Source organism: Salvelinus alpinus, chromosome 2, assembly GCF_045679555.1.
Source record: "Salvelinus alpinus chromosome 2, SLU_Salpinus.1, whole genome shotgun sequence".
Taxonomy (NCBI): Eukaryota; Metazoa; Chordata; class Actinopteri; order Salmoniformes; family Salmonidae; genus Salvelinus; species Salvelinus alpinus.
This window is the reverse complement of record NC_092087.1, coordinates 21,639,078-21,711,166: the sequence shown is the minus strand read 5'-3', so window position 1 is coordinate 21,711,166 and position 72,089 is coordinate 21,639,078.

Here is a 72,089-nt window from a genome sequence, read left to right as displayed (position 1 = left end):
TACAACCCAGTACACCAACAGGACCTTGAACACCTTCTACCCCCAAGCCATAGGACTACTAAATAGTTAACCAAATAGCTACCTGGACAATCTGCATTGACCCTCTTTGCTCTAAATGTTTTGACTCATCACATACGCTGCTGCTACTGTTTATTATCTATCCTGTTGCCTAGTGACTTTACCCCCACCTATATGCACATACAGTATCTTCCTCAATTACCTCGTACCCCTGCACATAGACTTGGTACTGGTACCTGGTGTAAATATCCATGTTATCTTTACTCAATGTGCATTTATCCTTGTGTCATTATATTTATATAATTTTCTCTCTGCATTGTTGGGAAGGCCCTGTAAGTAAGCGTTTCCCTGTTAGTCTACACGTGTTGTTTACAAAGCATGTTACAAATACTATTTTATTTGAATTTGATGAGATTTTTTGAATTGGAGGGACATCTCAATTAAGAGGTGAGAAAGAGTGATTTTAGGCGAGAGAGGGGAAAGAGGGAAGGAGGGAGGCAACTGATAGACACCACCTGCAGCTGCCTGTTGCCCCATTCTCCTGGAGCCAGAATATTGGAGTTAAATCCCCCTATCCCACACAGCAGCCATACAGCCCAGAGCCCAGTACTCAGGCATTAGAAGATGGAGGTCTGGACAGTGACACAGAGCCCACTCAGAACAGATGAGTGAGCCGGAGATAACACAGAGAGACACGATAATGTCTCATAACAAAAGGTTGAGAGAGAGACACGGGCCTTAGTTTGGCATGTCAAGCACGCCTTTGAGATGTTGTTCTCCACGTTCACACTGTGAGGGGGAGAGGCATGGTGGCTGAATTATTTGTTATTTAGTAGACCTCGCCCTCTCCCCTAAGTAGGCTGGTGTGTCACTCCCCCTTACACACATACACACCCCCCCACCCCCCCACATACACCCCCGACCCATACACATACACCACCCCCCCACACACACATACACCCCCCCCGCCCCACACACACACACACTCTAGTATGGCATCATTATAACCTGCTTCTTGGTATGATACCAGAAAAACTAAATGCAGATTTCTTTTAACATATTTTTATTATTTAACCTTCATTTAACTAGGCAATTCAGTTAAGAACAAATTCTTATTTACAATGACGGCCTACCTGATACTGCTTACAGTTATGTGCAGTGAAGCAGGATAAGCAACATCAATTAATGTTTCTAGGAGTCCTGTCCTGGGTTTATGGTGTGAACATCCTTGGTGCGCATGCAACTTCTGGAGAAGTGTGAATGCGAGCTGTAAGATGGCTCAAATATGTACAGTTGAAGTGGGAAGTTTATATACACCTTAGACAAATACATTTCAACTCACTTTTTCACAATTCCTGACATTTCATCCCAGTAAAAATTCCCTGTCTTAGGTCAGTTAGGATCAACACTTTATTTTAAGAATGTGAAATGTCAGAATAATAGTAGAGATAATTATTTATTTCAGCTTTTATTTCTTTCATCACATTCCCAGTGGGTCAGAAGTTTGCATACACTTAATTAGTATTTGGTAGCATTGCCTTTAAATTGTTTATCTTGGGTCAAACATTTCGGGTAGCCTTCCACAGGATTTTGGCCCATTCCTCCTGACAGAGCTGGTGTAACTGAGTCAGGTTTGTAGGCCTCCTTGCTCGCACACGCTTTTTCAGTTCTGCTGGCCACTCCAATACCTTGACTTTGTTGTCTTTAAGCCATTTTGCCACAACTTTGGAAGTATGCTTGGGGTCATTGTTCATTTGGAAGACCCATTTGGAAGACCCACACATAATTTTCCTACCTCATGGTGCCATCTATTTTGTGAAGTGCACCAGTCCCTCCTGCAGCAAAGCACCCCAAAAACATGATGCTGCCACCCCTGTGCTTCACGTTTGGGATAGTGTTCTTCAGCTAGCAAGCCTCCCCGCTTTCCCCCAAACATAACGATGGCCATTATAGCCAAATAGCTATATTTTTGTTTCATCAGACCAGAGGACATTTCTCCATAAAGTACGATCTTTGTCCCCATGTGCATTTGTAAACCGTAGTAAACCGTGGTAAACCATTTGTAAACCGTAGGAGCAGTGGCTTCTTCCTTGCTGAGCGGCCTTTGAGGTAATGTCGATATAGGACTCGTTTTACTGTGGATATAGATAATTTTGTACCTGTTTCCCCCAGCATCTTCACAAGGTCCTTTGCTGTTGTTCTGGGATTGATTTGCACTTTTCGCACCAAAGTACGTTCATCTCTAGGAGACAGAACGCATCTCCTTCCTGAGCGGTATGACGGCTGCGTGGTCCCATGGTGTTTATACTTGCGTACTATTGTTTGTTCAGATGAACGTGGTATCTGCAGGCGTGTGGAAATTGCTCCCAAGGATGAACCAGGCTTGTGGAGGTCTACAATTTTTTTTCTGAGGTCTTGGCTGATTTCTTTTGATTTTCCCTTGATGTCAAGCAAAGAGTCACTGAGTTTGAAGGTAGGCCTTGAAATACATCCACAGGTACACCTCCAATTGACTCAAATGATGTCAATTAGCCTATCAGAAGCTTCTAAAGCCATGACATCATTTTCTGGAATTTTCCAAGCTGTTTCAAGGCACAGTCAACTTAGTGTATGTAAACTTCTGACCCACTGGAATTGTTATGAAGTGAATTATATGTTAAATAATCTGTCTGTAAACAATTGTTGGAAAAATGACTTGTGTCATGCACAAAGTAGATGTCCTAACCGACTTGCCAAAACTATAGTTTGTTAACAAGAAATTTGTGGAGTGGTTGAAAAACGAGTTTTAATGACTCCAACCTAAGTGTATGTAAACTTCTGAATATAACTGTATATAAACATTATATTTGGGAGCAGTTTAACGGAGTGGACATTCTGCCTTTCTCTTTATATTAGATCTTTGTCCAGCTACTGTGAAAAGTTTGGATGTGCGTAAAACCCCTCAATAGTCTATTTTGTTTTAATATTATATACCCAAGGGGAGCAATTATGGTGCTTGTAAGTTCATTTAGAGATAGCCTATTTAAAACAAGTTGTTTAGTTGTATACAATTTGATTAGAATTATTCACTCTCGTTTTAGACCTTAGCAATAATGCATTTTATCTTGCTTATTAACAACGTTTGGCATGTCCATGCTCAACCATAATGCTGTCACGACTTCCACCGAAGGTATTTCCTCTCCCTGTTCGGGCGGTGCTCGGTGGCCGGCGTCGCCGGTCTACTAGCCATCACCGATCCCTTTTTCCTTTTCTGTTTGTTTTGTCTTTGGTTCTTTCACACCTGGTTTCATTTTCCTTAATTTCTGTGTGTATAATTTACCCTGTTGCCTGCCTAGGTTTGTGCGGGATTATTTTATTGTGATGTTGCTCGGTTAGGTTGTGCCCATTTTTCTTTCAAATCAAATGTATTTATATAGCCCTTCTTACATCAGCTGATATCTCAAAGTGCTGTACAGAAACCCAGCCTAAAACCCCAAACAGCAAGCAATGCAGGTGTAGAAGCACGGTGGCTAGGAAAAACTCCCTAGAATGGCCAAAACCTAGGAAGAAACCTAGAGAGGAACCAGGCTATGAGGGGTGGCCAGTCCTCTTCTGGCTGTGCCGGGTGGAGATTATAACAGAACATGGCCAAGATGTTCAAATGTTCATAAATGACCAGCATGGTCAAATAATAATAATCACAGTAGTTGTCGAGGGTGCAGCAAGTCAGCACCTCAGGAGTAAATGTCAGTTGGCTTTTCATAGCCGATCATTAAGAGTATCTCTACCGCTCCTGCTGTCTCTAGAGAGTTGAAACCAGCAGGTCTGGGACAGGTAGCACATCCGGTGAACAGGTCAGGGTTCCATAGCCGCAGGCAGAACAGTTGAAACTGGAGCAGCAGCACATCCAGGTGGACTGAGGACAACAAGGAGTCATCATGCCAGGTAGTCCTGAGGCATGGTCCTAGGGCTCGGGTCCTCCGAGAGAGAGAAAGAAAGAAAGAGAGAATTAGAGAGAGCATACTTAAATTCACACAGGACACCGGATAAGACAGGAGAAGTACTCCAGACATAACAAACTGACCCTAGCCCCCCGACACATAAACTACTGCAGCATAAATACTGGAGGCTGAGACAAGAGGGGTCAGGAGACACTGTGGCCCCATCCGATGATACCCCCGGACAGGGCCAAACAGGAAGGATATGCCCCCACACCACTAGAGGGATATCGTCAACCACCAACTTACCATCCTGAGACAAGGCCGAGTATAGCCCACAAAGATCTCCGCCACGGCACAACCCAAGGGGGGGAGGACGCCAACCCAGACAGGAAGATCACGTCAGTGACTCAACCCACTCAAGTGACGCACCCCACCTAGGAACGGCATAAAAGAGCACCAGTAAGCCAGTGACTCAGCCCCTGTAATAGGGTTTCACGCATTTATACTCAGTGTGTATAAATTTAGGAGCTTTGTTTGTTCCTCCTTTCGTGAGTAACGGGTTTCTCTGTTGTCGAGGGCGTTTGATTTTTGTATTGTGCCTTACCTGTATTTGGTGGACTTGCCCATTAAAATTACGCATCTTGGACATCTCTGCTCTCCTGCGCCTGACTCCTTCACCTACCTCCTAACGCAATATTGTCACAAATGCCATTTACAGTAGGCCTATATCAGTGTGAATGCTATGTATATATTTCCAGATTGAAGCCATGTATTTACTTTGAACAATGTTGACTGCAAACAGGTTCAACTTAACATATTTAGCAAAGATGGATTAGGTCTACATTTTGCTATTCCGTTTCTGTAAGCTGTTTATTAACAAACTATAATGGGCATCTGACTAACATTGGATTTGGAGTTGATTCCAAGGTACTACATAAAAGACCGTAAATATACAATTTGAAGCAACCACATATTTAGCCATGGTGCATGTTCTGATTGGCCACTGAGGGGACAAGTCTCAACACACCCACAACTGGCTTACTCATCAAAAGCCACTGTAAGCACTGCGCCAAAAACATGTTGGTTTTGAAAATAGCAAAAATATTTCTGACACACCCCCGAACCTATAGCGCTACTGTCACTACGTTCTGTTGATTAAAATAGAGCCCAAACACACACACACAACAGAGAGTCATATTCTTAGCATAAAAGAACAGACTTCTTTAGGCCCTTAAAAAACTAAAGGTATCATATCCCAGTGCTGTTGGTATTTGCATCACAAGCACCTTGAGAACACAGGTGGTCTATTGATGGGGAAATGTAGGCAACACAAGTCACCAGGAGATGGTGTATCATTGACACCTTCACACAGAGATCTTTTAAAGTTTGTCTTTATGAGGAGTGTATCATCATATAGTCAGCCAGCCTTGAGGGCATGTCATCCAGCAGAGCCCTGGGGATCTGACAGCTTACACTGAGAATGGAATGTAATGGTTGTCCACATCAAATCTATTGTGTTGTCTACAATGACCCTGTGACCTGCTGACATACAAACTGCCCCTCTGTGCTACTATTACAGTGGGCCTGCTACTCCACTCACCTTTATGGAACATCATAAAGAGTCTTCTCCTCCTTTTCCCTGGTGACATACAAAGCCCTCTACATTGTGACCAAGTTATGTTATCTCCAGCACTCTGAGTAATAATGGATTGACACTAATAAGACATGCAGGCCTCTTTCTTGGAAATAAATTAGTAGGGGAATGGAAATAATGTTGGCAGTTTTGCACAGAGGAGCCATTGTTTGAATAAGCTCAATTGCCAACAAATACCTGACATATTTTCAAAGTCCAAGCTAGTATCTTACTTCCCACTTTCCAAAATGAACTACAAACTTCTTGAATTACTTGAATTTGGACATGTCATGCTTTGAGAGTGTGAGCTGAGGAGAAGCCATCATTTGATCCAAATTGACAAGGAACTTGAGGAAAAAATTAATAAAACACATAAGGTTCTTAAGACTTTCTCTGTCTCTCTCATGAGAATGGGCCAGCAAAATAATAGTTGATAAAATGTTAAAACAGAGAGAAACAGACTGAACTTTGGGGTGTAAATTATTAAGACTTTGGTGTGATTTGAGTCTGTTTTGGGTTGTGTGTGTGGTGTATGCCTGTGTGTGCGTGCATGTGTGTATGGTGTATGTGTGTATGTACAGTATGTCTGTGCGTTTGCATGTGTGTTGAATGTTAACCTTGAATGCTCCTTCTCTCCAGAATGCTAATACACATGAAAGTGGTCCTAGAATGTTGTGAAGATGAACACACCACTGATGACCCCTTCAACTCCCTTATGCTGCCAGTCAAAATATCCCTCCTGCTAACAACACACAGTAAGAATAAACAAAACACTCTGGAATATCAAACCAGTAAAAGATCCCAACTTTATCCTGGTTGAACTACTGAGTGCCCATCAGGGGACTCTCATAAAGATGCAGGATCTTAATTTGAGCACAGGACATTTGAATTATGTGGATTATAATGAATGGAAATTGTTGTAGGGGTTGATCCATTTTTCATAAGGGAAAATCAAGTCAGAAATTTCCAAGTGGAAATTACAAACTTACGTAGCCTTTTTAAACCTTAAAGTTTTAAGTTCTCCTGCAACAGGGTGATCAAATTAAGATTCTACATGTGTAAGGCATGACAGACAACGTTATGGGAGTAAGAGGAAGGCAGGGCATAGAGGTCTATCTCCATGGAGACCATACCATGTGGGAGAGAGGGAACCTCAGTGAGAGTTGTTTGTCTAGACTAAGTAAGCATCTAGTTCTGGGTGAAATCCAAGGCAAGGCTTTGGGGTTGTCCCCTTCATGCCTTTGACTAGGAGCATGCTAACATTTCTGACACCAGTATTAGCACTGCCCAGCTTAGCCCAGCTCTAACAGAAGTATCCATAGCAACCTGGTGATACTGTAAAACACTGTTGGCTATCTACAGTACAGCAACAGAGAATAGTGCTTCATGGAGCAGAGCCATAAACCTGCTGATGTTTTTGTTTTTATCTTTAGAAGGAACAAAATTACAGGAGCAAATGAGGGAATGATTGATTTGGAATGCTTGTTCTGTGTGTCCAACTTATTAGACCACTGAGCTCCAATTAGAGAGCAGCTGCTTTGAATTATTACCTGCCACCAAAATGGGAAACGTGTTGTCCCTAAGGACCTTGGGAGCTTGGGATGCCGAGTCGCTACAGAAGCCACTACATTCAAAGTCTCTATCACCTGATGCCAGAAGCCACAGCAGCAAAATGCCTGGAGAGTCAATGCAAGGCCTGATGTGAGAATTCAATTCTTATTTTGGAAACTCTGGACTGACAAGCTACAATGAGCATGTAATCATAGCTAGCATCTCTCACTAAAGGTTAATGGATACTGTTAGAGAGAGGATTCATATTGTGTAAATAAACCTGTTCATTGCAGATGTCTGTGATAAAGCATGCCAACAGATGCTCTCAAGTAAATCCTCTACACGCAATTGAACTTTAAATAAAAGTTAATGGTTCCTTATTAATGTGAAATTATATTTTCACTATACAGAATTATGTTTGACTTGTCCAATAAAAATAAAATAAAATCACACTTTTAGCACCTCATCACAACCCAGCAGAGTTCCGCTGTGGCTTTCCTCACTTCAAAGACGGCCTAATGGGAGATCATTTACAGCCGCTTGAGTTAGAGGTGATTTTTTCTGCTGTAAACTGCCGTTATTCATGGTCCTGTCATCTTAGGAGCTACCCAACACTCCCCTGACCATGAGCGGACATGTCCAAAAGTGTATGTTTTAGTCTGTGTGTTTGTGTTCAGGCACCCTGGTGTATGCTGACATAGATTCTCATATACGTTTACCAATATGTTTCCCAGGAAACAAGACAAATTCTGGGTATGTGTAAATGTACTTGGCGAAAAAAGGTGATTCTGATCTGAATGTACTGTATATAGTGTTGAAGACAAGGTCCACTGAGTAAATGGAATACAGTTCAGACCAGTTGGGGTAATTTTAAATCATTTGAAATGTTGACATGAAACTGGTGTTACATCATTTACATGTTATTTTATTTAACTAGGCAAGCCAGTTTAGAACAAATTCTTATTTACAATGACAGCCTACCCGAGCCAAACCCTAATGACACTGGGCCAATTGTGTGCTGACCTATGGGACTCCCAATCACAACAGTTGTGATACAGCCTGGATTCAAACCAGGGTCTGTAGTGACGCCTCTAGCACTGAGATACAGTGCCTTAGACCACTGCGCCACTCGGGAGCCCATTACATAAGAATGTATTATATAACATTTGTTTTGGAGAATCATCAGCGTGGAAGACATTTCAAAATGCTAACAAAGACTTGAATGGATAATGATATACATATATATATATTTTTAAGCCAAGTGCAAGTTTAGTTTTAAAGAGTAACAATGTTGGTTGCAAGAGAAAGGATACAAAAATAAGAACTAATGTGGAAAGCGAGTATCTACAGATCTACAGTATCTGAGACAAACAACAGTATATAAAGGACTGGGGACTTGGACCTCTGGGCACTCATTAGAAAGGACCACCTGTTCCCCAGAGCAATGGAGCATGAAAGTAGATAGGAGGTCAATCAACAACACAGTGCTGGTATTTGGCAGCATTAGAGGGTGACAGATAATCCCGTCATTGTCCTGTATCAATGACCTGGCCACTGCTCCACAGCAGAAAATAACAGAACAGAGAGCTAGGGTCTGGTACTGTATATCTGTACCCCTTAGCGGCTCCTAATCTAGCTACTCTGACATGATATCTCATTAGCTATCTGGTTAGAAGGTATTCAGGGCAGCTACAGCTGGGCAGGCTTGTTGGGGAAGCTGAGTGACGTCCCTCTTCATCTGTGAAGGCCGCTCCCTTTCATGTGACCAGGTCACGTGAAAAGGGGCTCCAAAATATGAGAGATTGATCAGCAAGGCACCAGTGACAACATATGTGGTCTTTCTGTCCTACCTGCCTCGCCCAGTCTGAGATGACAGATGTTCTTCTACCACAGTGAATCATTGGCGGGGCTATTGGAAAAAATACCTTCTTAGAAAATACACAATTGATGTGGATTCCTCCTGTGTTTGCAATGCTTTCTTATGATATGAGGTATCTGAGCTGCATGGCAACCTGGATTAAAAAGTATCAGTCACCTTTTCACAAGTACATTTTGTGAGGTGCCATGATTTCACCTCCGCTTGTCCCTGGGGATATGTCTGTATGTGATATCATGTGTTGATGATCTAATGATCTGATGGATGTTGAGAGAAGAAGACTCCATTAATTAAAGAAGTCCCTGACAGGAATGTTCTATATTAATACTAGGGTGTTTTGTTTCCCCATCTTGATAAAATAAGTATCTCCTCACACACTCTTGTCACATTTCTTCTCTTACCTGGTAGAGTTACAGTACATCAAACCAGAGACACCAGTTCCAAGATGGCTGTGGAAGGCAAACAAAACAAAATCATTTGTTTCCTCACAAGCCTGAGTGGCCTGCCCACAAAAGAGGCATAGCCTCCATCTCTATGTTATGCTCTTAGAAAAAAGGGTTCCAAAAGGGTTCTTCGGCTATCCCCATAGGTTAGACCTTTTTGCTTCCAGGAAGAACCCTTTTTGGTTCCAGGTAGAACCCTACATGGAACCCAAAATAGTACTACCTGGAACCAAAATGCTTCTACCTGGAACCAAAAAGGGTTCTACCTGGAACGCAAAAGGGTTCTTCAAAGTGTTCTCCAATCAGGACAGCTGAATAACCTTTTTAGGTTCTAGATAGCACCTTTTTTTCTAAGAGGGTAGGGGTGGGATGCCTTCTTGTGCTGCTCTATGGAAAAGGATCAATCAAAGGGAGCACACACGCAGCCATCATGGCACAGGGGGTTAGCCACTGCTGCAAAGTCTTGTCGCTCTAGGAGCATGCCACACACGCACACCGTGACATGTTTTCCCACGGCCTGGTTCTACACTGGGCACACTCATGACAGTGCTTTGTCAGAGTCACTTAAAGCCAGAGGACAGCTGTGGGCCAGCATCTCAGTCACACTCAGAACGGCCCAGCCCTAACTCAGCTACATGACACATCATCAGCCCCCACACACCAACGAGGTAACCATAAATAACACCAGGGCCAGGTGGAAATGAACTTACACCTCCACCTCTCAATTAAGCCTGACTGATTTACATTTCATTTCGGCTACTCAATTTTCAGATTCATTCCTTTTGTAGTGAAGTACAGTACTAAGGATTACATTGAAAGAAACAGGAACATACAAAACATGTATTACTTCAACGACTGCATAATAATGGACGTAATTATCAACAAGTGGACTCTAAACCATCTTGTCTTTAAGATGTCTCTAAGGTGTGTTTGGATGTGAAGGTATTGATTGATGTAATTGCATTTCTCCCTGTCAGCCACACTGGATCCAAGGTCCCTGAGCCCAAACACTCTGGGCAGGCAGGCAGTGAAGTATCAGTCTGGCTCTGTCAGTCAATGGCATCAAACCAAACCACCAGAGAAGATGTGACCTCCCAACCCCTGTCTGGGTGTTGTTCATTTATGAACTGCTCTTAACAATGGCCTTTAGCTGTCCATCGACCTGAGTGCCATATTTCTACCTCTAGAGTGACTCCAGTATTGACAGGTTTACACAACATATAGCTAGAGTGACATTGATCAATGCAAATAGGGGTTATTCATTCATACAATCATCAATTCATTCAAACCACTGTAGGCACATAATCTATAATGAAAGCATAACATGCACTAATAAACAAAATATATGACATCATTTGCCTTTTAGAGAGGTATCCCTCATCATGACCCATTTTCAAGTTGACGTTGACCCAGATTTGTCACATTATGAATGACTGACAATGACAACGTGATACAAATCGGCACAAAACTTCATGAATCACCCGAGGGGCATGAAGATTTTCAAAACAGCCTAAATGGAAACTCATTATTTGTATAAATGCATCACTAGCTGGCTCACTGGGGCCTCCATATATCTTAGCCCTTATCTGAATAAAGAATTTTTGAATATTTTGCACACTGAAGGATTTGTTTTCCTGGAGCGCAGTATCGCTTGGTTGTTTTGGTTATTGTAGAATGTGTAAACAATTCTTTGGACCATGGTTTGACAATATTTCTCAAAAGTCCAAAGACACACAGCTCGGCCCCACCCCGCACCCTCTGGCCTTTCTCACTTGGCCTCTCTGTAATTACTTAGTCCTTCACAGATTGACTGACAGGCCCTGCCCTTCATACTTCAAAGGAAAGCACCCTTCTCAAGTTTATACCATTTTCCCAACTAGAAAGAGAAGTACAGCTGTTGCAATATCACTTGAACTAAACCCCTCAAAAAAGGGTCAAATTCCTGAAGGACCGAGGGTTCATGGGGATGTAACTTGTTTCTCCTGGTTTTTCATTAAATATGCCCGGTTCATTTTCACATCAGACCTCTTGGAGGTTAAACAGACATTTTAAGTCAGTCAACTAAATCCAAACAGCCATTAATCATGTTTGGAATGCTAAGGATCATCACGCTACTGTCTCTTTAATCAAAGCAGTAATTATATACCACTAAACTGTGCTTTTCAACTGGCTCTACTGCAGCAGTGGAGCGATTAGCTAAATCCACATTCTAAGTTGTAAGCCATCGGGTGAATGTGCCCTAGTTGGCACCAATGTCGGTTTCCAGGCAGCACTGTGGTCAATGCAGTTTAAAGTATAGAGATGCTGTGACTGGTCATAACATACTTTACTGTTGGAACAGAGCAACTGCCAGGTTGGAGAATGGGAGAGGGAAGTTTTGAAACAGTAGAAGGTTGATTCATACAGTGGATGGTGGTATGTGTAGGCCTATTGGTATGGGGGCTATGGTCTTACGCCAAGATTCTTATACCCCTGCATGTTTATGTTAGTGGAAGCAAAGTGTGTCAAGCTTCCACTGGAAACTGTGGTCACTACAAGGCCCTATAAATTCTCATTAATTAAAGTTGCGTCACGCTAAGATATACTTCCATCGTTAGCCTCTCACACACAACTGTAGTAAAATAGTACTACAGCACAATGAATGGGAGGTAGTTAAACAGGACTTGCAATATATCTGATTAGGAAATGTTCCCGGGTGCAGGCATAGTGGAGGTCATGCCATCTGTGACATCACACCAAAAACTCTCAGCCAGAATTATGAGGCACTATGAGTGGAAAACCACTTACTGCTTCGACCACCCATCTTTCCCCAAAAAGTTCAGCCATATTTAGCATTTCATCAGATCCTTGATTCCAAAACAATCCTAAACCTACAGTGCTTTCTCTTATGACAGGCACATTACAGCATGGCTTAATGAGAAGTTCATTCAAGGAAGAGCGGATTACAGGATAATTAAAATGATCACGTTGATGTCATCTCAACTCTTTGTGTGGCGGCATGGCGAGTACAGACTGAATCTAGCTCTTAATCCTGCTTACCCGTATTCCTGGCTGCAATTAAACATTGTGCTAGCTCTACTGGAAGAACACAATGCACTCATTTGATTGGTTTGTGCCATTCTGTGCTGCAATACATACCCAATGTCCTCTGGAGACACGAGAATGTGTGCACTCCGCTGTTAGATTTAAAGATTTTTTCAGTTTCACCATCAATTTGGGCCTCTCAAGGTCTCAAACTTTTAAGAAGGCAAGAGAAAGTCAAATCTACATCTATCAAAATCTCTTCCGCACATTGGTGAGTAATGTTATCTTCTGTAGGTCTGCCCCTACTGGAAGTATGTTGGTCATAACTACTAAACCCTTTTTGCACTCGTCAGAGCCATTTCAGGTAAAACTCTGAGTTTACTCACACATTTTCCTCAAAGATGGATTGATTTGTGAGTGTTTATTTGGGGGAATTTGTGGTTCTATTCAAATTAACAAAAGTAATTGATGTCACTGATGTGTAGACAAAGAGAATTTACACCTTGGAATGTTAATGAGAAGTGTTACGGAGACAGTATGCTGTCACAATGAAATCACATTCATCAAGCAAAGAAAGTGCCAAATAGATATCCAAAGAGAGATACTCAAGTATCAACAATACAGTTATTGAGGAGAGGAGGATAACGTCAAGCAGTGTTGGGGAAAGGGAGCGTTTCTGCTCTAGCACTCAGTGCTGTGTTTATTCTGCTTCTCTGTGTGACAACATTTCAGGATCAGTTTAGATGAGGCAGAGCAGGGTCCAGTCTCACTCTCTTCAAAGCCAGTTTCCCTCTCCTTGACAGCTGAGCAACACCCCGGTACCCCTGGCCCCACTTCCATCCTTCCCACAACTCTCTCCAGTCCACAACGGGGAGAAGGGCTAAAGGACATGTTTGTCCATGACTTATTGAGTATTGGAAGTTCTCATTAAAGAGATGATATAGAGATGCAGCAGTGTTGACACATGACCTTTCCCTGGCATAGGGACAGCAGGGGCCACGATCCAGGAGTCCTCTCTAAGTGTGTATCATTGGCCATTTTATAGCGTGTGAAAGCTGCACATGTGAAGAGGTTGGAGCAGAATGAGAAGCTCTGTCATGTTTATCAGTTCATAACTTTACAAGGCATTTAGTGGAGACAAAGTTTAGGCCTATGCTGACAAAACAAATACACTACTTTTCAAAAAATCGAATTCCAAAATCATGGGCATTAATATGGAGTAGGTCCCCTCTTTAATGCTATAACAGCCTCCACTCTTCTGGGAAGGCTTTCCACTAGATGTTGGAACATTGCTGCTGGGACTTGCTTCCATTCAGCCACAAGATAATTAGTGAGGTTGGGCACTGATGTTGGGCAATTAGGCTCACAGTCGGCGTTCCAATTCATCCCAAAGGTGTTCGATGGGGTTGAGGTCAGGGCTCTATGCAGGCCAGTCAAGTTCTTACAGACCGATATCAGCAAACCATTTTTGTATGACCTCGCTTTGTGCATTGGGGCATTGTCATGCTGAAACAGGAAAGGTCCTTCTCAAACTGTTGCCACAAAGTTGGAAGCACAGAATTGTCTAGAATGTCATTGTACGCTGTAGCGTTAAGATTTTCCTTCACTGGAACTAAGGGGCCTAGAACGAACCATGAAAAACAGCCCCAGACCATTATTCCTCCTCCACCAGACTTTACAGTTGGCACTATGCATTCGGGCAGGTAGCGTTCTCCTGGTATCCGACAAACCCAGATTCGTCCGTCGGACTGCCAGATGGTGAAGCGTGATTCATTGCTCCACTGATCCAGAGTCCAATGGTGGCGAGCTTTACACAACTCCAACCGATGCTTGGCATTGTGCATGCTGATCTTAGGCTTGTGTGTGAATGCTCGGCCATGGAAACCTATTTCATGAAGCTACCGACAAACTGTTGTGCTGACGTTGCTTCCAGAGGCAGTTTGTAACTCTGTAGTGAGTGTTGCAATCAGCACTCAGCGGTCCCGTTCTGTGAGCTTGTGTGGCTTACCATTTCATGGCTGGGTCGTTGTTGCCCCGTCAAAGTTTCCACTTCATAATAACAGCACTTACAGTTGACCGGGGCAGCTCTAGCAAGGCAGAAATTTGACAAACTGACTTGTTGGAAAGGTGGCATCCTATGACGATGCCATGTTGAAAGTCACTGAGATTGCATGGCTGTGTGCTCAATTTTATACACCTGTCAGCAACGGGTGTGGCTGAAATAGCCAAATCCACTCATTTGAAGGGGTGTCCACATACTATATTGTCAGCAGAAGACAATATGCTGTAACGATAAATTCAAGTAACAAACTTTAACCACTTAGTTAAATAAAGCTTACAATGAGGTGGAATGACAGGAGCCATCCACTAAAAGCCCTAGTATCATATGGTCTTGAGGAGGACAGAGCAATGAAGAATAAGACAAATAGATTACAGACAGAAATAATGACGCTAGCTAGCAATGAATTACAGGAAAGAGGCCTCAATCAAAATTATGAAAAGGTGAGGACCCTTGATAACCCCTTGTTTCTCCTTTGAGGGCAGAGGAGAGAAGTTGAGTTATTTGGAATAGGGCAGGCGATTAACATGAGGACTAGGGCTCCTGTGTCTCCTCTTTTCAGTTTCAAGTAGAACACATTGTTTTACAGGAGTAATTCAATACTCGTACTGTAGCAAAACTCGGAATCGCAATTACACTTCCCGTCTATATTCAGTTGATAGGAATGCATTTATATCCCTGCTTCCAGAAGAATCAGAAACAGATGTAAGAAAGTAGTCCTGTGGTAAAACAACACAAGCATGAAGCTGATTAGGAAACGGGAATGAGTAACGATGTAATGCCTAAAACCCATAAATGAACACTTTGCATTAAGATTCACTGAGGGGTGAACTGAAGAGGTGCAGGACAGGACATACAACATTGTGTGATCAAGAGCAGAGGCTCAATCCCCCCAAACCAACAGAAACTCAATGGACCTTTAAAAAGTGAGCTCTGAACAACTGCCAGGACAGGACAAGAGTTCCAAGGGAAAACAAGCCAATGGTAAAGAGGCCTGATCTAGCATTTAGATGAGAGTGTTTTCAGCAACCTTGTTTCATTGGAGAATAACCATGAATTCAGCACAGCAGGAGTTGAAAGGCCAGCCATTAACACTAGAGATGCTCTTTCTGGTTTACATTCACTCAAAACGAGGCTGCATTCTTCGTGATTTATAATATTACTATGTACTGGATATCACCATTTAAAACCCATCGACCTTTGACTGCAGTCCTTAGTGTTAATCCCATAGACGTGTACCAGAACTTGGCTGCTGTTAGTGTTAGCCATGGGAGTCAGAATGCACCATGACAGGCGTTGGTCCCTGTTCCCCCACCCCTGTAGTCCTGCTGCCTGCCTCCACTGGAGAGCTGTCAGGCCCCAGGGTCTGGTTAATGCACACATGCACACAGCCTGGTTTGCAAGCACCACACCACTTCAGTCTAAAGCAGGTCAATTACACACATTTACACACATTCACATTCATTTCCTCGGAAAAACATCAGAGAGAGAGAGAGGGAGGACTAGAGAGATGAGAGAAGGAGAAAGAAGGTTGGCAAGAGACCGAGTGATTGCGCATAATAAAAAAGAGAGATTCCTCATATACAATTTCCTCTATTTGCCTTCAGAAATATTTACTTAGGCTTGTGTTCAAGACACCACTAAATTATGCATGTTTCAATTATATAATAATAAATGGATCGTAGTCCTCAAACAAATGATATGTGTGAAAAAGCATGATGTCCTCAGTTAGTCTTCATCTTATACATTTGACAGCAGTGTGGGAGAAATTGGCAGATCTCTAGAAGAGACTCAAGAGGTTTCATTGGGGTGGCCGTCTTAACCCAACTCTATCAAATCAAATCATTGTGTATTTGTCACGTGCACCGAATACAACAGGTGTAGACCTTACAGTGAAATGCTTACTTACAGACCCTAACCAACAGTGCAATTTTTAAGTAAAAAAAGGTATTATGTGAACTATAGATAAGTAAAGAAAAAAATAACAACATTAAAAAGACAGTGAAAAATAACAGAAGTGAGGCTATATACAGTAGCGAGGCTATATACAGGCACCGGTTAGTCGGGCTAATTGAGGTAGTATGTAAATGTCTATATGGTTAAAGTGACTATGCATATATGATAAACAGAGAGTAGCAGTAACGTTAAAGAGGGGTTGGCGGGTGGTGGGCGGGACACAATGCAAATAGTTAGGGTAGCCTATGTGCGGGGGCACCGGTTAGTCGGGCTAATTGAGGTAGTATGTACATGAATCTATAGTTAAAGTGACTATACATATATGATAAAGAGAGAGTAGCAGCAGCGTAAAAGAGGGGTTGGGGGGGGCGGGAACACAATGCAAATGTCAGAGTAGCCATTTGATTACCTGTTCAGGAGTCTTATGGCTTGGGGGTAAAAGCTGTTGAGAAGCCTTTTGGTCCTAGACTTGGCACTCCGGTACCGCTTGCCATGCGGTAGTAGAGAGAGAACATGACTGGCGTGGCTGGGGTCTTTGACAATTTTTAGGGCCTTCCTCTGACCCCGCCTGGTGTAGAGGTCCTGGATGGCAGGCAGCTTAGCCCTAGTGATGTACTGGGCCGTACGCACTACCCTCTGCAGTGCCTTGCGGTCGGAGGCCGAGCAATTTCCGTACCAGGCAGTGATGCAACCAGTCAGGATGCTCTCGATGTTGCAGCTGTAGAACCTTTTGAGGATCTCAGGACCCATGCCAAATCTTTTTAGTTTCCTGAGGGGGAATAGGCTTTGTCGTGCCCTCTTCATGACTGTCTTGGTATGTTTGGACCATGCTCGTTTGTTGTTGATGTGGACACCAAGGAACTTGAAGCTCTCAACTTGCTCCACTACAGCCCCGTTGATGAGAATGGGTGCATGCTCGTCTCATCTCCCTGTAGTCAACAATCATCTCCTTAGTCTTGGTTACCTTGAGGGATATGTTGTTATTCTGGCACCACCCGGCCAGGTCTCTGACCTCCTCCCTGTAAGCTGTCTCATCATTGTCGGTGATCAGGTCTACCACTGTTGTGTCGTGTGCAAACTTAATGATGGTGTTGGAGTTGTGCCTGGCCACGCAGTCGTGGGTGAACAAGGAGTACAGGAAGGGACTGAGCAAGCACCCCTGAGGGGCTCCAGTGTTGAGGATCAGCGTGGCAGATATGTTGCTACCTACTCTCACCACCTGGGGGCGGCCCGTGAGGAAGTCCAGGATCCAGTTGCAGAGGGAGGTGTTTAGTCCCAGGATCCTTAGCTTAGTGATGAGCTTTGAGGGTACTATGGTGTTGAACTCTGAGCTGCAGTCGATGAATAGCATTCTCACGTAGGTGTTCCTTTTGTCCAGGTGGGAAAAGGCAGTGTGGAGTGCAATAGAGATTGCATCATCTGTGGATCTGTTTGGACGGTATGCAAATTGGAGTGGGTCTAGGGTTTCTGGGATAATGGGATAATGGTGTTGATGTGAGCTATTACCAGCCATTACCAGCTGACAGGTGTGGCATATCAAGAAGCTAATTAAACAGCATGATTATTATTATTACACAGATGCACCTTGTACTGTGGGCAAAAAAAGTCCACTCTAAAATGTTCCGTTTTGTCATACAACAACATGCCACAGATTCATCAAGTTTTGAGGGAGAGTGCATTGGCATGCTGTTGCCAGATAATTTAATGTTAATTTCTCTACCATTACCATAAGCAACATCATTTTAGAGAATTGGGCAGTACGTCCAAATGGCCTCAAAACCGCAGACCACGGTAACCACGTCAGCGGAGGACCTCCTCGGAGGACGATCCGGCTTCTAGCGGGATCGTCTGAGACCAGCCACATGGACAGCTGATGAAATTGAGGAGTATTTCTCTCTGGAATAAAGCCCTTTTGTGGGGATGAAGGGCTGGGCCTGGCTCCCCAGTGGGTGGGCCTGGCTCCCTAAGTGGGTGGGCCTATGCCCTCCCAGGCCCACCCATGGCTGTGCCCATGCCCAGTCATGTGAAATCCGTAGATTAAGGCCTAATTTATTTATTTAAATTGACTGACTTCCTATGAACTGTAACTCAGCAAAATCATTGGAAGTGTTGCATGTTGAGTTTATATTTTTGTTCAGTATACATGATCATTGATGTTTACTAATCATGAAAAGCATGCAGTCACTTACAGTATAACTCTGATGATAGAGCTAAATGTGCGCAATTGTTTCGCATGGAATAATCTGAAATGTGTAGTTCTGACTATGCTCAGTAGGTGATGATAATTAAAACAAATAGTTATAGCATGTATTTAACAATCCCTTGAAAACGGCATGTAGTTGTCAATGGTTGTAGCAGAGCTGGGGGTCTCCTTGCCCCCAGCAGCCAAATCGAACGTATTCTGACGTTTTACTCAAAATGACATATTGGCCAGAATGTAATGTCACAATGAATGTATGTCCAAATGAATATAACATTATTAAAATACTATAATTTTATAAAAAATATATGTGCAACATATATTTTTGTAGTTTTTAATAATGATATTAGTTATGACAATATATAACAATACATTAAATCGAATCTCTCCCATTCTATTGTCAGCATTACAGTAATGATTCTGCTATGTAAATGTGGTAAATGTTTGATGTCAGGGGTGGTGAGCTTTTTGGACTCAATACTGGCCAATTCAATCTTTCATCTTTCCCCCTCTGTTTCATTTGGATGTTATTCTGACATTCTGAGGGAGAACTCAGCTTGGCCTGCAGTACTGTTGGCTTCTCTCGAGGCCACACATGGTGACATAATTCGGAACACTCAATCATAAAAAATCACAACCAATATAAAGAGATCTCCATCAAACCAGTGGGTGCTGGCCATGTGACTTCAGCGCACGTAAAGCACATGGAGCAATTGCATTAGAGGCAAAGGGGCCTGCTGTTGCCAGACTCTTTATTAGGCTGGAAGACTTGTTGGACCTCCGGTGCAGGTCCCATTTATAACAGCATTATCATATTTGTCAATTGGAACCGAAAGCATTGTGATAAAAGACAGGATTTTGTTGAATTACAGCCAAGCCGGGGCAGCAAGAAGAAGGACCTGGCTAACTCCTCCATCAGGTGTGTTTTGAACCGCCAACCCCAGCACTCAGCATGCAGTGCATCAATCTGTACTTTGCATGTGGAGCATTCACAAATATTTGTATCTTGCCTGCCTTGCTGTTGTTTTGCCTTGTGTGTACGCCTGTGAGATAAGCAGGGAGAGATGGTTCAGATAGGATCTTCAGTCATCCCAGTTTGAAGATGGGCGACCACAGCTTTTCTCAGTTATCAGGACACATCTAGAGAGACTGACAGCATTCAATTATTCCAAATGCACACATTCACATTTCTACATGGTAGGCTGACTCCAAGAGAATGGGAAGCACAATATGTGACATCAGCCTATAAGTGAAGTAGTGAACAGTAGCATCTCCCAGACTGGTGATCTGTTATTCACCATGTAACATGCATTAAAATGGCGCTGGAAGAAATGGCAGCAGTTTTACGGGCGCCTAACCAATTGTGCTATTATGTGGGGGGGTTTTCGTGTTATTTGTAACTTATTTTGTACATAATGTTTCTGCTACCGTATCGTACTGCAAAAAAAGAGCTTCTGGATATCAGGACAGCGATCACTCACCTCGGATTAGACCCCAAAAAAATATTCAACAAGCAGGATGCACGGGATATACTACTAACACCCGACAAGGCCAAAATCCCCGTTATTGGCAAGAGAAAGAGACTCCGGTACAGAGGACACAGAGCGGGGTCCCTCGTAAGGATCCGTAGAAGGCAAGTAGAAAAGCTGCCGTTACCATCAATATTACTCGCCAACGTACAATCATTGGACAATAAATTAGACAAGGTACGATCACGAAAATCCTACCAACGAGACATCAAAAACTGTAACATCGTATGTTTCACGGAATCGTGGCTGTATGATGACATGGATATTCAGCTAGCAGGATATATGCTGCACCGGCTAGATAGAACAGCACACTCTGGTAAGACGAGGGGGGGGGGGGGCGGTCTGTGCATATTTGTAAACAACAGCTGGTGAACAAAATCTAAGGAAGTCTCTAGATTTTGCTCGCTTGAAGTAGAGTATCTTCCATTATAGCAGTGTAAAAGGCCCTTAGTTTACTAAAAATAAGTTATTCATGTGTTTGATAAGATTAAAGATACTCTCAGGGTACCCTATTTACATTTCAGGGAATCCCACATGGGTCCCCTACCCCAAGTTTGGGACACACTGTACTACTAACCTCTCTCTCTGCTAGCTTCCTCTCTCTGTGTCTCCTTTGACTCCTGCATTGCAGGCTGCCTCACCACTGTCTTTCTCACTACAGCAAAGTTATTTTGTTATGGGAATTTATGTAGTCTTATCTTTTGTTAAGATTATAGCTAGCTAGCTTAATTTCAGTCAACTGCTTCTGCTGAGGTCAGGCTCCGTTTAACGTTAGCTTCTAACTTAATCCTTCTAGCCAACTAGCTAGCTATCTGGCTAACAGTAGCCAGAGCCCCTTGAGTGAGCTGGCTAGCTACCTTGCCATCTGACTGAAATATCAGTGACTATTAACCAGTTGTACACTCATTCTCCGAAGGTCTGTTTTTTTTTGGGGGGGGGGGGTGTCTACTGATACGGCAGAAGTCGAGGGACGTAAAGCAAATTGGCTTATGTTTGGCATCTCGCAAGGGCACTGTCAGCAGGTCAGGGCTAGAATGGATCCAGTTTTTGTCAAATTCGTAGCAGGTTAGGAGAATTTATGCAACAGGTTAGGATAATTAATGTAGCAGCTTAGGATGATTACGTTATGGTTAGGGAAAGGGTTCGGGTTAGGTAAAATACAAAACATTTAAACTTTTGACATTAATTTGACAAAAGATGGATTCATTCTAGCCATGACCCTTCTCTTCCACTTGTCAGCTTTGGTCTGGGTTGAAGTAGTTAATTTCACATCTTGGCCTGTGCCATGGGCGGAGTTTGCCTTTGGACAGAGTGGTGAATAATTGCGCTGCTAACAAGACAAATCCGGGGGTAACAGGCAAACATAACGAGCATAGCTAAATCATGAGTCTACTCCTTCGCAGAGGCAGATGCGATTAGAACTCAGATCAATAATATTAGTGTTGTGGCCGTTGATCAACACTGGGAACGCAATAATAAGTGGGTAAATTAAAATTAACTAAATAAAAAGGTGAGTAAACACTATTTCACAAATTAAAAGGTGTGTAAATGGAGTTTACCCTCCACTACATCCCTGGATTTATCCAATCAGTCTTGCGAGAGATAGAGAGCTTGTTGACAGCTTGGTAAGTAAATTCTGTCTCATATGACTGCTGGGTGTATCACTAACCATTATACAAATAAAAAAAGGCAACAGTAAACATGAAGTCCCCCACAAATGATGCAGCCCCCCGCCCCAGTGTAATTTTGCAAATGACGGATCATTCAGCCAAGTTTCATCAAAATCAGGCAAGTGCTGTCTGAAATATCGCATGGGTAAGCTAGACTCATATCCCTGAGCATGTGTGCCAAATTTCAGCACTCTGAGTCAAACAGATCAAGAGATATAAACATGTGACTGTTATAGCGCCACCGTGTGGTCGATATGAGTGTTCTTGCATATGTTGAGTCTTGACAGTGTTTGCAACATGTGTACCAAATGGTGTTACAATACGAATATCCTTAACTGACTTATATGAAGTTATGTGCCAGACCACGCCCATGTAAATATTTATTGGTCAATAGCGGCCATGCTGTTTTAGGTACTAGTCTGGAAAAGATTGTGTTGCGAGATCCTTATCCATAGATGCCACATTTCAATTTTTGTGAAGGTCGGTCATTCGGTGCCAGAAGAGTAGCGTTTTACGTGTTTTTCACAATATTAAAAATGGCGGATATTCCATCATGGTGGACCTTTTGTGTCCCTGGGGTAAATTTGTTCCTTGTGAGGAGAGGGACCTATGTACCAACTTTCATGACTTTAGGTAAAACGGGGTGAGGGGCTTGACTCTATAAAATCTGCATTTACAATCTCTTGTTAAAGCGTCACCATCTGCCAATAAAATTTAGCAAATGCCAGATCTCTATGGCAAGACGCAATATTTACCGAAGTTTCATCAAAATCGGGCCAGTGCTGTATGAGATATCTCGTGTGACTAATGTACGAACGAACGTACGAAAGAACGGACGGATGGAGACAGATCCAAATTCCCCTCCCTGATTCCATCGTGGGTGTAACGGCAGCCTTCCTCCTCTTCATGAGAAGAGAGGGTGTAACAGGGATCGGACCAACACGCAGCGTAGCCAGTGCTCAGCATTTTAATAAAACGAAACAGTGAACACTTACAACGATACAAAATAACAAAATGTGGCAAACCGATACAGTCCTAGCTGGTGCAGAGAAAACACAGAGACAGGAAACAACCACCCACAAACCCCAACACAAAACAAGCCACCTATATATGATTCCCAATCAGAGACAACACAAAACACCTGTCTCTGATTGAGAACCATATTAGGCCAAACATAGAAACAGACAAACTAGACACACAACATAGAATGCCCACCCAGCTCACGTCCAGACCAACACTAAAACAAGCAAAACACACAAGAACTATGGTCAGAACGTGACAGTACCCCCCTCTTGAGGTGCGGACTCCGAACGCACCCCCTAAAACTCTAGGGGAGGGTCTGGGTGGGCATCTGTCCGCGGTGGCGGCTCCGGCGCTGGACGAGGACACCACTCCACCATTGTCTTTGTCCCCCTCCTTAGCATCCTTTGAGTGGCGACCCTCGCCGCCGACCTTGGCTTAGGAACCCTCACAAAGGGCCCCATCAGACTGAGGAGACAGCTCCGAACCGAGAGGTAGCTCAGGACAGAGAGGTAGCTCAGGACAGAGAGGTAGCTCCGGACGAATGGCAGCTCCGGACTGAATGGCAGCTCCGGACTGAGTGGCAGCTCCGGACTGAGTGGCAGCTCATGACTGGAGGGCAGCTCATGACTGGAGGGCAGCTCATGACTGGAGGGCAGCTCATGACTGGAAGGCAGCTCATGACTGGCGGGCGGCTCTGGCAGCTCCTGACTGGCTGGCGGCTCTGGCAGCTCCTGACTGGCTGGCGGCTCTGGCAGCTCCTGACTGGCTGGCGGCTCTGGCAGCTCCTGACTGGCTGGCGGCTCTGGCAGCTCCTGACTGGCTGGCGGCTCTGGCAGCTCCTGACTGGCTGGCGGCTCTGGCAGCTCCTGACAGGGGTGGCGGCTCTGGCAGCTCCTGACTGACGGACGGCTCTAGCGGCTCCTGACTGACGGACGGCTCTAATGGCTCGGGACAGACGGGCGGCTCTGACGGCTCGGGACAGACGGGCGGCTCAGATGGCGCTGGGCAGACGGATGGCTCAGATGGCGCAGGGCAGACGGATGGCTCAGATGGCGCTGGGCAGGCAGGTGGCTCAGATGGCGCTGGGCAGGCAGGCGGCTCAGACCTGCTGAGGCGCACAGTAGGCCTGGTGCGTGTTGCAAGGAACTGGTGGTGCCGGTTTGTAGACACGCACCTCAAGGCTAGTGCGGGGAGCAGGAACAGGGCACACTGGACTCTCGAGGCGCACTATACACCTGGTGCGTGGTACCGGCACTGGTGGTACCGGGCTGAGGGCACGCACCTCAGGGCGAGTGCGGGGAGAAGGAACAGTGCGTACAGGGCTCTGGATACGCACAGTAAGCTTGGTGCTTGGTGCCGGAACTGGTGGTAACGGGCTGGAGACACGCACCACAGGGAGAGTGCGTGGAGGAGGAACAGAGTTCTGGAGACGCACAGGAAGCCTGGTGCGTGGTGTAGGCACTGGTGTTACTGGGCTGGGGCGAGGAGGTGGCGCCGGATATACCGGACCGTGAAGGCGTACAGGAGCTCTTAAGCACCGAGCCTGCCCAACCTTACCTGGTTTAATGCTCCCCGTAGCCAGGCCAGTGCGGCAAGGTAGAATAGCCCACACTGGGCTGTGCTGGCGAACCGGGGACACCATGCGTAAGGCTGGTGCCATGTACACCGGCCCGAGGAGACGTACTGGAGACCAGATATGTTGAGCCGGCTTCATGGCACCTGGCTCGATGCCCACTCTAGCCCGGCCGATACGTGGAGCTGGGATGTACCGCACTGGGCTATACACACGTACAGGAGACACCGTGCGCCTTTCCGCACAACACGGTGTCTGCCCATACTCTCGCTCTCCACGGCAAGCCCGGGAAGTTGGCGCAGGTCTCCTACCTGACTTCGCCACACTCCCCTTTAGCCCCCCCCCCCAAGAAATGTTTGGGGTTTCTTCTCGGGCTTCCTTGCCAGCAGTGTTCCCTCATAACACCGGTTCCCCTTCGCGGCTGCTTCCGCTCTCCTAGCTGCCTCCACCTGTTCCCATGGAAGGCTATCCTTACCAGCCAGGATCTCCTCCCATGTTTAGCAACCCTTTCCGTCCAACACCTCTTCCCAAGTCCATTCCTCCTTTTACCGCTGCTGCTGCTGCTGCCGCTGCTGCCCGTTGCTACGCTGCTTGGTCCGAGATTGGTGGGTGGTTCTGTAACGGCAGCCTTCCTCCTCTTCACGAGAAGAGAGGTTGTAACAGGGGTCGGACCAACACGCAGCGTAGCCAGTGCTCAACATGTTTAATAAAACGAAACAGTGAACACTTACAACGATACAAAATAACAAAATGTGGCAAACCGATACAGTCCTAGCTGGTGCAGAGAAAACACAGAGACAGGAAACAACCACCCACAAACCCCAACACAAAACAAGCCACCTATATATGATTCCCAATCAGAGACAACACAAAACACCTGCCTCTGATTGAGAACCATATTAGGCCAAACATAGAAACAGACAAACTAGACACACAACATAGAATGCCCACCCAGCTCACGTCCTGACCAACACTAAAACAAGCAAAACACACAAGAACTATGGTCAGAACGTGACAGTGGGGAACAATAAATATCTACATACTGTATGTTAGTAATAATTTTATATTTGTATGCCTAATGTATGCCAACTTCTATTTTTCAAACAAACCAATCCCTTATTGATATTGGCAGCTAACAACAGGGAATTTATGGTAACATGGCAGTTACAAGAAACATTTCAGTTGTACAATTTTACTATTAAGTAGAAATGAAACAACCAGCCAAAGGTTAGAACAGACATGACTATGCAGAATGCCAACTGACTGATACTCATGCAAAGGCACAATGAGTAACACAGCCAGTTTTTGGTTATAGATTCAAAGAGAGGGAAGGGACCATGCATATTGAAGCATCACTATGTACAACACAAGTAACTACTCTGAATACACACTGAATGTCATGACTATTGAAGTATTCATACCCATTGCCTTATTCCACATTTTGTTGTGTTTAAGCCTGAATTCAAAATGGATGAAAACAATTTTTCTCACCCATCTATACACAATACCCCATAATGACAAAATGAAAACATATTTTTAGATATTTATGCACATTTATTGAAAATGAAATAAATAAATATCTAATTTACATACGTACTTTGTAGAAGCACCTTTGGCAGCATTGCAGCTGTGAGTCTTCCTGGGGAAATCTCTAAGAGCTTTCCACAACTGAATTGTGCCACATTTGCCCACTATTCTTTAAAAAATTCTTCAAGCTCTGTCAAATTGGTTGTTGATCATTGCTACAGTAGACAACCCTTTTCAGGTCTTGCCAAAGATTTTCAGGCAGATTTAAGTCAAAACCAGGTCTCGGGTCTTTGTGGTTGAATCATGTCCTCAGTAATTGCTCAGCATTAAGAGTCGAAGTAAAGTCATGTGGAACGTGTCGACTTAACTCGATGAAGCAAAGTCCTGGATACAAAGACAAACTAAGGTGTCTGGGTAGCAATAGTGGTAGACGTCCCTACAGTGAGTGGTTATATCATGTGTCTTGAGCTGGCCACCCTTACTCCTGGCTGGTGTCACACAGCTGTACACATGAGGAATGAGGCAGGGGCAGCAGTGCTGAAGTTGGAGTGTTGTACTAACACACGGACCAGCTGTGTTGTGTCCCCCAGCACATTGACTACCAGACAGGCTGTCTGAGTCCCCAGCCTTTTCATGACCTCATCATATATAGGGAATCAGTGTTCTATTTATCGTACTTATAATATAATAATAATATACACTGAGTTTACCAAACATTAAGAACACCTTCCTAATATGGTGTTGTAAGACAGCAGGGTAGCGCTCATCCCCAGTGCGTTGCATGTCTCCAGGGTGGGAGGTGTTTAAACCCATCATGTCCTGGTAATTACCTGCATGTCTACTTTGTGCAGGGCTCTCAGACAGCCTCTTCATCCCTGCTGATAACCTGCATTTTAAAGCCACATCACTTTCATAATTTTTGTTTATCGCAATCTAACTAATGTTATAGCTATCTCCTTTGGGGGTAGCCCGCCTCTCCCTTTCTAAAGCCTTATCTCTCCACTTCAAAACAAAAGCTAGACAATACCTGGCAGAAGTAGGGGGAGGCTGCCTGTGGCTGTAGACCGAGCTTTCAATTCTCTGCTCAATATCTCCGCACGGAATAACAAGTGGCTGCTGGCAAAGTCTCTGTAGTTCCACAGAGGGGAATGGGGGTATCTGAGTTAGATCTGCTTGATTGCCTCTGGGCTGTATCTATACGTCTTAAGCCTGTGGCCCAAGGAGTTTTCATGACTGTCCTTGCCTTTCTACTGTGTTGGTATTCATGGACCAGTCTCACTAAACATTGGCATGTCAATAAGCAATAAAAAATGAAATGTATGATGTATCACATATTAGATAAACAAATATTGTGCTAACATATAGTACATTTCCTCTATTTTCTACCATGATAATACCAAATGAGATTTTCTCGATTATTCCTCCGTTCTCCTGTTCTCTAAAATACTGGACCAGTAGAGTGTGTAGTCCTGTAGACTTAGATCCAGGAAGACATATTACCCTGCATGTGTCTGGTGAGGGGACTGGAGCTTATCACCAATGTGGGAAAGCTGGGAGGCGGGGCCTCAAAGAGATGCCATCTCATCTGCCTTTTGTTTAGATGGTTTTATCAGTGCATGGGTTGTAGCGCCCCTACCCATACAGAACTTCTGTCCAGATGGGTCACGCACAATGTTTTTAAAATAAACCTTTATTTAACTATGCAAGTCAGTTATGAACAAATTCTTATTTACAATGACAGCCTACCCCGGTCAAATCTTCACCCGGACGACACTGGGCCAATTGTGCACTGCCCTATGGGACTCCCAATCACGGCCAGTTGTGATACAGCCTGGAATCGAACCAGGGTCTGTAGTGACGACTGTAGCACTGAGATGCAGACCGCTGCGCCACTCGGGAGCCCAATAAAAGAAGGTTTAGGCTTCACATTACCTCATTTGGAAGGCATACAATAATAGCTGTCCTGTTCTGTTTCCCAATGATTCTAACACATTGCTAACCAGGACTGGCAGAAGGTATGGCCAGACTTTGTCCTGGTTTCTAAAATGCAAACTTTTTGGTCATATAAAGGAGCCCTTGGACATAATATGATCAACTGACTTATGATCAATTGACTTGAGTCATGTGCTGTTGGGCATTAGGCAATTCACTTGGTTCAGAAGATCACACCTGATATGACTAATACTATTTCAACATGACAGTACCTGTTCTGATATAGGCTACCTAGATGCCTGTTGTTTCTCCACAGATAACTGGTTGTTGTAAATGATCTGTTAAAAGCCTGGATTGTATTAGGTATCCAAAATCTGTGGATCGTTTGTCTGTGACAGGACCATGAGGTGAAAATAGAACCACTATGTAAGATATAAGTTCTATAATGCATAATGGGCACATCACTCCTCCTGGTAAGATGACTGATGAGGTGAAGGTTCTCTGCAAGGGAATATCAAAGCTCTGAAGGACGTGACATGACTCTATGGCCAAGCCTGGTGGCTCGGAAGCTATGAGCCTTTGAGTTGCTGCAAAATATTAATGTAGTTTGAAATACTGTAGGCCTAAAACTCACAAAAAAAGAATTAAAAACATGGCTGAATGATAAAGCAATCCAAATAAGTCACTTTGATTTAATGTATCCACCCTAACTCTTGCTTATCAAGTTATTGTGTATATATCTAGAAGGGAGACACTGTAAGAGGACCTTCTTTAACCCCTCACATAAAGAAGGCAAGTATATCTCACACTGATGACCCTGTCATAGATCACACACTATCTGGACACAATGCTTAGAACAACAGGTCACATTCACTGCTCCTCTGGGTCAATCCGTTTCCTTTCTATAAAGTCCATTTAAGGCGAAAACATTTATGTCCACTTTATTGTTCCTTAGACTTATGACAGGCAGCCGCAATAACCCTGACCTGATAAATCTAACGTTGATTGAAGTGAAGTATTCAGCTCTGTGATCATCTCAGGTTGTTCTCTGGAAAAAGCAACCCAGGGAAATTGTTTAGCTGCCTGTTCCCATAATGAATCCATGTGCGTAGGCAGGGCTCCTGCATGAGATCAGACATGCCATACCAAACACACTGCCAGAGTTTAGAGTTTAGAGGTATTACCTGTCATTGTGCGTAATATAGGGGTTTACATGTTTCTCTCTCTTAGGTTCTATGAGATACATTAACAGTTCATAGGAAAGGTGCCTGAGAGCATAGTGAACAGCCTTGAAAGAAATTGTCTACCCAAGATCAGTTTGTTATTAATTGCTAAACAATGCTTTGCCAGCTTGCCCCAGTTTGGTTCCAGGCAGTGCCACCCCAAGTTATGTGCACAGTCATCAAAAAGATTCCAAAAATAAAAAGTGAAGCTCTCAGCCACTTCTTTTAGTCTCTGATAAGGAGTAAGGAGAACAGACTACAGGTATGCATTTTCTTAATCAGCCGGTTTACTGGTGTGTAACTCGGAGGCTCCTCCTGTATCTGGTTGTGCTATAGGTGTAATATATTGAGCAAGCAGACCCACGGCGGCTTGCCTTTCTTCTGGGCATACTGGGAAAGAAACTGATGATCCCCTTACAAATTCACGCCGAGCTATGCATCTGCCCTTAGCTGTCATTGACAGGGTAGAGCTCGTCCTGTGTAATGTGAGAGCTGGTGATTTGGCTCTGCTTGAAGTGCATCAGTGGTGGGCTATAATCGGCACTCAACAGAGGAGTAGGTACGAGGAGAGACCGGGGAGACGTCGGGGAGGACAGGATTGCCGTGTGTGAAGGAGCAGCGGCCCGCAGTTTGTAAGGAGATCAGGTTTCCCTACAACTTGTTGCCTGGTGCTAAATAAACGCTGGCATGTTGTATGGAGACACCGACACCCTGGCTGAAAAGGTAGCTCACCCAGACTAGTTTACAGCACCCACTCCTGACTCTCCATCTGCCCTCTTAACCCCCCTCCCTCCCCTTCCACCTTCACCCTGTGAACTATAACTCCCCCCGCCTTCAAAAGCCAAGCCTGTGTTCCTCATGCCCCCGTCAGCACCCTCCATCAGTAGGAAGACACATGGGGATGGTGGCACAGCAATGCCCTGCTAACAAAGTTGTGAGTGGAGCACAGAAATCACTGTTTGAGAGAGAATCACAGGGAAAGGGAAAGAAGTCAAAAAACGAACAGTCAAAAATATTCAGTCCTTTAACAATGTATAAGGAATGTCTGTCTACAGACTGGGAACACTAGTCAAACTATTGACCCTGGTCCCCTATTCTCTGGTTCCCCAATGTTTGCCTCTGCTTGATCGATAGTCTCACATAGAACCCTGCACAGCACAGCCAGCAAGAACCCCAGAAACTGCCTGCTACACAGCACAAAGGGAATGTATAATTAAAGAGACAGAACCACAATCAGTATTGTCAACCCCCTGCATGGTAAAGCAAAGGCCAGTCCTGGTAGTGAAGGCTAACATGTGGCTCGCAGAGGGAGGAGGGGTACCAGCGGAGCTAATTAGAGAGACATGTCGGCCATCTTGCAAGCCCACATCCAGCTGTGGGAATAGCACCAATGAGACATACTGTACCAACAGAGAGGAGCACTACTACTCACCAACATTTTATATGTTCATATAATCATTCTCAAATGCATAATTAACATGGTTATTCCCCTCTGGTGCTGTGTATCTAACTACAAAAACGGAAGCTGAGCTGCTAGTGAGACTCAACAGGCATGTTGAACATCATGTAGGCACCAAAACATTGCAGAGACTTGTTGTCATGTACTGTATATCTTATTGTGATATACTGTAGTGCTCACTTAGGAATGGCTTAGAATAGTTCTGTTCTGATCAGTCCCGTAGTGTGTAAGAGGTACTACAGTGGTGGAGATTGCAAAACATCCTCACTTTGTGGATGAAATCCCTCCCATGAAGTAGCTACTCTCCCTTCCTGATAAATCTAAAAGTGACCAATTAGCTCCAGTAATGACGGTCTTCAGGGTGCACATAGTATGTCTGTTTTATCTTCATTAGATGCAATGGGCTGCAAGCTCCAAGGCACACTTTGACCCTTCTCTCTAGGGACCCATCACTCGGCAGCACGGCAGGCCTAATGTCAAGCTGAGAGTTATTCCTCTTTTCATTCCTTCCTTTTTTATTCCTTTCCTCCTCTTCTTTCGCTCCATCTATTCACTTTGCCTACTGGAGTGAAGTACGATTAATTAAAAAAAATAACGAAATTGTCAGTTATTCCTGTCATATTGATATAAAATACTAAAATAAATGTAATTCCGTGGATCAAATTGAATTAGGTCTGGGGAAGATGTGCTTCCTGTAGACACAGCTCAGCGTGGGAGAACAGGAGAAGTCTGATGTTAAAGCATGACATAAGGCACCATAAAAACTCTCAGCTAGGACCCAAAGCTTACAACCACTCTACAAATCCTGAGGCTGTGGACAAGCATGTTCTTAACCACAAACCTTTGACTATTTTGTTCTAAGACCAAAACTATATGAACACCATCGTCCGTTCTCTCTAAACAACCTCCTCTAGTCCTCGCTAGTAGATTAAGATCGCCATGGCTGTGTGTTCATTCTGAGGCTTCTGCAATTTAAAATATGGGCCATCTCACAACCCAATATGTGTCGCTTCAAAGGCCTCCCCTCTGGCCGTCGGCCTCCATGGGATTTATAGCCTCACTTGGGTAAATATTTACAAATGTCCACTCAATAACATCTGCAGTGGTTGGTGCTCCACAGCAATCTGTTCAAGGGGAGATGAGGCACATCATGATCTCATGGGACATGCAAAGTGCTCAGGTTTCACTGACTCAATGGGAGGCTTGGAGTGCCATGAGCAACTCGTCCCAGATGTACGCTTTCTATGACGCAATGTTGCTGAATAAAATGGAGATCTCTTAAATTGTTTTGTTTAAGGGATAGATTAGTGGCGATAGGTGGACACTCAAGTCCAAGCATTATACAGAACAGCAGTAACCCATATGGCTTTCTATAGAGGAAATGAAGAGGTAAATACTGTACATTCCTGGACTCATACAGTACAGTATAGGCACACAAGGCACATGGATGGTTAAATTACACCAAATTACACTGACATCGCAATCCCTTGTGAGGAAATGGAATAAACCAAGATACTCCTTGTATAACCTGCTCAAAGACGTGTATTTATTACACCAATGCTTATTTAATTATGCATAGAAGGTGAAGAGATGTCATGTGTGGGTAGCTGTCAAACCTGTCAAAATGATGGCTGAGTGACAAATATAAAATATATAGGCATACCTGGGCAGTAAGGTAAAACAACTGGGCTTGCTTTTGGGCTGAAAATGTTTCCACTCTCCACTGTGAAACACTTTTAATCATAGGAGAATATTCCTTTAATGGATTTCAATACTGTATGTAAATGCAATGAAGTACATGAAGAAGAAACAATTTGTTTATAACTATTCCACCACACTGTAACACCACTATATAAGGATGCCAATCAGGGTTTCCATTAGGACATTTGACCAGCAACATTTTAATTCACCGGACATTTGAGAAATCTGCCTGACCCATATGTATTGGGTGCAAAATTCATATTAACAGAACATGTAAGTCGAGGATGCAACAATGTTTCTTACCGAATTCTGATGTGCACTTTGAAGATGTTAGAATAACTGTCCACATTTACATTTACTCAAGACGAGTAAGGAACAGCCAAATCACTAGCTTATGTCAATCTACTATCCCCCATAGTAGAAAAGTTGACCTATTCTATTGGTCAGCTTGTCGAGAAAGAAAAATACTATTCCAAACAGACTCTGGGACAGTTGTGGGAAGATAGATCTCAAATGCGTACAACCAGTAGGCCTAGGCTGCATAAAAAAAGTTAAAAAGCAATGAGTCTGATGCAACAGATCAGAACATTTACCTTAATGTGGATAAAATATTATTGCTTCACATTATAAGCGCAGCAATGCACACAAGGCAGTAGGCTAGGAAAACACAGTTGTCCAAAGGGCACCGCACAAGTGAGCGGTTTCATGTGACAGAGATGAAAGCATCCATTAGAAATTTAGAAAGAGAGGAGATCTAATAGGCTACTTTGAAGCAAGGTAAGACATGCCTCATAATATTGTATGTACTAAAACATTCAGGTTTCAAAGAATGAAGTATATGTTTTCAAAATGCATGTCCTACTGCCTCCAGCTCATTGCAAAGTGGTGTGTGACTGGCTGATGTTGAGACGCTGCAGCAGCTCTCGCGCTGTCTGACAGTTTCCACTCAAAGACACTGTATCTGTATGCTGTACGAGTGCAATAAATAAGATACCAAACCAATGTACTGTAGCCGACACATTCTACTAAATCTGGGGTTCTCAAACTTTTTATAGTCCCGTACCCCTTCAAACATTCAACCTCCAGCTGCGTACCCCCTCTAGCACCAGGGTCAGTGCACTCTCAAATGTTGTTTTTTGCCATCATTGTAAGCCTGCCACACACACACCATACGATACATTTATTAAACATAAGAATGAGTGTGAGTTTGTCACAACCCGGCTCGTGGGAAGTGACAAGGAGCTCCTATAGGACCAGGGCACAAATAATAATAATAATCAATAATTTTGTTCTTTATTTAACCATCTTACATATAAAACCTTATTTGTTCATCGAAAATTGTGAATAACTCACCACAGGTTTATGAGAAGGGTGTGCTTGAAAGGATGTACATAACTCTGCAATGCTGGGTTGTATTGGAGGGAGTCTCAGTCTTAAGTCATTTTCCACACATGGTCTGTGCCTGTATTTAGTTTTCATGCTGGTGAGGGCCAAGAATCCACTCTCAAATGGGTACACGGTTGCAAAGGGCATCAGTGTCTTAATAACAGCGTGATTTGCCAAGGCAGGATACTCTGAGCGCAGCCCAAACCAGAAATCTGGCAGTGGCTTCTGATTAAATGAAATTTTCACAGAACCGCTTGTTGCAATTTCGTTGAGGCTCTCTTTTTCAGATATCGGTAAGTGGCCTGGAGGCAGGGCATGAATGGGATAACGAATCCAGTTTTTCTGCCATTCGTTTCGGGAAAGTACCTGCATAATTGTGCACCCAACTCACTCAGGTGCTTCGCTATATCACATTTGACATTGTCCATAAGCTTCAAAATCATTTTTTTTTTTAAATAATTCTTTGTCACATACACATGGTTAGCAGATGTTAATGCGAGTGTAGCGAAATACTTGTGCTTCTAGTTCCGACAATGCAGTAATATACAACGAGTAATCTCACCTAACAATTTCACAACAACTACCTTATACACACAAGTGTAAAGGAATGAATAAGAATATGTACATAAAAAAATATATGAATGAGTGATGGTATAGAACGGCATAGGCAAGATGCAGTAGATGGTATAGAGCACAGTATATACAAATGAGATGAGTAATGTAGGGTATGTAAACATATGAGTTCATTTGCACACAAAAAAACACACAATGATGGAAAGACCTTTGTGTTGTCCTTATTAATGCAGACAGAGAAGAGCTCCAACTTCTCTATCATAGCCTCAATTTTGTCCCACACATTGAATATAGTTGTGGAGAGTCCCTAGATTCAGATCATTCAGGTGAGAAAAATTGTCACCCAGATAGGCCAGTGATGTGAAAAACTCGTCATCATGCAAGTGGTCAGACAAGTGAAATATGGTCAGTAAAGAAAACTTTAAGCTCGTCTCTCAATTCAAAAATACATGTCAATAGTTTGCTCCTTGATAACCAGCGCACTTTTCTGTATGTTGTAAAAACGTTACATGGTCGCTGCCCATTTCATTGCATAGTGCAGAAAATACATGAGAGTTCAGAGGCCTTGCTTTAACAAAGTTAACCATTTTCACTGTAGTGTCCAAAACGTCTTTCAAGCTGTCAGGCATTCCCCTTGGCAGCAAGAGCCTCTCGGTGGATGCTGCAGTGTACCCAAGTGGCATCGGGAGCAACTGCTTGCACACTCGTTACCACTCCACCATGTCTCCCTGTCATGGCGTTTGGCCGTCAGTACAGATATCAACATGAGCAGCAGCTAGGTTTGGCTACATGTGGACCGTTAGTGGAATTCCTGCTAGAGAGTAACGGTTAATGTGATTGGATGTTAATTATTTGACTACGCTACCGATATTTGACATTGTGTTGTTATTTCGCTAAACACTAGATGGTTCAATTTTATTTTTGGCAGTGAAACGAGGCTACTCGGGCGAGAGAAAAACCTCTCCCAAATGTATAGCCCCGTTGGAAAATATAAATGGACTGTTTGAAAAGATGAAAAAAAATTATAATAAAGAATGTGAATCAGATTTTTATTTGGCGTACCCCGACGGAATTACGCGTACCCCTATTTATCAGCTTTCTATTTTTTTAAAGGCCAAAAGCCAATAAATGCTGCCAAGGAGTCTCTAATCCTACACAACTGTACACACCTCAATACTTTTATCCAGAAGTTTAAAAAAAAAGTAGATCCATTAACAGGAGACAGGTGCATGTAGATCCATAGACGTCGGCATAAACATGAGACAGGTGCACAATTCTCCAATGTAAAGATGAAGTCGGAAGTTTACATACACCTTTGCCAAATACATTTAAACTTAGTTTTTCACAATTCCTGACATTTGATCAGAGTAAACATTCCCTGTCTTAGGTCAGTTAGGATCACCACTTTATTTTAAGAATGTGAAATGTCAGAATAATAGTAGAGAGAAGGATTTATTTAGGCTTTTATTTCATTCATCACATTTCCAGTGGGTCAGAAGTTTACATACACTCAATATTTGGTAGCATTGCCTTTAAATTGTTTAACTTGGGTCAAACATTTCTGGTAGCCTTCCACAAGCTTCCCACAATAGGTTGGGTGAATGTTGGCCCATTCCTCCTGACAGAGCTGGTGTAACTGAGTCAGGTTTGTAGGCCTCCTTGCTCGCACGCGCTTTTTCAGTTTTGCCCCAAATTTTTCTATAGGATTGAGGTCAGGGCTTTGTGATGGCCACTCCAATACCTTGACTTTGTTGTCCTTAAGCCATTTTGCCACAACTTTGGAAGTATGCTTGAGGTCAATGTCCATTTGGAAGACCCATTTGCGACCAAGCTTTAACTTCTTGACTGATGTCTTGAGATGTTGCTTCAATATATCCACATCATTTTTCTTCCTCATGATGCCATCTAGTTTGTGAAATGCACCAGTCCCCCCTGCAGCAAATCACCCCCACAACATGATGCTGCCACCCCTGTGCTTCACGGTTGCGATGATGTTCTTCGGCTTGCAAGCATCCCCATTTTTCCTCCAAACAAAACGATGGTCATTATGGCCAAACAGTTATATTTTTGTTTCATCAGACCAGAGGACATTTCTCAAGTATGATCTTTGTCCTCATGTGCAGTTGTAAACTGTAGTCTGGCATTTATATGGCGGTTTTGGAGCATTGGCCAAAAGTATGTGGACACCTGCTCGTCAAAAATGTATTTCCAAAATCATTGGCATTAATATAGAGTTGGTCCGCCTTTTGCTGCTATAACAGCTGCCACACTTCCCGGAAGGATTTTCACTAGATGTTGGAACATTTCTGTGGGGACTTGCTTCCATTCAGTCACAAGAGCATTAGCGAGGTCGGGCACTGATGTTGGGCAATTAGGCTTGGCTCGCAGTGGGTGTTCCAATTCATCCCAAAGGTGTTCGATGGGGTTGAGGTCAGGGCCTTGTGCAGGCCAGTCAAGTTCTTCCACACTGATCTCAACAAAATATTTCTGTATGGACCTCGCTTTGCGCACAGGGGCATTGTCAAGCTGAAACAGGTAAGGGCCTTCCCCAAACTGTTGCCACGAAGTTGGAAGCACAGAATCGTCTAGAATGTCATTGTATGTTGTAGCTTTCAGATTTTCCTTCACTGGAACTAAGGGGCCTGGCCCGAACCATGAAAAATAGCCCCAGACCATTATTCCTCCTCCACAAAACTTTACAGTTGGCACTATGCATTCGGGCAGGTAGCGTTCTCCTGGCATCCGCCAAACCCAGATTTATCCGTTGGACTGCCAGATGGTGAAGCGTGATTCATCACTCCAGAGAACTCGATTCCACTGCTCCAGAGTCCAATGGCGGCGAGCTTTACACCTCTCCAGCCGACGCTTGGCATTGCACATGGTGATCTTAGGCTTGTGTGCGGCTGCTCGGCTCTGGAAATGAAGCTCCTGACGAACAGTTCCTGTGCTGAAATTGCTTCCAGAGGCACTTTGGAACTCGGTAGTGAGTGTTGCAACCGGGGACAGACGATTTGTACGCGTTACGCGTTTCAGCACTCGGTGGTCCCGTTCTGTGACCTTGTGTGGCCTACCACTTTGTGGCTGAGCCGTTGTTGCTCCTAGACGTTTCCACTTCACAATAACAACACTTACAGCTGACCGGGGCAAATCTAGCAGGGCAGAAATTTGACGAACTGACTTGTTTGAAAGGTGGCATCCTATGATGGTGCCACATTGAAAGTCACCAGGCTTTTTAGTACGGGCCATTCAACTGCCAATATTTGTCTATGGAGATTGCTTGACTGTGTGCTTGATTTTATATATCTGTCAGCAATGTGTGTGCCTGAAATAGCCAAATCCACTAATTTGAAGATGTGTCCACATACTTTTGGCCGTGTAGTGTATAGTTTTTTTGGGGGGGGGGGCTCAGAAAACTTGGGGAGCCAAATAAAATAACCGCAGTGAATTTGGCCCACGGGTGATTTTATTTGGCTACCCAAGTTTTCTGAGCCCCCCAAAAATAGTATTCACTACATAGCCAAAAGTATGTGGACTTACCATCAAATTAGTGGATTCGGCTATTTCAGCCACACCCATTGCTGAAATGTGTATAAAATCGAGCACACAGCCATGTCAGTTGGGGAACCCTGGTTAAGGGGCTCTAACGGCAAATACCCGGTCTCCTTTCGTTTTCAACCTAGACTTTGGAATGGTCAACAGTGCCCTCTAATCACTAATTGGACAAATATTCTGATTTCAGAGGCAAAACATCTCTGTACTTTTGATTTAACTTTGTAATTTCCCCCATAATCAAATAGGGTATGTTACAGTACATGTAAGAACAGCATTATTCCACTGAGCCATTGATCCATCACACCCTAGAGGATCTTAAGAAGTTTTGACTTCTAAATACCAGTGTTCTAATGCCCACCCTATCCCAGAAGCCTGCAGTGGCCAGAGAGCTGTATTGGAGTCAAGCAGTGTTACTGCGAAGAGAATGGGTTTTGCAACTATTTCACACCAAAACCCCAAATCTTGCTCCCTCTGATATTGCTTGTTCTGATATTTCTTGATAAAAAAAAAAAAAAGTATTACTTTTTGTTTAATGTTTTGCTAGATATTGCTGCACTGTTGGAGCTAGAAATATCAACATTTCACTGAACCTGCGATAACATCTGCAAATCTGTGTAAGCGACCAATCAAATTTGATTTGAAGCTGCGTGAACAACATACAGCACAGACTGAGTCACTACTGGAACCTTAGCTGTGTGAGGGACAGGAAAAGAGAGATTCATCTGGGAAATAGTAGGAGACTAAGAGAGAAAACATCCCAGATGTTGCTTTCATTATGTGCCATACCCCAGTGGCCCCAACACTGTGAAAATACACCATTGATTTGGTAACATAATATTATGGTGACTTGGAAACATTAATTTGTGGGTCAGAGGGAAAACATGAGGCTGATAGAAAACGTGACGTAACTCAACTGCACATGTTTACACGATAACCAAATGTTTTGATGAAGCAATACTAATGTTTATAGTGTCCGTTTCCTCTTTCATCATCATGAGCATCATCATCACTGCGAAACAAACAGAAAATCCTCCTAGTCTCAAAAACAAGGAGAGTGGATAGCGTGGAATGGAGAACAGGACTGATAGGATCAGAGCCCACCACACACTTCAAGATGTGTTTATGTGACCTGTGCACATCAGGCAACCACGCACATCCTGCTGCTGGGTCTGGGTAATAAACTGTGTAGTATAGGGGAGAGGGATGAGCAACACAGGCACACAAGGAAGAAATCCAACCACTTAATGACTAATTTCACTTAATAACAGGGGGAGACAAGGGGAGTAGAGGGGGCAACTCATTCCAGGGTCTCCCAACCACTCACTCCTGGACAATGCACCATAAAAACCTCCACACAACTTGATGGTTGAGCTACTTTCCTACAGTGAAGAGAATCGGGGCCCCTGGCCCAAAAGCAAATAAAAAAATGAACAAGAAAAAAATGGAGTGCAGGTCGGAGCTGTCCAGCAGCATGACAGGGCCGTGGGTCGCACCTCCCAGCATAAATAATGTCCCTGTAAATGATCTGCGTGCCCTCCTGCAGCTGCTGCAGCCAGGGTTTATGAGTTGTGGTGTGGCATTGTGCCCCAATTGAGCAATAATGAGCCCTCCCTCCTGTTCTTGTTTAATGGATCAGATAAAGGTTAGAACAATGTTGCTTTATTGGGAAGTTGCAGTACCATTAAACTGATAGATAGTGATACCAATGTGGATCACACCACTGCTGCCCTGCACAAGAATTTCAACCAAGCAACTTAAACTTGGCTAAAAGGGAAAATATTACCATCAATACAGATGATCAATATTGGTTCAGATTGGAGGGTTTTGTACACTGGATGGGGTATGAAGGGGTCTTCCAAGGAGCCTCTCGATTTCAGAAGGCATCCACACAAAGACATTTTTTTTTTTTTATGTTTATTTTATTTAACTAGGCAAGTCCGTTAAGAACAAATTCTTATTTCCAATGACGGCCTAGGAACAGTGGGTTAACTGCCTTGTTCAGGGGCAGAACGACAGATTTTTACATTGTCAGCTCAGGGATTCGATCTAGCAACTTTTTGGTTACTGGCCCAACGCTCTAACCACTAGGCGACCTGCCGCCCCAAAAGAAGCGAACAGCAAACTATTAGTAGATATACTATATATTGTGGACGTTTTACAGTACTGTATTAAACATCAGTTTGTATAATACTAAAAAGACTAACGCCATTATGCATAAGAATACATGATATAATGGAATTGAGCAGACATAATTCTGAAAATAATGAATTTCCCAAACAGTGAGTAATCTACAAAGGTCATTGTTAGCAGAGACTCAGTGGTGATGCCTGTTGCGTTTTGTGATTGAGGAAATGTTTGCACAGCCTTGTTAGCCAACACAAATTTTATCATGGCTGTAAGGTGGAACTTACACTGTCCCCTGGTTCCATAAAAGTCACACACGCAGAGCTAATGTATCCAACTGGGGGTGTTGAATTCCAGTAAACTCCATGAAAACAGGCTGGCTGTGCATTAACCAATGGCATATGTTTACCGAGCAATGGTCTGCACAGCACTGAGGCGTGTTAAAACATACTTCATGAGCCGTGGCCAGTGTTTTTTGGGTTATAGGAAGGCATAGAGGACAGGTTCTGATGCAGTTCTGAAAGTCCTGTGTTGTCCCATTCAAAATATAAAGGAGACCTGTCAACAAAACCTCTTAATGGTGTACTGGCATACCGTTGCTACTTTCAAATCATTCACAAGTGTTCAGTGTTGCTATGAGCAACCATGTCATTGTAGCATTGCTCATAACATTTATGAGATTGGTTGGGTGGAATAGGAGGAGGAGGAGGAGGAGGAGGAGGAGGAGTAAATACCTAATGACTTGATGTTTACTCTGAGGGCCATACTTTTGTGTGTGGGAGGGGGGGGCAAAAGGTCACTGATATAAATCACCCTCTGTTTTCTGTAGGACACAATATAGAATGGCATGGAGTGTTTTACAAATGTGTGTGTCAGCGGCATGTGGTATACAGGCATGTGTTAGTGTGTTTATAAATGATATTTAGACCAATACCAGCTCGAATACTTCACGACCGGCCTAGATGTTAATGTTGGCTTGCAAAGCTGAGGAATTTGTCAACAGAGGAGTGCATGCAAAATGTGTCAGAAAGGGTCTGTTCTGAATCAAAGTAGCTTTACAATGGCATGTGTCAAACTGAAAGAGGAAATCTCTTTTGCTTTTCTTAAAGTAATGACATAGCTAAGATTGATAGACACAGGGCATGTTATTGTTGTGGTTTTAAACAGTTAACACTATTGGTATTGGGGGGGGGGGGGGGGGGGGGGTAATGGCCATAATAAAATATTGCTGCGTTGGAAAATGCTTTGTTGATTATATGAAGGTGAAAGGGAGGTGGTTCTGCTTACCTCGGCCCTGTACCTTCAGCTCTTTCATTTCCTCCTTGCCGTAGCCCTGGTCCCCTCATGCCTCCTCCTCTCAGGCCCAGAGCAGCCTGATGAGACCCAGATAAGAACCACTGCTACAGCTCAGACAGAGGAACCTCACAACCATACAGGCCTCCATTCATCCATCAGCAACTCTGCTCTCTCTCTCCCTCTCAACCATCAGGTAAAGCCTATTTGTGATTCTACATCACAAGAAAGAATACAAGAAAGAAAAAGACAGACAGACAGACCAACCGGCAGCTGGCAGTCCTCTCCCTGTGGCTGCTCTATTCACTGTATCCAAGTTTTATTGTCACGTGCACAAGTACAGAGAAATGCCTTTCTTGCAAGCTTTTTCCAAACAATGCAGCAATCAATATACAGTACGTAGCACTAGAAACACACAGGAAATATAAATAAAAAGAACACAAGAAAGTAAGTAAGTTATATACAGGGTCAGTTCCAGGGTCAGTGCCAATACCTTATTTATGTGCAGGGATACTGGAGTGGTTGGGTTAGATCATGTATGTATAGGGTTAAGGTGACTAGGTATCAGGATGGCATGTAAACAGAGTAGCAGCAGCGTATATGATGATTGTATGTGAGTGTGTGTGTGTGTGTGTGTGTGTGTGTGTGTGTGTGTGTGTGTGTGTGTGTGTGTGTGTGTGTGTGTGTGTGTGTGTGTGTGTGTGTGTGTGTGTGTGTGTGTGTGTGTGTGTGAGTGTGTGTAGCCATGTATGTTGTCTATCCAACTAGCCTCTGGCGCTGAGGGGTAATTATTAGAGTCAGTATGAATGTGTGTGCGTGTTTCTGTGTGTGAGCAAATTAAGTGTGTGTGTGTGTTGGAGTGTGAGTGTGTGTGAGTGTGTAGAGACCTGTGAGTGTGCATAGAGTCAGTGCAAAACTGTAAATAAAATAAAAGGGTCATTGCTAGGGATGCTCCTAATACGAGCGGTTCCATATGTGAAAAATGTATATGAAAACCAATATAACAGGAGAGAAATGCTGGTTAAAGGCATGAGGAAGTCTTTATACAAGAATTGCCTCCACATTTCTATGGTTGGATTTTAGCTAGGCTACTTTGAAGCAAGGTAAGACATTCCTCAGTATTTGAAGTGAAGTAAAAAGCTCAGGTTTCAAACAATTATATAGCCTTAAGCTCACGTTGTAAAGTGGTGGGTGACGCGCTGATAGCCTACCTACCATTGACTATAGTCTACGCACTTGAATGGAGAATGGGAGACGTGGTTTAATAACAAGATGAGATTGAGGCATAAAAATAGTAGCTCTTTTTAATTGTGGCCAGCAAAACAGTTTTTAACATGCAATTGCATACAGTTGAAGTCGGAAGTTTACATACACTTAGGTTGGAGTCATTAAACCCTGTTTTTCAACCACTCCACAAATGTATTGTTAACAAGCTATAGTTTTGGCAAGTCGGTTAGGACATCTCCTTTGTGCATGACACAAGTAATTTTTCCAACAATTGTTTACAGACAGATTATTTCACTTATAATTCACTGTATCACAATTCCAGTGGGTCAGAAGTTTACATTCATTAAGTTGACTGTGCCTTTAAACAGCTTGGAAAATTCCAGAAAAGGATGTCATGGCTTTAGAAGCTTCTGATAGGCTAATTGACATAATTTGAGTCAATTGGAGGTGTACCTGTGGATGTATTTCAAGGCCTACCTTCAAACTCAGTGCCTCTTTGCTTGACATCATGGGAAAATCAAAAGAAATCAGCCAAGACCTCAGAAAAAATTGTACACCTCCACAAGTCTGGTTCATCCTTGGGAGCAATTTCCAAACGCCTGAAGGTACCACGTTCATCTGTACAAACAATAGTACGCAAGTATAAACACCATGGGACCACGCAGCCGTCATACCGCTCAGGAAGGAGAGGCGTTCTGTCTCCTAGAGATGAACGTACTTTGGTGCGAAAAGTGCAAATCAATCCCAGAACAACAGCAAAGGACCTTGTGAAGATGCTGGAGGAAACAGGTACAAAAGTATCTATATCCACAGTAAAACGAGTCCTATATCGACATAACCTGAAAGGCCGCTCAGCAAGGAAGATGCCAATGCTCCAAAACCGCAATAAAAAAGCCAGACTATGGTTTGCAACTGCACATGGGGACAAAGATCGTACTTTTTGGAGAAATGTCCTCTGGTCTGATGCAATAAAAATATAACTGTTTGGCCATAATGACCATTGTTATGTTGGAGGAAAAAGGGGGAAGCTTGCAAGCCGAAGAACACCATCCCAACCGTGAAGTACGGGGGTGGCAGCATTATGTTGTGGGGGTGCTTTGCTGCAGGAGGGACTGGTGCACTTCACAAAATAGATGACATCATGAGGTAGGAAAATTATGTGGACATATTGAAGCAACATCTCAAGACATCAGTCAAGAAGTTAAAGCTTGGTCGCAAATGGGTCTTCCAAATGGACAATGACCCCAAGCATACTTCCAAAGTTGTGGCAAGATGGCTTAAGGACAGCAAAGTCAAGGTATTGGAGTGGCCATCACAAAGCCCTGACCTCAATCCTATAGAAAATTTGTGTGCAGAACTGAAAAAGTGTGTGAGCAAGAAGCCTACAAACCTGACTCAGTTACACCAGCTCTGTCAGGAGGAATGGGCCAACATTCACCCAACTTATTGTGGGAAGCTTGTGGAAGGCTACCCGAAACGTTTGACCCAAGTTAAACAATTTAAAGGCAATGCTATCAAATACTAATTGAGTGTATGTAAAATTCTGACCCACTGGGAATGTGATGAAAGAAATGAAAGCTGAAATAAATCCTTCTCTCTACTATTATTCTGACATTTCACATTCTTAAAATAAAGTGGTAATCTTAACTGACCTAAGACAAGGAATTTTTACTCGGATTAAATGACAGGAATTGTGAAAAACTGAGTTTTAATGTGTTTGGCTAAAGTGTATGTAAACTTCTGACTTCAACAGTATATAATTGTTATTTGTTGCGCAATGACTGGGCTTATAAAAGCACGTTTCACTCCATTCCACCCCCCAAACTAGGCTCTGTATGCTGTGCGTGTGTAATAAATAAAATACATGACGACTAATGAAAATGCACACACCTCAATTGAATTCCACTAAATTATGCAAATTAACCTATAGACAGATGAGCATTACAGGTCAAATTTGTTAAACGTTAACATGCCTAGTCAATGCAAATAGTCTGTTTAGCAATTTTGCTAGCTACTTTTATGGATTGGGGATAGAAGCTGTTCAGGAGCCTGTCAGACTTGTTGCTCCGGTACACTTGCTGTGATAAAGCAGAGAGAACAGTCTATGGCTTGGGTAGCTGGAGTCTTTAACAATTTTCCGGGCCTACCTTTCACACCGGCGCCAGTGATGTACTGGGCTGTCCACACCATCCTCTGTAGCGCCATGCGATCGAGGGCGGTGCAGTTGCCATACCAAGCAGTGATGCAGCCAGTCAAGATGCTCTCAATGGTGCTCTCAGAGGATTCGAGGGCCCATGACAAATATGTTCAACCTATGTGTGGACCACACATGGACCATTTTAAGTCCTTAGTGATTTGGACACCGAGGAACTTTAAGCTCTTGACCCGTACCACTACAGCCACGTTGATGTGGATGTCGGGGAGTGCTCGCCCCCCCCCCACCAAATTTCCTGTAGTCCGCGATCAGCTTCTTGGTCTTACTGACGTTGAAGGAGAGATTGTTGTCCTGGCACCACACTGCCAGGTCACTGACCTGTTCCCTATAGGGGATCAGGTCTACCCCCGTCATGTTGTCCACACACTTGATGATGATGTTGAAGTCATGCGTGGTCACCCAGTCATGGGTGGCCAGGAAGTACAGAAAGGGACAAAGCATACACCACTGTGGGGCCCCTGTGTTTATGGTCAGCGTGGCAGAGGTGATGTTGCCTACCCTCACCACCTGGGGTCGGCCCATCAGGAAGTCCAGGATTGAGTTGAGGAGGGAGATGTTCAATCCCAGGGTCCCAAGCTTGGTGACAAGCTTGGAGGTGTCAATGGTGTTGAACGCTGAGGTGTAGTCAATGTACAGCATTCTGATATAAGTATTCCTCTTATCTAGGTGGGTGAGTGCAGTGTGGAGTGCAATTGAGATTGCATCGTCTATGGATCTGTTGGGGCGGTATGCAAATTTGAGGTAGTCTAGGGTGTCTGGTATGATAGAGTTGATGTGTGCCATTAGATATCATCCTGACCAACCTGCCCTCTAAATAAACTGTACTGTCTTCAACCAGGATCTCAGCGATCACTGCCTCATTGCCTGTGTGCATACTGGGTCCGCGGTCAAACGACCACCCCTCATCACTATCAAACGCACCCTAAAACACTTCAGCGAGCAGGCCTTTCTAATCGACCTGGCCCGGGTATCCTGGAAGAATAGTGACCTCATCTCGTCAGTAGAGGATGCCTGGTTGCTCTTCAAAAGTGTTTATCTACGATAATCGATCATTTCAACAATTCAATAACTTCAATAATAACTTCAATAAGCATTTTTCCACGGCTGGCCATGCTTTCCACCTGGCTACCCCTACCCTGGCCAACATCTCAGAACCCTCTGCAGCAACTTGCCAAACCCCCCCAGATCTGCAAAATCTGGATCCCTACAAATCAACAGGGCCAGACAATCTGGAGCCTCTCTTTCTAAAGTTATCTGCTGAATTTTTTCCACCCCTATTAGTAGCCTATTCAACCTCTCTTTCGTGTCGTCTAAGATCCCCAAAGATTGGAAAGCTGCCACAGTCATCCCCCTCTTCAAAGGGGGAGACACTCTAGACCCAAACTGATATAGACCTATATCCATCCTGCCCTGCCTTTCTAAAATCTTCTTTAGCCAAGTTAATAAAAAGATCACCGACCATTTTGAATCCCACCGTACCTTCTCCACTATGCAATCTGGTTTCCGAGCTGGTCATGGGTGCACCTCAGCCACACTCAAGGTACTAAACGATATCATAACTGCCATCGATAAAAGACAGTACTGTGCAGCCGTCTTCATCGACCTGGCCAAGGCTTTCGACTCTGTCAATCACCGCATTCTTATTGGCAGACTCAATAGCCTTGGCTACTCAAATGACTGCCTCGCCTGGTTCACCAACTACTTCTCAGATAGAGTTCAGCATGTCAAATCGGAGGGCCTGTTGTCCGCACCTCTGGCAGTCTCTATGGGGGTCCCACAGGGTTCAATTCTCGGGCCGACTCTTTTCTCTGTATATATCAATGAATTCGCTCTAGCTGCTAGTGATTCTCTGATCCACCTCTATGCAGACGACACCATTCTGTATACATCTGGCCCTTCTTTGGACACTGAGCTAACAAACCTCCAAACGAGCTTCAACGCCATACAACACTCCTTCCGTGGCCTGAAATAGCTGAAATAGCTGTCAGCTGTTCTGCGCATGCTCTGAGAACATGCCATGGAGTACCATTCGGCCCCGCAGCCTTGCAATGTTGACCTGATTAAAAACCGTAGTCATGTCGGCCTCTGAGAGCGAGATCACCCAGTCCTCAAGGTCAGCGGGGGCCCTCATGCACGGCTCGGTGTTGTTTTTGTTGAAGTGTGCATAAAATGCATTGTTCGTCTGGTAGAGAGGCATCGTTGGGCAGATCACGGCTGGGTCTTCATTTGTAATCCATAATGTACTGTAGCCCTTGCCACATCAAATCATATTTTATTTGTCACATGTGCCGAATACATGCTTACTTACAAGCCCTAACCAACAATGCAATTTAAAAAAATAATAATAATAAAAAAAGGAGAAGTAGAAATAAAAGTAACAAATAATTAAATAGCAGCAGTAAAATAACAATAGCGAGGCTATATACAGGGGGCACCGGTTAGTCGAGGTAATTGAGATAATATGTACATGTAGGTAGAGTTATTAAAGTGACTATGCATAGATAATACCAGAGAGTAGCAACAGTGTAAAAGGGGGGGACAATGCAAATAGTCTGGGTAGCCATTTGATTAGCTGTTCAGGAGTCATATGGCTTGGGGGTAGAAGCTGTTGAGAAGCCTTTTGGACCTAGACTTGGCGCTCCGGTACTGCTTGCCGTGTGGTAGCAGAGAGAACAGTCTATGACTACGGTGGCTTTGACAATTTTTAGGGGCTTCTTCTGACACCGCCTGGTATAGAGGTCCTGGATGGCAGGAAGCTTGGCCCCAGTGATGTGGGCCGTACGCACTACCCTCTGTAGTGCCTTGCCGAGCAGTTGCAATACCAGGCAGTGATGCAACCAGTCAGGATGCTCTCGATGGTGCACCTGTGGAACCTTTTGAGCATCTGAGGACCCATGCCAATTTTTGTTCAGTCTCCTGAGGGGGAATAGGTTTTGTCATGCCCTCTTCACAACTGTCTTGGTGTGCTTGGACCATGTTCGTTTGTTGGTGATGTGGACACGAAATAACTTGAAGCGCTCAACCTGCTCCACTACAGTATGTAGCATTGGAGCCTGTGTAATAGGATTCCACCTTGTTCCTATATTGTCCTTTTGCTTGTTTGATGGCTCTGCGGAGGTCATAGCAGTACTTCTTGTACTTGTTAGTGACTTCAGCCGTAGCCTCAGGGTTGGCTGAGATGTCCTGTGTACGGTAGCCCGGTCATTTAGTTTAGCGCCAACCTCGGTGTTAATCCAGGGATTTTGATTGTGGAAGCAGCAAACCTGCACTGTGGGGAAAATATCAGTGATGCATTTCCTAATGAAGCCGGTGACGGAGGTGGTTAGCTTGTCGATGTTATCGGAGGAGGTCCTGGAACATATTTAAGTCAGCGCTAGCAAAGCAGTCCTGTAGCATAGCCTCCGACTCGGAGGACCATTTCTCTATGTAGCATGTCATGGGTACTTCCTATTTGAGCCATGATCTGATTTGCCGATCGGGGGACAAGGGAGGGCCTTGTATACTTGCTTGTGGGTAGAGTAACAGTAGCCTTTATTGCCCCTAGTGGCAAAAGAGACGTGTTGATGGAAGTTGGGCACCATGTGTCTTAGTGACGCAAAATTAAAATCACCGGCCACCAGAAAAGCAGCCTCTGGGTGCATGGTTTCCTGCTTGTTTATAACATCATACAGGTCGTTCACTGCCAGCTTGTTGTTTTTCTTGTCCTGAGGTGGAATATATACAGCAGCCACGAAAACAGCTGAAACATCTCTTAGGAGGTAGAAGAGTCGGAATACCTGATGGTCAAATGCCAAGACGGGTGAACAATGGGTCGAGAATTACACTGCACTAGAGTCAGCACACCATTTTCTGTTGATGAAGAGGCATACCCCTATCCCTCTCGATTTTCCTGAATCCAATGTCTTGTCCGCTCGGTAAATGGAGAATCCATCGAGTTGGATAGCCATGTTTCAGAAAAACTGAGAATATGGCAGTTACGAGAGTCCCTTATTATCAAGTGCCTATCGATTGGTCAATAGAATAGAGGGAAGAGATGTCCACTTTTCCCTTCGCCTTAATCTCGCCGTGTGCTTAAACTGCACATGAGGCAGTTTGATGGGAAATGCTCTGCTTTTGTGAGAACTAGAGCAGGAAAGCTCCCACATGTAAATGTCCACACACTGACAGGTTGGTAATCCAACAGAAGTAGCCTACAGGCGATTCCTCTCACTAAGAAGACCTCACACTGTTTCTGTACAGTTCGAGTTTTTTTTTCCCGTATGAGCATCAGTCCAGAGCAGTATCTGTTTCAGGCCAACCTTCCAGAATGTCCTGCTGTGGAACTCTGCTCTTCTGTAATGAGAGAATGTTTTGTTGAGATAAAAAAAAAATATTTGTCAGCAATTACCATTTTGTCCTCCAGCAGATAATGACCTCTCTCTATCTGCTGCGCCTCAGCGAGAGGGAGGGGCTGGCTGATTAATAAAGGGGTTTGTTCGGAGCAGGCAGTGTCATACAGAGAGTCTCTTTGTGTACATGGGGGAGTGTGGTGGGTTCAGACCGCTGAGAGACATACAGGTAGGTCTGAGGAGATGAAGTGGGAAACGATGACCTGGATGATACCACTCAACCTCTGGGAGGGAGGGGTAAATCAGGTCATTCATATAGAACCCTCAAATTCAACTCTGGACCTCAAAGCCAGTTCCAGTGCTTTTTTTCATTGTTCCCCTCTAATCAGGGACTGATTTAGATCCGAGACATCAGGTGTGTGCAATTGATTCTCAGGTAGAACAGAAAACCAGTAGGCTCCAGATCTTGTAGGGTAAGACTTAATAATTTTTGTTGTATTTGGTATTTATTAGGATCCCCATTAGCAGCTTCAAAAGCATCAGCTACTCTTCCTTGGGTCTACACGAAACAGTACATTATACATAGTACAGAACATTATTAGTCAAGGACTGAACTACAACAAGGTAAAATGTCACACACATCCTACACATCAGTATATTCACGCAATATCTACTGTAGGTTAAATACATAATAGAATACAGATTACAATACAATATATATAAAATGGCTGTGTGTCTTCACATTCCCCGTTGTGCAGTAAGGTGTTCTTTTATCTGTTTTTTGAAACTGTTTTTATTGCTAGCTTGAGTTACCTGAGGTGACAGAGAGTTCCAAGTAGTCATGGCTCTATTTAATACTGTGCATTTCCCAGCCTCTGTTGTGGACCTGGGAACTGTGAAGAGACCTCTGGTTGCATGTCTTGTGTTGTACCGATGAATGTTCGAACTGTGTGCCAACTTGCACAAAGACCAATAGTGTTGCAGTTTGTTCAGGACCAACTGCAATTTACCTATGTCCTTCTTTGCCGCACATGACCACACAGTTGGGCAGTAGTCCAGGTGTGAGGAAACTAGGGCCTGTATGGAGCATATCATCATGGAGATGGTCCGGGAGTAACACTGCTTCAGTAACACTGAAACATGCATGAGAGCATCAGCTGTTCCGGAAGACAAAACTTATTCCCACTCAGGAGACTGAAAGGATTTGGCATGAGTCCTCAGATCCTCAAAAAGTTCTGCACCATCGAGAGCATCCTGACTGGTTGCATCACTGCCTGGTATTGCAACTGCTCGGCCTCCGACCGCAAGGCACTACAGAGGGTAGTGTGCACGGCCCAGTACATCACTGGGGCCAAGCTTCCTGCCATCCAGGACCTCTATACCAGGCGGTGTCAGAGGAAGCCCCTAAAAATTGTCAAACCCACCGTAGTCATAGACTGTTCTCTCTGCTACCGTACGGCAAACAGTACCAGAGCGCCAAGTCTAGGTCCAAAAGGCTTCTCAACAGCTTCTACCCTCAAGCCATAAGACTCCTGGACAGCTAATCAAATGGCTACCCAGACTATGTGCATTGCCCCCCCCCCTCTCTCTTTTACGCTGCTGCTATTCTCTGTTTATTATCTATGCATAGTCTCTTTAACTGTACCTACAAGTATGTACATATTACCTCAATTACCTCAACTAACCGGCGCCCCCACACATTGACTCTGTACCGATGCTCTCTGAATATAGCCTTGCTATTGTTATTTTACTGCTGCTCATCAATTATTTGTTACTTTTATTTCTTATTTTTTACTTATCTATTTTTGAACACGTATTTTTCTTAAACTGCATTGTTGGTTAAGGGCTTGTAAGTAAGCATTTCACTGTAAGGTCTACACCTGTTGTATCCAGCGCTTGTGACAAATACAATTTAATTTAATTTGATTTGAGATATAGTATGGTTTGAAATGGCATTGGAACAACCATTCCATGTGTAGTAGTTTTATGATCAAAGTGCTCCATTTGACCCCATTAAGCAAGGTTAAAACTCAACCCTGAGGAGTAGCAAAGAGTATTCCTTCTGCTATGAGATACTGAAATGTAAAGTTATAGCTTCTCATCTCTTGAAGAGTGCACGTGCACGTCTGTGGTTACTGATTGAGATGTAGACTGGCAGCAGCTCAGTCCATCCTCCTGATTCAGACCTCCTCCCAGAGCCAGCAGAGCAGAAAATGAGTACACTGATTGATTTAGAGGAGGAGGAGGCTTGTCAATCTGCTTGTCGGAAGCTTCCATCCATCACCAGAAAAGGCGAAACAGCCTTACTCACAGCCCAGAGGGAGATGGTCAAACAGTGAGCATAAAATGTATATTTGGGATCTTTACATGCTTTCAAATCATTGCATTACATACTTAGATGTATTGATACACAACTTTTTTGGGTGGGGGGGGATATGCTTAACAAAAATATAAACGCAACCTGTAAAGTGTTGATTCCATGTTTCTCTCAAATTGTATGCGCACATTTTTTTTACATCCCTGTTTCTCCTTTGCCAAGATAATCCATCCACCTGACAGCTGTAGCATATCAGACGCTAATTAAACAGCATGATCATTACACAGGGGCACCTTCTGCTGGGGACAATAAAATGCCACTCTAAAATGTGCAGTTTTAGATCAGATTCATGGGTCTTTATTTCCTTTGTTGAATTCTATGAAGTATTTTGACCTAAATTGCTTTTGTTTTAAAGATGAGTATTAAATTGCATGGCCTCTAAAGGCACATTTAAAAGTGTCCCATACAATAAGGGGATCTGCTGTACCTATGTTATGTCTGAAAAAGTCTGTTATAAATTCTTCTGCCTAGATTAAAAACAAGTTGTCATCCAATAGGCTATGATTACATTTCCAATATCCTCGCCCATGTGGAATTTCTGTAAGAGTAATGTATATTACAATTATTTGATGGTCCGACCGCATTCTGTCCCCTACCAACAATTTTTTAACTTTTGTTGTTAGCGAGAATAACATAAGAAAGTCGTTAAGACGACTAGCTTGATTTAGCCTCTGCCATGTACTGTATATCTCACTAGGTCAGAATATGTAAGCCTCCATATATCCACTAGTTCCAATATTGCAATGAACACGAGGGGAGACAGAGCTGGTTTCTAGCGCAGGGTGCAGCAGGTGTTTATTATTGAAAGGGCGGTGTTCAGATTATACAGTACCCCCCACGGGCGGCTCTTGATAGCCTAGGGGGGCCTCCCCCGGGAGCGTGGAGCTGGGCAGTCAGGACGGTTACGGTGGAAAGCCAGGATCATGGCTGGGTCGAGGATATCCTGGACGGGGACCCAGGGCCGTTCTTCGGGTCCGTACCCCTCCCAATCCATCAGGTAATTGATGCGACCACCCAGGCGCTTGGAGTCAATGAGGGCTTGGAAGGAATAAGCCGGTGCACCACCGACGTCAAACGGAGGGGGTGCGCCACAGGAGGATGGAGAGGGCTGTACCTCACAGGCTTGAGAAGGGACACATGGAAGGATGAAGAGATCCGGTAATGGCGGGGCAACTGGAGACGGTAGGTGACAGGATTGATGAGATGTGTTATTTTGAAGGGACCAATGAACTGGGGACTGAACTTTTTGCACGGGTCATGAAGCCAGATGTCCCGGGTAGAGAGCCACACATGTTGCCCAGGGTGGAAGAGCAGAGTAGCTTGGCGACGCCTGTCAGCAAACCGTTTCTGGGAGAGGGAAGCTTGATAGAGGTGCAGTCTCCCAAACCTGCTCACTCCGTCAAAACCACTCATCGACGGCAGAGACAGTTCCGGTCTCTGTCTCCCATGGGAACATGGGAGGTTGGTATCCGAGAACACACTGAAAAGGAATGAGAGAGTGAGGAATGCACCAGGGAGTTCTGTTCGCATACCGACCCAGGCTAGATAGCGACTACACTCGTGTTGTTGGTTGGTGCAGTGTCGGCGAAGATACTTCCCTATTTCCTGATTCAGGCATTCCGTCCCGGGATGGTATCAGGAGGATAGGCTAATGGAGACCCCCAGTCGGTCGCAGAAGGCTCACCATACCCTGGATACGAACTGGGGTCCCTGATCCGAAATGATGACTTCCGGGATCCCATACAGACGAAACACCTGTTGGAACATACACTCAGCCATTTCCATGGCATTAGGTAGATGGGGAAGGGGGATGAGTCGGCACATCTTGGAGAACCAGTCCACTACCTCTAAAACAGTCGTGAAGCCTGAAGAGTCCGGCAGATCAGTGAGGAAATCCATTGCGATGTGGGACCATGGTCTGTGTGGTGTAGGTAAAGGCTCGAGTTTACAAGTAGGTAGTTGGCGAGGGCTCTTTGCCCAAGCACAGATGGGACAGGAAAGAACGTAATCTCGGACGTCGGCTGTGAGGGATGACCACCAGAACTTGCGTGTCAGTAGTGCCGTGGTCCAGGTGATTCCGGGATGGCCAGAACTCAGCGAGGTATGGCACCACTGCATTAGTTGGGGTCTGATGGACACAGGAATGTAGGTCTTGCCTGCAGGGGCATCGGGGGCTGCTGGGTCGTGGTGTAGGGCCTCTTGGATGGATGCTTGGATTTCCCACTGTATGGGTCCCACGACACAAGCTGGAGGCAGGATGGGCTCGGGAGCTGGGTTAGAGGAAGGGGCGTCAAATAGACGGGAAAAGGAATCAGCCTTACATTTCTTGCCGGGCAGGTAGGTGACAGTGAGGTTGAAGCGGGTGAAGAAGAGTGCCCAGCGAGCATGTCTGGGGTTGAGCCTCTTAACACTTCTGAAGTACTCCAAATTGCGGTGGTCGGTAAGGACAAGGAATGGGTGATGAGCTCCCTCTAACCAGTGGCGCCACTCTTCGATAGCCAGCTTAATGGCAAGGAGCTCTTGTTTCCCGACATCATAGTTCCTCTCAGCGGGTGACAGTTTCTTGGAAAAGAAGCCACATGGGTGTAATTTGGGAGATGTCCCAACCCGCTGAGAGAGAACTACTTCCACGCCGACCTCGGATGCATCCACCTCCAGAACAAAAGGAAGGGTAGGATCTGGCTGCCTAAGGATGGGTGCAGAGGTGAAGAGGCGTTTCAAGGTCTCAAATGCAGTAAGGGCGGTGTTGGTCAATTGGAGGGTATGGGTTTTTTGACTGGTGAGAGCTGAGAGAGGAGCGGTTGTTCTGCTGCAGTTTCAGATGCACCGGCGGTAGTAGTTGGAGAATCATAGGAAACGTTGTAGTTCCTTTACAGTGGTAGGTTTGGGTTTGTTTATGTTTGGAAAAATAACGTTCCCAATGTAAACGGCCTATTTCTCAGGCCCAGATGCTAGAATATGCATACAATTGACGGATTAGGATAGAAAACACTCTGAAGTTTCCAAAACTGTCAAAATATTGTCTGTGAGTATAACAGAACTGATTTTGCAGGCGAAAACCTGAGGAAATCCAATCCGGAAGTGGCTCTGATTTTGAAAAATCCCTGTTCCATTGCCTGCCTATCCTCCATTTAAAGGGATATCAACCAGATTCCTTTTCCAATGGCTTCCACGGGTTGTGAACAGGCTTTGGACATAGTTTCAAGCTTTTATTCTGAAAAATGAGCGAGATTTATCAAAACGCGTCAGTGGATGGCCAGGTGTCCTTTGATTAGTTCATGCGCGCGAAAGTTGTTGCTCGAAATTTTCTTTCTCTCTAGGATTGATAGTTTACCGTCCGGTGGAAATATGATCGATTAGTTATGTTAAAAACAACCTGAGGGTTGATTATAAAAAACGTTTGACATGTTTCTACGAACTTTACGGATACTATTTGGAATTTTCGTCTTCCCTTCATGACTGCTGGATCCTGTTGATTTCTGAACATAACGCACCAACCAGATGGAGGTTTTTGCATATAAAAATAATATTTATCGAACAAAAGGAACATTTATTGTGTAACTGGGAGTCTCGTGAGTGCAAACATCCGAAGATCATCAAAGGTAAGCGATTCATTTGATTGCTTTTTGGACTTTCGTGACCAATCTACATTGCTGCTAGCTGTTCGTAATGTTTTGTCTAGTGATCGATAAACTCACAAACGCTTGGATTGCTTTCGCTGTAAAGCATATTTTCAAAATCTGACACGATAGGTGGATTAACAACAAGCTAAGCTGTGTTTTGGTATATTTCACTTGTGATTTCATGAAAATAAATATTTGTAGTATTTTTTTTGAATTTGGCGCTCTGCAATTCAGCGGTTGTTTACGAAAAAGATCCGCTAACGTCTAAGCACTCATCCCCACTTTGGATATGGACCAGGTTGTAAGCACTACGTAGGTCCAGTTTGGAGTAGATGGTAGCCTGTCCAACTTGTTCTAGTGCAGCCGGAATCAGTGGAAGAGGGAATCTATTCAGGGACGGAGCACTACCATCCATTCTTTTACAAAAAAGAAACTGGATACAGCCGGAGATGTGGATGGATGGATGAATCCCATGTCGAGAGCCTCTTCTATATCGGTGTCCATAGCCTCATTCTCTGGGATGGACAAAGGGTAGATCCGACCCTTAGGTAGCGATGCCCCATGAAGGAGGTCGATCACGCAGTACTCCGGGCAATGAGGGGGCAGAATGGATGCCTTTTTCTTGCTGAAGACACTCAGGAACTGGGCATACACAGGTGGGATGTGGGTTGGAATGGCAGACTGATCCTTCTATAGAGGTGGCTCGACAGGGTAGACTGAAGCAGTTCTTAAAACAGGCGGCAGACCATGACAGCAGTTCTCCTTGCCGCCAGGAGATGGCAGGGGCGTGAAGCCAGGGGTGACTGAGGATAAGGGGTTCTTTAGGTGAAGACAACACCATTAACCTCTTTTGGGTACGTGAGACGTTAGCGTCCCACCTCTTCAACAGCCAGTGAAACTGCTGGGCGCCAAATTCAAATACAGAAATACTCATTATAAAAATTCAGAAAACAAAACATATTTTACATAGGTTTAAAGATTAACTTCTTGTGAATCCAACCACGGTGTCAGATTTTTAAAATGCTTTACGCCGAAAGCATACTTTACGATTATTTGAGAACATAGCCCAGCAGACAAATCATTACAAACAGTAACCAGCCAAGTAGAAGAGTTACACAAGTCAGAAATAGAGATAAAATTAATCCCTTACCTTTGATGATCTTCATATGGTTGCACTCAGCAGAAATTAATTTACTCAATAAATGTTCCTTTTGTTCGATAAAGTCTCTTTATATCCAAAAACCTCAGTTTTGTTTGCGCGTTTTCTTCAGTAATCCACAGGCTCAAACACAGTCAAAACGGGCAGACAAAAAATTCAAATTGTATCCGTAAAGTTCATAGAAACATGTCAAACGATGTTTATATTCAATCCTCAGGTTGTTTTTAGCCTAAATAATCGATAATATTTCAACCGGACAATAACGTCGTCAATATAAAAGGTAAACAAGAAAGGCACTCTCTCGGTCGTGCGCATGAAAAAGCTCTGTGACACTTTAGGGTCCACTCATTCAGACTGCTCTTACTTCCTAATTTTTCAGAATACAAGCCTGAAACAATTTCTAAAGACTGTTGACATCTAGTGGAAGGCATAGGAACTGCGATCTGAGTCCTAAGTCAATGGATACTGTAATGGCATTGAATAGAAAACTACAAAACCCCAAAAAAAAATACTTCCCGAATTGATTTTTCTCAGGTTTTCGCCTGCCAAATCAGTTCTGTTATACTCGGACACTATTTTAACAGTTTTGGAAACTTTAGAGTGTTTTCTATCCAAATCTACCAGTTATATGCACATCATATCTTCTGGGCCCGAGAAGCAGGCAGTTTAATTTGGGCATGCTTTTCATCCAAAATTCCGAATGCTGCCCCCTACCCTAGAGAAGTTTTAACTGAATGACCTCCGAGTGAAGGAAGCCAATCTGAAGGGTGATACTTTCGGTCATATGAGTCACAAGACCAGTTCCGAGAGTTTGTCCGTCCAGCGCATTATTCCTAAAGGGAGGATTAACAGGGATTAGTTTGACCCTTAACTGTTGTGCCAATTGTTCGTCAATGAAATTTCCTGCAGCCCCCCTCCCCTCCACAGCCCAGAAGGCTGCGACCCAATCCAGAGCTTTGCCTGTGAGTAAGGAGATGACAAAGTCCAACCTGTTTTGTCAGAGGTGAAGTCAGCAGGGTGATGGTCTATGTACAGGTTACAATGCATGAGAAATCCTTGACATTTCCCTGGGGAGCCGTCATATTTATTAGGCATGGTAATGGGGGGAGATGAACGAGAGGAGGATGTGGTACCTGATATCGGTGAAGCCGGAATGGACTGGCGAAGGAGGTCGCAGAGTTCATCGATTCGTTCCTCCTGTCGGGCCAGACGTAGCTGCAGCTCCGCTGAATCCATCTGTCGTTTTTAGTGAAGTATTCTATGGTCAACACAAGGGGAAACAGAGAGCTGGTTTCAAGTGCAGGGCGCAGCAGGTGTTTATTGAAAGGACCACAAGAGGAGAAGGCAGGTAGCTGGGTCCAGGGGCAGGTAGAAGGTCATACACAGGGGGTCCAAAAGGGCAACATTACAGGCAGGGAAAAGGCTAGTAACGTAGTCCAGGAGATTAGGCGATAGGTAGGTAACAGGAAATCTGATAGGCTAAAGTACAGGCAGGGAATAGGCAAAAGGTGTCATTAGTGAGGAGGCAAAAACTATCATACACGAGAGGAGTAAATCACGGGAAACCCAGAGCTCTGAAAGACGTGTGTCACAAAACAAACAATTCCTCACAGTGATTGGGTGCAAAGAACTGAACTAAATATTGTGTGAAATGACATACAGGTGTGTGAAAAGGTGATTAGAATTCAGGTGATTGGGATCTGGGGAGTGAGCTGCATTCAGGGGATCTAGGTGTTTGAGAGTGTGAGCTGGAAAGTGGGCTGGAAAGTGAGCTGCGTTCAGGGGATCTACGTGTTTGAGGGTGTGAGTTGGAAGCAGACGTTACAAATATAGCCATGATATTCATAATTTCTTTAAATGCATGAAGGTGATAGTTTGTAGTGTGATTTCCTTTACTGTCCATGAGGAATTTAAAAGTGTATTATAATCTCCCATCATAATAATAAAGTATTGTATTTCTTGCAGGCTTCATAAAATATTATACAGTATATATTTTCATTTCAATTATTTGGACCGTATATACTTAACCAGGTGAATAAATCTGCTAAGCCATTACAATTATAACTGGCTATAGTTATTTCACCTTTTACCATAATGAGATACAAGTTTTAATTGTATTTATAATAATAAATGTTTGTAAACGTACCATTAAAATGTACCATGATGATTGAGTGTCCATGATATTTGCACTGCTACTGAGAAGACCTCCAATTGTTCTCCACTATCCCACCCGCTAAAACCTCCCCTATCCCAAGTTGGGTTGTCGTCCCCATGACTGGTAGACCACCCCTGTCCATCTGGATCCTAGGGTCTTTGAGGGATTGGGACCCAACCTTTGAAAAGAGAACACAGGGACACCTACAGAACAGAAGCAGATCAACAGCCAAAGGCAATTGCAATGCCCTCAACTTGATTATATTGTATACAGTTTAATATATATATATATACAAATTCTTGCATATCTTAATTTATTTCCACAATTAACAAATAATATGCATAATAATATAGGCACTTACTCCAAAGGATTGTTACCTATAACCAGGAGTGGCATTACCAAAATTATATTTTTGGCAAGCAATTATTATTTTGGCAAAGAATTATTGCGATTCAAATTATACTGTGCCTAACATCATTACCCCATAGCAACAGATGTGGGATACAAACTCTCCCCACCCCTACCCACAAACAACCACAAGCTCAGATGTTCAACAGTTGTTCCATCCCAGAGGCCAACTCAAAAGAAGACTTGATGTGTGAATGTGTATACTGTTGTAGCTGTTTCCAAATTGGGCAAGAATGGGGAGATTTGATTAACCAATGTCTAGTCTTAGTTGATGAAGCGTGTATACACCCCTATCCCCGAAACACACACACACACACACACACACTGGTCCCGCGTTGTGACCATTTTCCCAAGCACCTCTATGCAGTCAGACCATTCGATTATTTTGTGCCGCCAGGGCCACAATAATTTGCCCCCTCTCTGATTGTCCAAGTGTGACCCCCTCCCCATGGGTTACTGCAGCTAGTGTTGGCTGCACTGCCCCTTCCTGGGTGGGGGTACTCCATTGTAATTCACACCGGCTAGGTACGAGGTCGTCAAGGTTCTCATTAGCAGCTTTGAGAAATTCCTTGTATATTATGCTCATTCATCCGGGGTCTTTGGTTTTGTTGGACCAAACTGGCCAGGCAGGCTCAGACTCTTGAGTCTGGGTCTCTGACTGTGTTCATCTTTCTGTCTTGGCTCCTTATAGGGTAGTTGTAGTAGGCCTATAAAACAGATAAGGATTTCTCTTTAGTGTGTGGGTCGCTCAGGTGGGTATAGGGTTAGTGACTGTTTCATCATGATAGGAAAATAAATAAAAACACAACACTTGTAATGTATTGATACACTCCTGGTTCAATCTCTGTGGTTCGGATAAGATGATCTGATGTTTTGGCAAAGGGGTCCTGGTCTACTCTCTACCACATTGACTGGTCCCAGGGGCAACCTTTCTGCCTGGGACCAGGCTCCCCAGGAGCTCCAGCCTGTAAGGAACCCTTTGTTCTCCCACTGTGCCTGCTCTTGAAAGCAGATGCCAACTGCTCTGCTCTTCACAAAGTTAATTCTCTCTTGGAAGAGGCAGAATAACAACAACCTCTGCTGCTGCCTTTTTCTTCTTCATCTTCTCCATATTATTAATCTTAATCTTCTTCTTCATCTTCTTCATCATCATTTTCAACATCATCTTCACCATCATCGTCATGAAGATCTGAGCCTACCAGGCGAGCTAAATGCCTGTTATGCTTGCTTCGAGGCAAGCAACACTGAAGCATGCATGAGAGCACCAGCAGTTCCGGACAACTGTGTGATAACGCTTTTGGTAGCCGATGTGAGCATTATGTTATGTCAGCAACTAATCACAGAAAGCATTCAGCCATTTTCCAACCAAAGAGAGGAGTCACAAAAAGCCTAAATATAGATACAATTAATCACTAACCTTTGATGATCTTCATCAGACGACACTCATAGGACTTCATGTTACACAATACATGTATGTTTTGTTCGATCAAGTTCATATTTATATCCAAAAATCTTAGTTTACATTGGCGCGTTACGTTCAGTAATGTTTTGCTTCCAAAACATCCAGTGATTTTGCAGAGAGCCTCATCAAGTGACAGAAATACTCATGATAAACATTGATAAGATACAACTATTATACATGGAATTATAGATACACTTCTCCTTAATGCAACCGCTGTGTCACATTTCAAAAAAACTTTACGGAAAAAGCAATAATCTGAGTACGGCGCTCAGAGCCCAAGCTAGCCAAAGAAATATCCGCCATGTTGTATAGTCAACATTAGTCAGAAATAGCATTATAAATATTTACTTACCTTTGATGATCTTTATCAGAATGCACTCCCAGGAATCCCAGTTCACAATACATTTTTGATTTGTTCGATAAAGTTCAACATTTATGTCCATATACCTCCTTTTGTTAGGGCGTTTGGTAAATAAATCCAAACGCGCGTTCAAGTCCAGCGGAAAGGTCGGACGAAAACTCGAAAGAATTATATTACTGGTCGTAGAAACATATCAAACTAAGTATAGAATCAATCTTTAGGATGTTTTTAACATAAATCTTCAATAATGTCCCAACCGGAGAATTCCATTGTCTGTAGAAAAGGCATGGAACGGGAGCTACCTTTCTCATGAACGCGCGTCACCAGTTCTGGGCACTCTGCCAGACCTCTGACTCAATCCCCTCTCATTCTGCCACCCTTCACAGTAGAAGCCTGAAACAACGTTCTAAAGAATGTTGCCATCTAGTGGAAGCCTTAGGAAGTGCAACATGACCCATATCCCACTGTGTATTCAATAGAGGCTGAGTTGAAAACCTACAAGCCTCAGATTTCCCACTTCCTGGTTGGATTTTTTCTCAGGTTTTTGCCTGCCATATGAGTTCTGTTATACTCACAGACATCATTCAAACAGTTTTAGAAACTTCAGAGTGTTTTCTATCCAATACTACTAATAATATGCATATATTCGCATCTGGGACCGAGTAGCAGGCAGTTTACTCTGGGCATGCTTTTCATCCTAAAGTGAAAATGCTGCACACTAGCCCAAACAGGTTAAACAGGTCAACATTCACAAAGCCACGGGGCCAGACGGCTTACCAGGACGTGTACACAAAGCATGCGCAGACCAACTCGTAATTGTCTTCACTGACATTTTTAACCTCTCCCTGACCAAGTCTGTAATACCTACATGTTTCAAGCAGACCACCATAGTTCCTGTGCCCAAGGAAGCGAAGGTAACTTGCCTAAATGATTACCACCCTGTAGCACTCACGTTGGTAGCCATGAAGTGCTTTGAAAAGCTGGTCATGGCTCACATCTACAGCATCATCCCGGATACCCTAGACCCACTCCAATTCGCATACCGCCCCAACAGATCCACAGATGACGCTATCTCAATCGCACTCCACACTGCCCTTTCCCATGTGGACAAAAGGAACACCTATGTGAGAATGCTGTTCATTGACTACAGCTCAGCGTTCAACACCATAGTGCCCACAAAGCCCATCACTAAGCTAAGAACCCTGGGACTAAACACCTCCCTCTGCAACTGGATCCTGGATTTCCTGACGGGCCGCTCCCAGGTGGTAAGGGTGGGCAACAACACGTCTGCCACGCTGATCCTCAACACTGGGGCCCCTCAGGGATACATGCTTAGTCCTCTTCTGTACTCCCTGTTCACTTTGAGACACGACTCAAACACCATCATTAAGTTGGCTGAAAACACAACAGTGATGAGACAGCTTACAGGGAGGAGGTCAGAGACCTCATTAACATCGATGGGACTGTAGTGGAGCGGGTCGAGAGTTTCTAGTTCCTTGGTGTCCACATCACCAATTAACTATCATGGTCCAAACACACCAAGACAAATGTGAAGAGCGCACGACAACACCTTTTTTCCCCTCAGGTGACTTGGCATGGGTCCCTAGATCCTCAAAAAATTCTACAGATGCACCATCGAGAGCATACTGACCGGTTGTATCACCGCATGGTATGGCAACTGCTCGGCATCTGACCGTAAGGCGCTACAGAGGGTAATGCGTACAGCCCAGTACATCACTGGGGCCAAGCTTCCTGCCATCCAGAACCTATATACTAGGCGGTGTCAGAGGAAAGCCCAAAAAATTGTCAAAGACTCCAGTCACCCAAGTCATAGACTGTTCGTTCTCTATGTTACCGCAGGGAGCGCCAAGTCTAGGACCAAAAGGCTCCTAAACAGCTTCTAACGCCAAGCCATAAGACTGCTGAACAATAAATCAAATGGCCACCCGGACTATTTACATTGACATCCCCCCGCCTCCCCATTTGTTTTTACACTGCTGCTACTCGCTGTTTATTATCTATGCATAGTCAATTTACCCCTACCTACATGTACAAATTACCTCGACTAACCTGTACCTCCGCACATTGACTCGGTACCAGAACCCCCTGTGTATAGCCTTGTTATTGTTATTTTATTGTGTCACTTTTTATCATTTTTTACTTCAGTTTATTTGGTAAATATATACTTAACTCTTTCTTGAACTGCATTGTTGGTTAAGGGCTTGTAAGTAAGCATTTCACTGTATTCGGTGCATGTGACAAATAAAGTTTGATTTGATTTGATTTGAAGACACAGCAGCCCCTCATGCCATATTGATGAAAGGTTCCGCCCAGGCGGCATATAGATTTTCTCTGGCTCCTTTGAAGACTATCAGAATGTCTTGTTTTTCTCAGAGACCTATCAGGAAAAGACAAAGATGAAAAACATATTTCCCCCCTGAGGTTTTCAAAGACATCAGAGATATGTGCACGCTTTTTCTCTGACTGAGTTGTGGTTTATAACCCTGAGATGCTTTCACGTGGTGAGGATGTCTCTCGATCTCGCAGAGACAGGAATATTGGAATAAAGGAATACTGCATAAAATGATCAAACAGCGCTGTTTCAACTCTGATGGGAGAGTCTCGCAGTGAGCTGTCCACTTGTCCAAACTCTGAAGTCAGAGGGAAAGGCAAAAATCTTAGCCTTTTATGTTCTCCTACCGAGACTGACTGACAGCAAAGTTCTCTGTCTCAGTCTCACCCTTCATCTTTGGACAAAAGGAATATGTCTCGGGTCTCAGACTGTGTTAGAACCTCAGCAAGCAATGTGTTGGTAGATGTTATTGGGCAGTGCAGAAATACAGATTCTGTAGACGTTCTTCAGCTTGCAAACAAATTAATTGTAAAACATAATAGGCATAGCAACCTTTCCAACTCCTTCCATAGCAACCTTTCCAACTCCTTCCATAGCAACATTTCCAACTCCTTCCATAGCAACATTTCCAACTACATCCATAGCAACCTTTCCAACTCCTTCCATAGCAACCTTTCCAACTCCATCCATAGCAACCTTTCCAACTCCTTCCTTAGCAACCTTTCCAACTCCATCCATAGCAACCTTTCCAACTTCTTCCATAGCAACATTTCCAACTCCTTCCATAGCAACATTTCCAACTCCTTCCATAGCAACATTTCCAACTACATCCATAGCAACCTTTCCAACTCCTTCCATAGCAACCTTTCCAACTCCATCCATAGCAACCTTTCCAACTCCTTCCTTAGCAACCTTTCCAACTCCATCCATAGCAACCTTTCCAACTCCTTCCATAGCAACCTTTCCAACTCCTTCCATAGCAACATTTCCAACTACATCCATAGCAACCTTTCCAACTCCATCCATAGCAACCTTTCCAACTCCATCCATAGCAACCTTTCCAACTCCTTCCAACCTCTACTGTCTTCTCTTCTTCTCTCCTCTCTTCCTACTTCTCTCTCTCCCTTATTCCTCTGCTCTCCCTTCTCTTATAAACATAAGATGAGTCAGTCACTCTCCAGCTTATAAACCTCACTCAATGGTAAAGCATCTCTCTCAGCAGACCACATTTTTATACCCTAACCTGCAGCCCATACTTCTCCACTTCAGAGGACTGGGCTCTGGAGTCAATAACTAATCTGGGATTCCCATAGTGGGCAGAGAAAGGAGTATGGCTGCTCCTCTGCCTCTTCCCTCTGTGACCACCAGCCTCCCAGATCACAACCTTACCCCAGCCAGGCTAGCGGCCTCAGTGAGGGCTTGATTTATTCTATTTGATCTGAGAGAGACAAATTGCAGTAAATGCATCAAGGGGGAAATGGTATTGCAGCCAAATTATGATGCATGTAAATAGCAAGGATCTGTTTCACCTGTCCTTGTGCTTGTCTCCACCCCCCTCCAGGTGTCGCCCAACTTCCCCATTATCCCCTGTGTATTTATACCTGTGTTTTCTGTCTGTCTGTTGCCAGTTCGTCTTGTTAGTTCAAGCCTACCAGCGTTTTGTCTCAGTTCCTGTTTTTCCCCAGTCTCTCTTTTTCTCGTCCTCCTGGTTTTTGACCTTTGCCTGTCCTGACCCTGTACCCGCACACCTGACCACTGCCTCTCTGACCCTGAGCCTGCCTGCCGTCCTGTACCTTTGCTCCACCTCTGGATTACCGACCTCTGCCTCATCTGACCCTGAGCCTGCCTGCCGTTCTGTATCTTGGCCTCTGCTCTGGATTATCGACCCCTGCCTGCCTTGACCTGTCGTTTGCCTGCCCCTGTGGTTATAATAAACATTGTTACTTCACACAGTCTGCACTTGGGTCTTACCTTGATTCCTGATATACTATTTGTGTGTCTTTTCTATACATCAAAATGGACTATAAAGAGCTTTTGCTTTTCAACTGCATCTTTCTTATTGAGGACAACCATGGGGAGAAGTTCAGGAACAAGCCAAAGATGAATGTATGATACATGGCACTATTAAATGATTATACAGTAATAAGGCATTGATATCAAAACGAGTTATCTATCTATTGTTCCAAGATGGCGTAGCAGTGCAGATGTTGTTTGCCGTTCTCTCGTGTAAATGTTTTATTTTTTGTCTTTTTTTGTATATATTTCAATATATTTTCAATCTCTTTTTAATTTTTTAAAATTAAATATACCTTCCGGCAACCCGCCTCAGCCAATGTGATACGGATCTGATATTTTTAGACCATATAGCCAGAACCTCCATCAGAAGTTAGCCATCAGAAGCTAACCTGCTAATTAGCTACTAGCTATTTAGTCATTGTTAGCCACTGCAAGCTGCCTTTACCTTTAGCACAGACACCAGCTGCTTTTAGACTGGATAATACTTGCCAGCCTGCCAGTCTGCATATTGGACTGTTTTTCTCCACTACAACACCGGATTCCTGCCGTAATCCCTGGATTACTCCAGATCATCGCAGCTAGCTAGCTGCCACCGAGTGGCCCAGCCCCGAAGCTAGCCTTGAGCCAGGCCCATCTCCCGGCCTGCTCAGTGGACCCTATGATCATTCGGCTACACAGCTGATGCCTCCCGGACTCGTCACTAACACGACTAGAATCCACTACACCACCGGATTCCTGCCGTAAGATCTGGGCCTTTGCATCAGATCATCGCTGCTAGCTAGTTGCTACCGAGTGGCTATAATGGCTAATGCCCTTGTCCCGAAGCTAGCACCAGTTAGTCGCGAGCCAGGCGCATCTCCCGGCTAGCAAACACAATTTCTCCAGCTACAATACCTCTTTTGCCAACTGGCCTGGACCCTTTGTCGACAAGGAGCCCCGCCGTTCCAACACGACTGGTCTGCCGATGTAATTCCATCCGTTGTGCCCTCAACCGGCCTTTGCCGGATGTCGGAGCAGACGCTTCTACTAGCCCCGGCCTGCTAACCTTTTTTTTTTAATGCTGTGTCTCCCGCTTGCTAGGATAGTAACGACTACCTAGTGGCTTCCCTGTTTCATCTATTGCTGTTCACTGGACCCTATGATTACTTGGCTACATATCTGATGCCTGCTGGACTGTTCTTTAATCACGGTACTCCATTTTGTTTATTTTATTTATCTGTCGGCCCCAGCCCCGAACCCAGGCCCTGTGTGTAGTTAACTGACCCTCTCTGCCCATTCATCACCATTTTACCTGTTGTTGTTGTCTTAGCTGATTAGCTGTTGTTGTCTTACCCGTTGTTGTCTTAGCTAGCTCTCCCAATCAACACCTGTGATTGCTTTATGCCTCGCTTTATGTCTCTCTCTAATGTCAATATGCCTTGTATACTGTGGTTTAGGATAGTTATCATTGTTTTAGTTCACTGCGGAGCCCCTAGTCCCACTCAACATGCCTCAGATACCTCTTTTGTCCCACCTTCCACACATGCGGTGACCTCACCCAGCATAACTAGTGTGTCCAGAGATGCGGCCTCTCTTATCGTCACTCAATGCCTAGGTTTACCTCCACTGTACCCGCACCCTATCATACCCCTGTCTGTACATTATGCCCTGAATCTATCCTACCATGCCCAGAAATCTGCTCTTTTTATTTTCTGTCCCCAACGCACTAGACGACCAAATTTGATAGCCTTTAGCCGTACCCGCATCCTACTCCTCCTCTGTTCTTCGGGTGATATGGAGGTTAACCCAGGCCCTGCGTGTCCCCAGGCACTCTCATTTGTTGACTTCTGTAACCATAAAAGACTTGGTTTCATGCATGTTAACATCAGAAGCCTCCTCCATAAGTTTGTTTTACTCACTGCTTTAGCACACTCCGCCAACCCTGATGTCCTTGCCGTGTCTGAATTCTGGCTTAGGAAGGCCACCAACAATTCTGAGATTTCCATCCCCAACTACAACATTTTCCATCAAGATAGAACTGCCAAAGGGGGCGGAGTTGCAATCTACTGCAGAGATAGCCTGCAAAGTTCTGTCATACTATCCAGGTCTATGCCCAAACAGTTCGAGCTTCTAATTAAAAAAATTAATCTCTCCAGAAATAAGTCTCTCACTGTTGCCGCCTGTTATAGACCCCCCTCAGCTCCCAGCTGTGCCCTGGACACCATATGTGAATTGATTGCCTTCATCTATCTTCAGAGTTCTTCTGTTAGGTGACCTAAACTGGGATATGCTTAACACCTAGGCAATCCTACAATCTAAGCTAGATGCCCTCAATCACACAAATTATCAAGGAACCCACCAGATACAACCCTAAATCCGTAAACATGGGCACCCTCATAGATATTATCCTGACCAACTGGCCCTCCAAATACACCTCTGCTGTTTTCAATCAGGATCTCAGCGATCACTGCCTCATTGCCTGCATCCGCTATGGGTCCGCTGTCAAACGACCACCCCTCATCACTGTCAAATTCTCCCTAAAACACTTGTGCGAGCAGGCCTTTCTAATCGACCTGGCCCGGGTATCCTGGAAGGATATTGACCTCATCCCGTCAGTATAGGATGCCTGGTCATTCTTTAAAAGTAATTTATTCACCATTTTAAATAAGCATGCCCCTTTCAAAAAATGTAGAACTAAGAACAGATATAGCCCTTGGTTCCTTTCAGATTTGACTGCCCTTGACCAGCACAAAAACATCCTGTGGCGGACTGCACTAGCATTGAATAGTCCCCGCGATATGCAACAGTCAGTTAGGAAAGCAAAAGCTAGCTTTTTCAAACAGAAATTTGCATCTTGTAGCTCTAACTCCAAAAAGTTTTGGGACACTGTAAAGTCCATGGAGAAAAAGAGCACCTCCTCCCAGCTGCCCACTGCACTGAGGCTAGGAAACACTGTCACCACCGATAAATCCACGATGATCGAGAATTTCAATAAGCATTTCTCTACGGCTGGCCATGCTTTCCTCCTGGCTACCCCTACCCCGGCCAACAGCTCTGCACCCCCCGCAGCTACTTGCCCAAGCCTCCCCAGCTTCTCCTTCCCCCAAATCCAGACAGCAGATGTTCTGAAAGAGCTGCAAAACCTGGACCCGTATAAATCAGCTGGGCTAGACAATCTGGACCCTCTCTTTCTAAAATTACCCGCTGCCATTGTTGCAACCCTTATTACCAGTCTGTTCAACCTCTCTTTCGTATCATCTGAGATCCTTAAAGATTGGAAAGCTGCCGCGGTCATCCTCCTCTTCAAAGGGGGTGACACTCTAGACCCAAACTGTTATAGACCTATATCCATCCTGCCCTGCCTTTCTAAAGTCTTCGAAAGCCAAGTTAACAAACAGATCACTGACCATTTCGAATCCCACCATACCTTCTCCACTGTGCAATCCGGTTTCCGAGCTGGTCATGGGTGCACCTCAGCCACGCTCAAGGTACTAAACGATATCATTACCGCCATCAATAAAAGACAGTACTGTGTAGCCATCTTCATCGACCTGGCCAAGGCTTTCGACTCTGTCAATCACCTTATTCTTATCGGCAGACTCAATAGCCTTTGCTTCTCAAATGACTGCCTCGCCTGGTTCACCAACTACTTCTCAGATAGGGTTCAGTGTGTAAAATCGCAGGGCCTCCAAACAAGCTTCAACGCCATACAACACTCCTTCCGTGGCCTCCAACTGCTCTTAAACGCTAGTAAAACTAAATGCATGCTTTTCAACCGATCGCTGCCTGCACCCGCCCGCCTGATTAGCATCACTACTCTGGACGGTTCTGACCTAGAATATGTGGACAACTACAAATATCTAGGTGTCTCGCTAGACTGTAAGCTCTCCTTCCAGACTCATATTAAACATCTCCAATCCAAAATTAAATCTAGAATCGGCTTCCTATTTCGCAACAAAGCCTCCTTCACTCACGCTGCCAAACATACCCCCGTAAAACTGACTATCCTACCGATCCTCGACTTCGGCGATGTCATTTACAAAATAGCCTCCAACACTCTACTCAGCAAACTGGATGCAGTCAATCACAGTGCCATCCGTTTTGTCACCAAAGCCCCATATACCACCCACCACTGCAACCTGTATGCTCTCGTTGGCTGGCCCTCCCTACATATTTGTCGCCAGACCCACTGGCTCCAGGCTCTCATCTATAAGTCTTTGGTAGGTAAAGCTTATCTCAGCTCACTGGTCACCACAACAACACCCACCTGTAGCACGTGCTCCAGCAGGTATATTTCACTGGTCAACCCCAAAGCCAACACCTCCTTTGGCCGCCTTTCCTTCCAGTTCTCTGGTGCTAATGACTGGAACGAAAACAATCGCTGAAGTAGGAGACTTATATCTCCCTCACTAAATTTAAGCATCAGCTATCTGAGAAGCTTACCTACCGCTGCAGCTGTACACAGCCCATCTGTAAATAGCCTATCCAATCTACCTAACTCATCCCCATATTGTTTTTATTGACTTTTTTGCTCTTTTGCACACCAGTATTTCTACTTGCACATCATCATCTGCACATCTATCACTCCAGTGTTAATTTGCTAAATTGTAATTACTTCGCTACTATGGCCTATTTATTGCCTTACCTCCTCACGCCATTTGCACACACTGTATATAGACTTTTTCTATTGTGTTATTGACTGTACGTTTGTTCATTCCATGTGTAACGATGTGTTGTTGTTTGTGTCGCACTGATTTGCTTTATCTTGGCCAGGTCGCATTTGTAAATGTTCTCAACTGGCCTACCTGGTTAAATAAAGGTGAAATAAAAAAACAAATTACAACTTGTTTTCACTCTGGTGGCAAGGTTCCTGATGCTCCCTGCAGCTTCTCGCCCAGAGCATAGCAATCATAGATAAACACTTTTCAGTTATATTGCTACTGATATGGAGCTCTTCCACATAATTTACAGTATCGGGCAGGGGAGATGACTGTGTGTTGGTCTGTTTGAGACCCCTCTTAGCATCTGTGGTGAGAGCTGAGAGGTTCACAAGCACATCCACATGCCGAGATTCCTTCACCCTGAGGGCTCTCATCTGGTTTCCATATGGGCTCTGATTCTGGGTAGGGCACTAAACAAACTGACTCACACCCAGGAACCCTTGGGAGGGTCTCCTTGGCAACAACTGTGATTGACAGAGGTACTATATGTTACGTACTTATAAGATCATAACAGCAATATTCGTTTGGAATGCAAGGAAAATTATAAATCACCTTAATCGTAATCTCAACTGAATCAATAAAGTGTTTGGGTAGAGAGAAAATCCCAATACCATGTTGGTCAGTGTTAAAAGTTAAAAGGGGCAACAAAGAGCCTTGAGGGAGTGGATTGTGGGACCAAACCTGACCTCTACATTACACCCTGTAACTGGATTAACTAGAGAGGGATTCCTCATTGCATCATGGACAACACCCTAATAATCCCTGTACTAGGCCAGAGGATTTATCATTCAAACAATGATGCAGTTTTTACTGTTTCGCTGAAGGACACCTTACAGAATCTGTAATGATGTCCATATGCCTAATAACTTGGTATAATATGTTCTCCTTCTTGACTGTTATTGAGACTGTTCCACTGACATATTTATTGCCATTTTGGAATGTGGAAGAATTTTGAAGTCTTCCAGGAAAGGCTAACAGAGACGTTCTGTGGGACCTGTTCGTACACGCCTCCGCAAACCCTGCCCATGGTTTGGCTCTGCTCTAACCTGAGCTGAACGCTGCACACAGAGGAAAGTCCCAGCTAAATCCATGCCTGACAGAGGCACTGGAGAAGATTGTCCTACAGGCTCAAAGCCAATCATTTGCCAACCTGAGTCACTCAGCATAGAACTCAAAAATCTCTGAAGAGGTCATAGAGAGACATTACCTAGGTGCAACACACTTTCCACAAGTAACTGGGATATTTCATTAACATAGCCCTTTCCTGCAGTCAAATGACTTAGTGGCCTCATGGGTGGAATGTTGTAAAAAATTGCATAATGAATCAACTTTTTTTTTTAAATTTTCACAGAAAATCTGGTGTTTCTATGTCAAACAGTTTTGTTATATTTCAGTCTTCTGTGGTGTATATAAAGCGTAATATTGGGATGCAAACTCAACATTTTATACATTTCAACTCTATATCTGACATGGTACAGGTGTCTTATTTTTTAAGCCCATAACCATGTGTATGAGGTGTATACTTTTGTTTCAAAGTAGATTTGTTTACAACTACTAATGTTTTACTGCAGTGGGCTAAATCAGGGTCACACAGACCCCGATTTAGCCCACTGCAGTAAAAGGTTAAGTTGTGTATATAATCCTCATCTGTCTCTAAAACAGAGGTGTGGTAGGAAAGCATCGCCATCCATCACTCTGGACTTCCTGAAAACATGCCACTTTTGATACAGCTACGACCAAAGTTACTTTTTGTTAGCATTTTCGCTAACCCTTTTCCCAACCTTAACCTAATTCTCCTAAACTGCTAATTAATTAATTATCCTAACCTGCTACGAAAAAGTCACTTTGGTCGTAGCTGTATTGAAGTGGCTTGTTTTTTGGGAATCTCCCATCACTCACTGCCTGCTTGAATCCCGTTGTGATACAACAGTATACGCCTAGTTAGTCTCCATCCTAGCTCGCCTCATTGTGTGAAAGCTTCAGTATAAAAACAGTGAGTCTTTTATATGATGCCAGTAATTGCTTACCGTGCTGCCAAAGTCTCAGAGAATCCATATGAAACTCCCTATTTATACAGACAAAGCAAATATTCTGTGACCGTCTCTGTTTAGTCTAGAACAGTGGTGTACTAAAAAATAGATGAAGGGGGTTGATAAAGGCACTGTCGTAGACATGGAACTGTATAGATTTTTTTGGGGAAGGAACATGGTGCCCAGTCTTGTGTGAGCAGCCTGTGTCTGTGTTAGGGAGTCAGCTCAGCCGGAAGAGACGGGTGTGTTGGAGGACCTGAAAAGCTTTTTGCAGCTAGAAGCTTGTTTTCTTTTGGACTGGGGACTTTCACTGCAGATTCCTGTCAGCAGGAAGAGGTCAGTACCATCCCTGAACACCCAGTCTGTAGGCAAGAGATGGACAGGAAATTAAACATAGGGTTTGTGGGTAGATGACAGAGCACAGGCACGC